Source organism: Gossypium raimondii, chromosome 6, assembly GCF_025698545.1.
Source record: "Gossypium raimondii isolate GPD5lz chromosome 6, ASM2569854v1, whole genome shotgun sequence".
In the NCBI taxonomy this organism is placed as follows: Eukaryota; Viridiplantae; Streptophyta; class Magnoliopsida; order Malvales; family Malvaceae; genus Gossypium; species Gossypium raimondii.
This window is the reverse complement of record NC_068570.1, coordinates 57,061,120-57,133,208: the sequence shown is the minus strand read 5'-3', so window position 1 is coordinate 57,133,208 and position 72,089 is coordinate 57,061,120. Positions and strand designations below refer to the sequence as shown.

Sequence of the window (72,089 nt, the reverse complement as noted above, 5' to 3'; positions counted from 1 at the left end):
GTAATTAAAGATTGTTATATTTTCTCTTGTCCTCTTCTCAATTTGCATGCAACTTTGAAACTTCTAAGGTATTTGGTTGTCACCACGGAAATCCTAATGGTGGCAAGGCAAGATGAGTTGAAGAGAGGTCGTGGTTGGATTTTTTGGTCAATCTGACGGATAGTGATAGAGATAGAAAATATTTTGGATTTAATGGGTCCCTTGGTGTCCTAGAATGATGTGTCTGGAAATCTGAGAAGAGACGAGAGGACGAAATTCACTAGTGCCATTGTTTGGACAAAAAAGTGTTGGTTGACGGGGAGAGCAGCGGTAGTTTCAGCTTGGAGAAGAAAGGAGCGGCCCTTTTTTCGGTAAGATGAATGAAATTGAAAGAAAATGAAGAAGATCAAAAAAGGTTAAATGCTCAAATTGAGGTCCAACTTTGTAGGAGTTGCTCACATAAGGACCATGCCTTTCAAAACGGAGATATAAGAGTCAAACATTTACGAAAGTGATCAAATAAAAATAAGAAAAAGCAAAGGGAAAAGTTAAAATGAAAAAGTAATTAGTTAAAAGTTTTTATTCTTAAAGGAAAAGCAAATATAAGTTTTACTTTATAAATATTTGAGTTTTTAGATTTTTTATAATTTTTCAAAAAATATTTCTAATTTTCATACTATTTTATATTTTTAAAATAATTTAGAATTGATGGGTATTAATTAAAAGTATTTTCAAATTTAAATATCATTTAAATTTTAAAGAAAAATACCAACTCAGATAAATTATCAAATTTAGAGAAAATACACATTAACTCCAAATAATATTATAAAAATGCCTTTTTTTAAATGATATCCAAAATTGTGTTTATGGGTAAAGTCGAGTTCAATCTTATATCCCTAGACTTAAAAATAAACCGTGGAAAAGCTAGGGCAACCTAAACCCACCAAATTACTCATTTATTATTTATATTTATTTATTCTTAAAACATAAAGTTAGTCGATCGAGTCTTAACTCGATTGGTATGACATTATTGCCAATGCAAGAGGATGTGGGTTTGAGTGAGCTGAAGCGTATTATCCTCCTATTTATGGATTGGGGAGGGGTTATGAGTAGATATGGCCGGAACCTATTGTTACAAAGTTGTTGAGTAGCAAGTCAAAATAGAAGAGAAGAAAGGTAAAGGGATAAGAAAAGCAAGTGAGGAAGCAATGACTGAATAAACGGAGGAAGAAGAAAGGAAACCCTCTCTCACTTTAAAGTGTCACAAATGCATGTATGCATGGTTGCCTAAAGTGAGAAAAATAAAAGGGCATCACCATAATTACCTTCACTTTCCGACAACCTTGAAAGATACCTTTAATTTCTATTTCAATTTAAAATTTGATTAGTTTGGTGAAATTTTATAAAGATGAGGAAAAATAATTCATAGTTGGAAAATATAATTTATTACATGAATTAGTGACAAGATGATTTAAATACATGTGATATGTCTCTTTATTACAATTAAATGGATCAGTTTAATTCTATATTATTGAAAAGAATAACAAAATGTCCAAATTTTAACAGAGTTGACATTTATGGTTAAACAAAGTCATTCGTTGTTTAATAAAATTTTATTTTGAAAGCTTTTTATGATTTCACAAATACAATATCTTTTTAGAGTTGAACGTAAATGAGAAACGTCATTTTCATGTCTTTTTTAATCAGTAAAGGTTAACCATGTTCCAGTTTGGCCTTATTTGATTTTTTTTTAATAGTAGAGGGTTAAAGGTGCTCATGGGTCAGGTCAGACCGAGCCCATGCAAAGTATCTAGACCAATTTTTCAAGTCAAAAAATGAACTTACTTTTTTGCCTAAGCCCGACCCAATTTAAGAAAGGTAAATCTTAGCCCGACCCAGCTCGCCTTATTTGATTTCTTTTAGATTAGTTTTTATTTTAAAATATATTTTTAAAAAATATAATACACTAAAGGCACTAAAAAAGGCTAAAATAAAAGTTTTCTAACACATTCAAAATGCATTAAAAAGTATTTATATTAAAAAATACTATCATAAATATAATAAATATTTTATTATATTAAAATATACAAATAAATATAATAAATATTTTATTGCATTAAATATACTTTTTAAATTTTTATATTTTGGGTTGGGTTATTTAGTTGGGTAAGTTTTTTTTAGGTTTTAGGTAATGGGTTTAATTGTTATTGGATTAGTGGTTTAATATAAATATAAATATATATAATTATTATTTAACGTACATAATTAATATAATTTTTTTAATAACATAATATATTCGAATTTGGCCGAGCTTGGGACAAAAAACTTGTCCAAGGCTCGGTCCATATAGAAAACAGACCTTAAATTTTACCCAAGCCTATTTTTCAGACCTCGTATTTTTGTTCAAACCCTCCATTTTCGGGCGGGCCTTTGGGCTAGGTGGATGGCTCGACCCATGAGCAAATGGCTCGTGTTAAGACTATCATGTCGTCTATAAATTCAATTGGAGAGAACTTATCTTAACTATTAGAGTTGGATTGACTCTCTAGAAAAGAGACGTAGATGTAATTGTCTAGATTGATAATACATTAGACAAAACCCAAATTAAATTAATTTAAATCCATTGATAATGGGAAAACAAAATCTAGATAAATATCAATACCTATTATTGGTACAAAGAGATCGAAACAAATAACTCCGGTGGTCCAGAATAAAAAAAAAAAACTTGGAGCATTAAATAGGTTGTATCCATACAACATTTGATGTGACATTAGATAATGAATAAATAGGAGTTGACCCATCAAAGCAATCAACAGTTGTTTTTATAGAAAAGGTTTACCCAAATCTGGTTGAGGTAGCGGAAGTTGACCAGGTGGAAGTGATGGGCAGTGATGAAACAGTTTTTAAAGGGCAATTTGTTAGAGGTAAAGCCGATGCTGCCAAAAAAGGAAGGAAGCTTAGAAAGACAATGCGGGATCAGGGGACTCGTCTGAAGCTGTCAGGCAATACTCGGGATCGATCAATAGTATAGTGGACCATATCTCTTCTCATCATTGAAAGAAGGGTGGTACAGGAGGTCTGAAGGTGGCTGATAGGCAACTAGAAGCTAAAAATGTTGCCCGACAGTAAAGGTCGGTTCTTCTTAACCTTTTAATTCTATATGGATTTGAATTTGTCTGTTTTTTCTTTGAACTATCAAGGGTGTGCGAGCGCAAAATTTCCTTGTATTTTCCGGAAATGTGATTTGGTGTATAGACCTGATATTGCTAATTTGTTGGAGTCGAGGGTTAATGGTTCTAAAGCGGATGCTATTATTGCCAAAATGGGTTTTCAGTATTCTCATTGGGTAGAAACGGTTGGTTTTTTTGGTCGCATTTGGGTTGGATGGAAAGAATCGGTTAGGGTGGAGGTAGTTCGCAATCATTCGCAGTTTATTTTGGTATGGTTCGCAACAGTGTTCAATCGCAAAATATATTCATAGCTTTTGCTTATGCCAGTCTGAATAGGATGAAAAGGAAAATTCTTTGGAACGGGTTAGAATGAGCAAATGGCTCGTGTTAAGACTATCATGTCGTTTATAAGTTTAATTGGAGAGATAACTTATCTTAGCTATCAAAGTTGGATTGACTCTTTAAAAAAGAGACGTAAATGTAATTGTCTAGACTGACAATATATTAAACAAAACCCAACTTAAATTAATTTTAAATCCATTGATAATGAGAGGATGAAATCTAGATAAACACCAATACCTATTACTGGTAAAAAGATAGAGATAAAAAACAAATAAATTTCATGGTCCAAAAAAAAAAAAACAAAACTTTGAGCATTAAATAGCCTCTATCTGTACAACATTTGAAGTGACATAGATAATGAATAAATAATAGTTAATATCATTCCAATTGTCATTACGACCTAAAAATTAAGACTATTAATTCTGTAACAAAATCACTTAAATCTTGAGTAAGTGAATGATCATGTGTGCATGATATGACTTCACTCACAATAGTGAGAATCATAGCTCAATATAAAGTCAATGGTATCCTTTCAAAGTCTAAGGGTGGATTTTGATGGGCAATGTATTTACCTGCGGTTAGTATAAAAATAGCGGTGACAGTGAGATTAGATATTATAGCATTAGACAAAAAGTAAGTTAAACGCACCGCACCGCACCCAATCGCCCATCCAAACCCACCCTAAGTATGATTTATGAAAATGGAGCATGACCATGGATAATTTGTTTAGGACAGATTATGTAGTCATTACTGGTATATATAATAATTATTTTCATCATAGAAGATACAATGTAAGCTTGAAATAAAATAATTAAACTAGATAAACAAATTTAACCTTAAGGGACCATGGTCATATGAGTGAAACACACATAAGACAAGGTTATCGGATCAAAGCTTAATAAATAAGTAGCTTTCGTAATGGTATATAATTAGAAGTTCAATCATGATACTTTTAATGGTTTGATTCCATGATTAAATAATCTTATAATTAATAGACGAAGATTCAAAATTAATTACAAGATATTTTAAATCTAATTATATATGTCCAATTGGTTCGTCTACTAACTTTGAACGGATTGCATGTAAAAACCTATAATTAATGGATAAATCGAAAGGAAAAATATAGATGGCATGGATTCCTATACCCAATAATTGCATTTTCTTCAATAAGGCAATGAATGACATGGAATTAATTTAATTTCTTTGAATTATTATTTAATTGGATGAATGAATTAAATAATCGAGTCCAAAGTGCAAACGTGAGCTCATGAATTATAAAGAAGATTAATTGATGAAAAGTTTGAAGACCTTAGACTTTAATTCAAGTTCATCCATGACATAGACATCTCCTTACAACCTCGATATTCAAGTACTTATTTCATCAAATTTATTGCTTTAAATATCATGATAAAAGTTTATTTTAGAATGCACCAATCAAATCATAACTCACTTTTTATACCAATTGCATCATTTACGATCTTATTCTAATCACAGTCTAATTCAACGAAGAGTTATCCATATTCATTTTATGATTTTTGTTACGAAAAGACAAGTTAATAAATTTTGATTTGAAGTTGTTTAGACATCCAAATCTGAATGTGGGATTTTATTGTAATAGAAATATTGATATGTTGTAGGGTTTGATGTGATTAATTATTGTTTAAATATTCTAAATAACGGTGGTGCTAACTCCATTAATATTGTTTTGATCCTAAAATTAACAATAGAAGGAAAATATTAAATAGACTGATGCTAATTTTCATTAGTACTGATGTTAATTTTATTAGGATTGATGCTTGCTTAATTTTCTAAACTTATGTTTAGTAAAAAGGAGGAGGAAAATAATTGATTTGAGACCAATTAATCTTTGTAACCTATTTTTAAGTAATTTCAAGGATGTTGATTATTATATTAATGAAGAATAATTTCTGATAATATGTTATTGACATATGATCTCCTCTGTTTATTTAAAAAAAAAAGTAAATGTATTAATTCATTCAATGAATAGAACCATACAATTCAGAGAAAAAAATAGCAAATACTCGTCATAGATAGTGAAGGACAAGCTCCATCAACACAACAAGGGCTTTAGCCTTAGCATTAATAGAATATTATGACACGTTGACAATTGGTTTTGTCATAAATCAAGCACAACATATTTGAAGTGATTGCAAGTACTGAATATGAAAAAAAAAACAACCCCAGATGGTCCAGAGCGGTAAGCAAAAACTGACAAAAGAATCGAGTATTCACCCCACTAGAGAGGACAACAACAAAATCATCCCTAAAATCACTTAAAACTAAGATTACATGCATAAGCAAGAATAAGAAATGTGCTACAAGAGTAGACAAAAACTTCTAAAACAGAAACATATTAAAAAGTTGACGAAGAGCCAGCCACTTTCCAAGAAAAACTACTGGTGGCCAGTGGAGTTTTATCGAATGACTGGCGCATCATTTGTCCATCACAAGTTATAAAGACAACAAAGATTTGCAAACTGAAAAGAGAGAAAACATGTGTAGTGAATGAGAAGAAAAAAGAAAGAAAGGGTTGATGAGAGAGGAAAAATGCGGGCGATACTCACCTCGGAAGCTGGCATCGCCGCTGAATAAAACAAAAAATAAGAAGCAAACAACTTATCTCTTTCGTTTATTAAAGCATAAATGTAAGGAACATAATTTGATATGAGCAAAGTATATTATAAGGTGAAGTGTTATTTTCTTGAGCGATTAATGTTTAAAGATGGGTTTGGATGGGTAGTGCGTTTACTTGCGGTTAGTGTAAAACTAGCAGTGGCGGTGAGATTAGGTACTATAACGATACTATAGCATAAGAAAAAAGCAACCTAAACGTACTGCAGCGCCGAAGGGTGGGTTTGGATGGGCGGTGCGTTTACCTGCGATTAGTGTAAAAATAGCGGTGGCGGTGAGATTAAATACTGTAGTGATACTGTAGCGTGAGACAAAAAGTAAGCTAAACGTACCACACCGCAACCAATAGCCTATCCAAACCTACCCAAAATTAGGTTTTTATCATAATTGGGTTTCTTTTGTTATGAAACGTGTGAAAACAATTTCGTACCATACACTTATTAATGGTGACAGACAGAAATTTATTCTTTCTACGGCGGGTTTATGGGAAGATGATCCGTTATCTCCTTATTTAGTACTAATGTGCTACAATTAAAGTTTTTTTTCCCACTTTTGTGGAAGGTAGAACTTAATGGATTTATTTAAAAAATAGATATGTTCATGGGTCGTGGCGGGTCAAGTTTAAGTCTAGTTTAGCTTAAAATTTTACCTAAACCCGCTCATATTTGCAACAGATGAACTCAAATCCATTTTAGACCCGCCCATATTATTTAAAAAAAATGATTTATATTATTTTAATTTAATATTTAATAATTCTATATTTTTTTTGTTGAAAATTTTATATAGTCATCTTAACATTATTTTAATGTTTACATTAGAGTAGTATATATTATCAAAATATATACACATTAATATAAAAATTAATTTTATTTGAAATAATAAAAAAGCTACTCAAGTTAGTTTGGTTCATGAATAACTCGTCATCGATCTCCGTAAATTTTATTTGAAAGTCATTAAATTCAAACATTCAAAGCTTAGTTTCGTCGTCGATCTCTTTCAAAAGACATATATAAAATGTGTAGCACACTTTATAAGATCAAAGAAATTCCCTTTTTATCAATGTGAGATTAATGTACTTTGCCTAACTTTTTAGGGCCCATTTGGGTGGGTGATACGTTTATTTGTGGTTAGTATAAAAACCGATGGCAGTAAGATAAAATAGTACTATAGCATGAAACAAGAAAAAAACTAAACGCACTACAATAAAGGTAAACGTTCATCCAAGGGGACCCTTAAAGTGTTTAGCACGATCTCATTTACTTTTTTTTAAGCACTAGGTACTAATTCTTTTCCACCCAGTCGCATGACGCCTTTAGTTTATCACTTCTTTGTTATTTTGCTTACTCGCTTTTACATGCATCTCCCAACCCCCTATTAGGTTTTACTTTACATCTATTCATGGACGAGTCATTCGTCTAGGCTCAAAGGCTCGCTTAAAATTTTAGAGGATTTCGATAAAAATATTAAGCTAAAAAAAAAGACTTGGACAAAAAAATTATTCTGACAATTCATTTACCTTTGATAACGTTCAACTTTAGGTACAAACACTATTGGCTTCCACTACTTGGCAAACATACAGAACCTACGATTTTGGAAGGCCCTTTGGTTGTGCCACTTGACTGTGAATGGATTTAGCATTGCCATAGGCTTAACCCAGTACACTTTTAAACCTTGGAACATAAATGCAACATTACATATATATATATATATATATATATATGTTGTCATAGTGAAGTTTTGCGAATTTGTGTATTTGTTGTCTTTGTTAGGTACGATACAAGGCTGATTGTGAGGAACTCTATGGGAGAATCCTTGACAATAAGAATGTCATGTCCGTAATTTGCACAACTTGTAGAAGGCAAACCGAAGAAATATGGAAGAGGATGTATCCGTATGAGCCATATGAACTTAATATGAGTAGTCAATTCCTCAAAAATTTTGTAAATTCTTCAAGGAGTATCGAGTATGATCTGCTTTCAGCTGTTAAGAGACAAAGTCCTCTTTTTTACCAGGTATGATATTGGGGGAAATTTAAACAAGGGTGGTAGTCATTTGACTATCACTAAGTTTATGTTTTAGTTATCCAATTATGAAAAGTTACAAAATCGTCACTCGACTATTAGATTTTGTCTTTTTTGGTTACCAGTCTTTAAATAGCTAATGAAAAGATGACGTGATAGCTTTTAAGATTGATATAATTGTAACTTTAGCCCTCAACATTTACACATTGTGTAATTTGGTCCCCTTTTTTTTGTAATTTTACTTTTTTTTGTGATCTTTTCACCTAAAAAGTTAAAAATAAATTTATCGGCTAAATTTGATCAAAAGTTTACCAAAAATGGAAACACCCAAAAATCCAAGATAATAATTTTATCTTTTCTCTTCTTTTTTTTAAATTAACCCTCAATGTCAGAAAAAAAAATTGGAAAAAAGACCAAAGTACATAATGTGTAAATGTTGAGGGTTAGGTTTTTTAGAATTAAGACTAAATTGACACAATTTATAAATGTTGAGGGTTAAAGGTGCTATTATTCCAATTTTAAAATCTTTCACGTTTAAAACTAGAAGTAGGTAAAAGTATCATGTAAGTCTCTGTACCGAGAGTCAGATTGCATTTTGCCTCTTTTATTCAAAAAATGGACAAATTAGTCCTTATACGTTAGATCAACGAGCAAACTGGTTCTTTTTGTTAAAAATATTATCTATTCCTACTGTTAAAAAATTAACGCGACTAACAAAATAACCATACAATTACATGTGACATGCCATGTGTACCTCATTTTGACATACAAGAACCATTTTTTAACTATAGAAATGGATGGAATTTTTAACAGAATAACTAGTTTGCTCTTTTATCTAACATACAAAGACTAATTTGCCCATTTTATAAGTAGAAAGGGGAAAATGCAATCTGACTCATTGTATGAGGGCCTCCATGGTACTTTTACCACTGGGAATATGAATAAACATATTAGAGTTAATTGCACTAGACACACCCAAACTATAACCTTCATTCTAAATTGGTACCCAAACTTCAAAACATTCTAATTTCATTGACAAACTATTGATATTATACCAATTAAGTCATTTTACTATTAAAGTTGTTAATTTAACTGTTAAATGAAACGTCAAATCTAATGTAGCTAAATTTAAAATGAAAATTTTAAAGAAACGGAACATTGTCACATAACTTTTAAAAGTAAAAACTAAATATAAAGTAAAACTAAAAAGTTGAATAATAAATCTTCTATAAAAATATCGAAAACCCCAAAATTAAAAATTTTAAAACATCTATTTTTACAATTTTCGTTTTTCTTAAACTTTTCATTTTAAATTACATTACATAAGATCGACTTGTCATGTAACAATTAATTTAACGATATAAAAAGACCTAATTGATATAACATAAAAATTTAAAGATGTAATTAGAATAGTTTGAAGTTTAGGGACCGATTAAGTAAATAGAATAGTTTGAAGTTTAGGGACCGATTAAAAGTGAGGGTCATAATTTGAGAATGTTTGGTGCAATTAACTCAATAAATTAATATCATTCAAGGCAAAAATTAAAGATAAAAAAACTTATTAGAGTTGAAAGATTGACCTATAAATGGCCAGGTCTAAGACAGGGCCATCATAGAAGGTCGTTTCCTATCAACTTCAGCAAGAAATTGTAGGTGCTATTTGGCTGAAGCGACGAGATTAACGCTAATGGCAAGCTGTTGTGCCTCTTCCCATTCTAATTCTTGTCCCCTTTCCATGCTAAACATAAACAGAGATTTGCTTCAAAATTAACTCCAATAACTATAACCTGAAATAATTATTACAAAGTTATATCTTAAGGCGGACAATCATTAAAGCCTAGGGAGTCTTCCTCGCTCTAAAGTTTTTTAAAATTTTAATTAAATTCAATTTTTTAAAAAAATTCTCATTAAACCTTTCAAAATTTTTAAAAATTTCACTTAGACACCTCAAAATTTTTTTGTATATTTTCATTAAGCCTTTAAAATTACTTAAACCCATAATTAGACCTATTAAAATTTTTAAAAATTTTAGTTAGACACGCTCAAAACTTAAAGCTAAGATCCGTCACTAGCTATATCAAAATAAACCTGGACAAAAGCCTACACATAGTGTGATTTAAACTAGGTAGATGTAACATCCTTACCCATATTCAACACCGGAATAGGGTATGAGGTATTACTAGAACTCTTACACATGTAAACGTATTAAATCGAGTTAAAAAATTTCATCTGAATTAAAACTTTCAAGTTATTACCTTTGAGTCACTAATTAGGGTTTACGAATCCCAATACATACTCATTCGACTGAAGCCTTATAGCTATCATTGTTTGTTCATTTCATGGCTTTATATGAACTTATAATCTTTCACTTTCTCGTCATATGAATTTATCAATTATCACTTACTTGTCAAATTGATCCATATCATTACACATTCTTGTACCGTCATATTTTTCTTATTAAACCATTGTAATATATTAAATACTCACTATCTCATAAACTAAGTGTCACACATGTGGTTAGACCACCTCTATTACATCACGTATACATTATCCATTTCATAATTTAATGTAACATAATTAGGGCAGTACCATTTCATAGTGTAAATCGTAAAATTCGCTAATCTATCCCATATTCTTTCACATAGTTTAATTCACAATTCACAAGTCTTATCATTTCAATACTTATAAGACACATGTACATATCTATACTAACTCGTATGAGTTTCATTCTCATACATATGCTCAATATATCGCTTAAATCATTTCAACATCGAAGAATCCACATTATATCAGAATTAATACTAATAATAATCATAATTTTTTTTCATATTAATTTCATATAACAATAATACATTACCTGCGCTTCATAAATTCAATGTTCAAACCTTATTACCATCAACTCCATGTCATTCGGATACATAAAATTTATTCAAGCATATATCATTACTTTTCATTTACCGACCATATGCCAAAATTATGAGTCCGCAACCAATTCATTTCTCACTTATTCGACTAGCAAATTAGTCTCAAAATTCATACCATTCCATCACATAAAATATGCCATAAAACACACTTTTAACATAAACTAGCATCATGGCCGAATTTGCATTATGCTACTTACTACCCTTTTTCCGAGTCACATAACAAAACATATAAAAATATATATATTTGAATACTATAACTATGTATCAAATTTACCCACATAAATTAATTCATAAACCATTTATGACATTACTTTATGCCAAATCAAATTCAAATATACCAAACATATATTATGAAACTTGATTTTTCCACATGAGCTTAAACCATGATCAATAATACACAAATGTAAGCATCATTTCTAGTTCAACGTTTATCGATTATAATCGAGCATATAACCAATTATGCACAAATCATTTATATACATTTAATTTTCCTCCTCCTCCTCTCCACACATCCTTAATTTATACAACACTCTTATAAATATCATTTTCTTTAATTTCACTATTCACTCATATGTATTTTCAAAGCTATCTATCTGAGTCAGAATCATTAAATTATTTTTATCTGAGGGTACAGAACTCCAAATTAAGAACCGTTAATTTTTCCATAAACTAGATTCATATATCTTCTTACCATAAAATTTTATGAATTTTGGCTTAGCCAAATAGTAAAGTTTATTCTTTAAGTTTTCCCTATTTTACTACTTGACAGTTTTGACCTCTCTTCACTAAAAATTAATTATCTCATTGTATAGAATTCAGATATTGTTTTTGTTTGTTTCTCTTGAAAATAGACTCATTAAGGATTCTAAATATATAAATTTTAGCCCATAATTATTTTTTTACAATTTTGACAATTTCCCAAAGTAAGAATAGGGATTCCAAAATCATTCTAACCATGTCTCACTAAAATTAAAATATCTCAAAATATATAACTCTTTTGCTTGCTATATTTCTTTTATATGAAAATAGACTCAATAAGCTTTAATATCATATCTTGTTCAACTTCTAATTTAATTTTCACCATTTTTGGTTATTTTTCAAATTCATATAACTGTTGCTGTTCAAAACTATTTTGTTGTTGAATTTACTCTTTCATAATTTCACTTACTCCATTTCATCTTACCAAAGGGTCGATTAAATATCGAGCCCATTGATCATCACATAGTCTTATTCGATTACACTCAATCGTTACGTGATCACATGTATTTTTACTTAGTCAGTTTCTCGATGAACACTTCGGAATAATAACAGATACACGGTGGATGAGCACATAGCACCACCCTTATAAACAATGATATCTGGTGGAATCAACACATAGCAAACACCTTTATAATCAAGGATACGGGGAATTAGCACATAGCAACCCCTTTCATAATCAAAGATACGGTGGAATCAACACTTAGCAACCACCTTTATATTCAAGGATATGGGGAATCAGCACATAGCAGCCCCTTTTATAATCAAAGATACGGTCGAATCAACACTTAGCAACCACCTTTATATTCATGGATATCCAGTGGAATCAACATTTAGCAACCACCTTTATATTCATGGATACCCGGTGGAATCAGCACTTAGCAACCACCTTTATATTAATGGATATTCGTTCTAATCCGAGGGTTTAATTGGGAACTTTTCTCACTTTTCTTTTTCACTAATCAAAGTCAATTTCTCATCTTTCACAGCCTATAACAACACATTTAACTTATTTAGCACTCACATTAATCAATCTAGTCCAAAAATCACACTTTGGAAAAATTACATTTTTACCCCTAAAGTTTCACAAAATTATGATTTTGCCCCTAGGCTCGTAAAATAATTTTTATTCAATTTCCTTACACTTTAGGCCGCCGAATCATTTTCATAACTACAGCAATCCACAATTCTCACTTATTCACACACTTGTGATATATTTTATAACTTTTCCAAAGTAATCCGTTTAGGTATTTTTATCGAAAATCACTTAGTTCAAGTCGTTTATCACACTCCAAACATTCATATTCTTCCATAAAACATCAAAATACATGCATATCATCCATGGGTAAATTTTTAAACATCAACTCTAGCTCAAATAAATGGTAGAAATAGATAAATCATGTTATGGTGATCTCAAAAACGTAAAAGTCATTAAAAACGGGACAAAGATGGACTTACTATGAAGCTGGGAAGCTTGAACAAACCCTAACTATGGCTTCATGACATATTCGACAGCCCCCATGGAGAAGATGATGATTTTTAGCCTATTTTGTCTTTTTTAATACATTTTAATTACCAAAATGCCCCTAACTTAAAAATTTCCTAATTTACTTATCTCGTGTCCATTTTTGTCCACAATTTAACCAATGGTCTAATTACCATTTAAGGACAATTGGACACTTCTAACATGTAGAACTCAACTTTTGCACTTTTTACAATTAGTCATGTTGGCTAAATTGAGTGCCCAAACGTCGAAATTTTTGAACGAAATTTTCACGAAATCATTCCGTGAAATTGTAGACCATAAAAATATAATAAAAAATAAATTTTTCCTCGTAGAATTTGTGGTCCCAAAACTACTGTTCCGGCTAGGCCCAAAATCGGGCTATTACAGTAGAACTCGAAATCCCCTAGATTTCAAATTTACCATTAAGCAAGGACTTCTTTTGACTTCTGCTTTTTTTTTTTACCACTTACGTAAATGTACAAGAAACACAAAATTTCAAAAGTATATGAAAGAAATCTTTTTCGAATTTAAAAATTATGTTGAGAAATTGTGTGAGGCAAGAAATAGCTTACATTAAATTCATGCATTGGGCATTTCCTTGAAATTATAAGACAATTGTTGTGAAACCGAAATATCATAGAATATAATAAAAATATAATGTGATAAATGATAAATTTAGCTTTTAAAGTTTACATCGTTTGCTAATTTGGTCCTTATTTTGTTTTTTAATTAAATTTGACCAACAACCTTTTAAAAAGAGCTTAATTGCATTTTTTAACGAAAATACTGACAAAGATGTTAAATTTTTAAACATGGCAGCCCACATGTACTTCATGTAATTTTCTTTTATTTGTTTTTAAATTTTGAGGTTTTTTTAAATATTTTCATAAATTTTAAACTATTTGACAAATAGTTCCATGTCTGAATAAAATATACGTGAACAATCATGTAGACAAAGGCAATTCTAAGGGGGCTGGCATTGGCCCCGGCCCCCCTAAAATAAAAAGTTGTCATTTAGGCCCTCTAATTTTTTTTTAAATTTTAAAATAGTGAAGGTAAAATTACACTTTGACCCCCCCCTAAAATTATAAAAAATTTGATTTAATTCTTTAAAAATTATAAAGATATGGACTATAAAAATTAAAATTTCATTCGGGCCCCCTAAAAAATTGTTCTGACTTCGCCCCTGCACATAGATTGCCACACCATATCATTAAAAAATTGATATTTTAGTCAATATTTTCGTAAGATAATAATTTAACTATTTTTAAAATATTAATAACCAAATTTGACTCAAAGAAAAAGAGTAAGGACCAAATTAATAAAAACATAAACAATATACCTAAAATAAAATCCAAAATGAAATTTCAGAATGTACTTGTCGAAACCTTTTTTTTTGTGAAAAGGTTGACTTTTATTTTGAAAACAAAAATGAAAATGGGAGTCGCCACTGATCCTTTTTATTGAGGTGTGATCGGATCACCTCGTAATTGATCGTTTTAATACAATGTTTTGATTTACTAAAACAACGATTTTGGTATACGAAATTTAGAAAAATCGGGTTCAGGAGTCGGTTACATACGAGGAAGGATTAGCACCCTCGTAACGCCCAAAATTGGTACCTAGCTGATTAATTAGTGTCTTAGTGTCGAAAATTGAAAACTTTAAAAAGATTTAAAATATGATCCTTTGTTAAAATATCGCTTAATTGAAATTTTTTTAGAAAAGGGAGTATTTCACGTCAATCGAGAAAAAAAAATTATATCCCGTGAGTTAGGACACAATGTCTTAAATTCCCGAAACGAGAATAAACACCAAAAGTTTTATTTATTTTAAGAGATATTTGATTATCTCGGTTTTAGAAAAGAAATCATATTCCGTAAGTTAGAACACGATCTTTTTTAATTCTTTAGATTATTTAAAAACTTATGTTTAAAAAGGTTCATGTATTCGGATTCATTGACAAAATCAAAACCCCGTAAGTTAGGGAACGACTTTTCGAATCTCAAAATACGACATATCGCTTATTTAAAAATTTTATGTATTGGGTAATGATTAATGTAACACGAATTTGTAGAAATAAAGTACGGTGTTGATCTGCATGTAGAATAACAATAAATGCGTTAATGTGAACGATAATATAAAGAACGAAAATAAAATAAAATAAACGAGCCAAAAATAAAAATACAAATAATAAGGATAACAAACTAAAATTTGAAGCTAAAACCTAATATTAAATAAATAAATAAATATTGTATAAAGAAATTTAAGAATAATAATATTAATAAAGATGATGATGATATTAAAAATAATATAACAATAAAAATCTAAAGCTTTAAATTATATAAAAGGATATAAATAAATAAATGCCATGATATAATAAAATAAATGTATTTAAAATATTTAGGTAAATAAATATATAATATAATATAATATAATATAATAAAATAATAATGCAAAACTAATTTATTTAATAATATGGTAATAATGACAAATAAATAAATAAAAAGGAAAATAGTAATAGTAATAGTAATAATAATATTAAATTAATTAATTTTAATAATAAAATAGCAAAAATAACAAAAAAATGGACTAAATTGAATTTTAAAACAGAAATTTAGGGCAAATCAAAAAATAATAAAAGGAAAAGGACCAAAATAAACGCACGAATAACAAGGAGGGACCAAATGGAAATAATCGCCACCCTGCAAAACGCACAGTTTCAAAGTGGACCAATTTGTAAATTGAAATAAATTATAGGGCAAACTTAAAAAATGTAAGAAACTCAATTGTAAAAAATAAAAAAATCGGAAGGGCTAAAAGAGAAATTACCCCTTCAGTTCAAAAACAAACCGATCCTGGGAGCGGGTCGGGTCGGTGTGTGGGTCAGACCAAAACATAATCATTTTGTTGCCTGAGAGGCCTGCCCAAAACGGCGTCGTTTTGGAGGCCTATAGATATCAATTTTTTGAGAAAAAAAACATTTTACCCCTGTTGTAGAAGCCCAAATTTGCCCAGGCCCGCAACAAATGAACCAAACCATACAAAAATAAAAACAGTCCATTTAGCCCAATTACAAAACCCAAACACTACAACCCAAATCAATTAACAATCAAACCCAATTCAGCCCAAAATAAACCTAGCCCATAACCTAAACTAGTGACAGAAACCCTAACCTACCCTAGCCACCAACTGTTCTGCCACCACCGTTCGTCTTGTCCCATCTGCCGCCACCAACTCCACCATCAATCCCTGCAACAAAGAAGCAAACACATAGCAAAGAATAGTAGAAAAGATAGAAGCAAAATCGGCTATAAAGAGGCGAATATCATCTTTGTAGGGTTCCTCTTCCAATTTTGTAATAAAAAACAACTTAATAAAAAGAAGAAAAAATTGAAAAGGTTGATTCCAGTTCTTTTTCTGTTCTTGCGCACCCTTTTTTCTTCACTTTTAATTTTTTTTATTTTTTTGTTGTTGTCTGTTATACCCTTTTTTAAAAAAGAAAAAACTAAACAAAGGAAAAAGGTACCTGTTCGTTTCAAAGGCCGGCGTCGGTGCCTATCTTCACCATCGTCGGAGTCGAACATGGAGAGAGGCCTCTTCTTTTTTTCTCTTCTCGATCTCGCGGTGGAGAAGGCCAAGCCTTCGAGGAAACTGAAAGGGGAGGGCTGAAAAGCCCATTTCACGCAACTCCGGCCATTGGCCGTGGAGGTGGCGCGTCGGAGGCCTGAATCCAAGGCCGAAAGCCTTGAGGGAGTGAGGGAGGAAGAGAGGTTTCAATTTTTTTTTTGAGAAAAAAGCAGAAAATGAAGCTAGAAAAAAAATTTTGGGTTTAAATAATCATTTCAAAACGGCGCCGTTTCGGCAAGGGAGACCTGCGCGCGACCCGACTCACTCCAGGGAGGATTCACGCGTTTTCAACTTTTGGGTTATTTACCCTTTTAGTCCTTCTCCATTTTTATTTGTTTGCAATTGTTTTTTTTTATCTTTCAATTTTGTCGCATAACTTTAATCCTGTTTCATTTTAGTCCTACGCAAAGTGATGCGTTTTGGAGTACGGGATATTTACTATTTCAGTCCCTCCGTTTCATTAGCGTAGTGTAATTCGGTCCTTTGCCTTATTTGATTCTGATTTATCCCCTGAGATTTTGTTTTATTTGCAATTTAGTCTTGTCATTGTTATTTCTATTATTATTAAATTAGTTTTATTATTATTATTATTATTATTATTATTATTATTATTTATTATCATTATTAGTTTTATTTGCCTATTTATTTATTCGTTACTATTGGGTTAACATATTGATTAGCTTTGTTTTTGTATTTTTGTATTTTTTATTATATATATATATATATGTATATATCTATATATATGCTTTCTACTTGTACATACATTTTATAATCTATTTATATATACATACAAAAGCATTTTTATATTTTATATTTTATATATATATGTCTATATATCTATATGCCTTTTATTATTTTCCTATATATATATACACATACGTACTTTTATTTATATATATGTACTTATGTTTTCATACTTTATAATTTATATACACATATATATACCTTTTATATTTTTATAGCCTTATTCATTTCTTTATTTATTTCTTTATTTATATTTTCATTATTATTTTGAATGAATATTTTAATTTTATTTTGTATGTTATTGGTTTATCCTTTTATCTAATTTATTTTCATTGCTATTACTCATATTATTTATGTTACATCATCGTATTCATTTTTGTTTTGTTTGATATTGACATTGTGTTTTATTTCATGTTAGATTAATTTTATTCGATGCATAAATTATGATTTTTGAATAAGCAAAATCTTGTATTTAGATTCGAGAAGGTCGTACCCTAACTTACTGGGTTTCGATTTTCATAATAAATCTAAATACACGAATCTTTTCAAACTCAAGTTTTAAACAATCTCGGGAATTAAGAAAAGATCGTGTCCTAATTTACTGAGCATGTTCCCTTTTCTAAACCCGAGATAATCAAACATCTTTTAAATAAGTAAAGTTTGACATTCATTCGCATATCGGGAATTCGAGACATTGTGTCCTAACTTACTGGATATGATGCTTTCTTTCTCGATTAACGTGGAACGTGCCCCTTTTCTCAAATTTTTCAACATTTTAATATAAGGATCGTATTTTTAAATTTCTTTAAAGTTTTCAATTTTTCAACACTAAGATATTAAGTAATCAACTAGGTACCAATTTTGGGTGTATCGAGGGTGCTAATCCTTCCTCGTGCGTAACCGACTCCCGAACCCGTTTTTCTGAATTTCGTGGACCAAAACCGTTGTTTTAATAAAATCAAATCGTTTATTAAAAACAACCACTTTTTAAGGTGACCCGATCACACCTTATCAAAAAGGATTGGTGGCGACTCCCGTTTTCGTTTTCATTTTTCAAAACCTAAGTCGACCCCGTTTTCATCCAAAAAATGGTGTCAACACCTGTTTCAGAAAAAAAACTTAAAACTCTCTCCCCCTCTCTGTTTTTCTCTAGGTACTGCCCATTATCCGGGGAGGTTCCAACCGCCGGTTGTCGTGGACAGTGGTCGGACGCCCCCAGGTATGATTCCCTTTTTCTTTTCTTTTTTTATTATATATGTCTGATATATATATATATATATATACCTATATATATAGTTTTTGTTCACATTCAACAAATACAGTGTCTCACTGCAACTATACAGTAATCAGTGAACTTAAAAAGAAAAGAGAGATATGGAAAGGTTTCAGGAACAGTAAGGAGGCGATGTTGCAGTAATTCCTCGATCAATTGGTGGAGGAAGCAACCTCATAGCTGCTCTTAATGTAGAGCCCGACACCACCCCCTAGAATCCTCCTCTAATAACAACAGTGACCCCAATCATGATTAGATTCCATTTCTTTATATATATTTATATATATATATATGAGAGAGAGAGAGAGAGAGAGAGAGAGAGAGAGAGAGAGAGAGAGAGAGAGAGAGAGAGAGAGTGTTTATTTGGTTTGTGATTGATGTTTCTATGGGAGTTTTTTTAGAAACCTGGATGGAGAATTTTTTTGTCATTTATAGGCCCTGGTTTCCTTGTTTCATTAGCTTATCTTGATCTTGGAAACTATTAGCCATTGCCACTCTTTCTCCTTTGATTTTAATGTTTTCTTATTTGATCATAATTTGATTGATGTCATGTCACAGTGGAAACTGATTTACAAGTAGGAGCCAGCCATGGATATGAGGTAATACTTAAATTCAAGATAAAGCATTTATATTTATAATATTCTTAAATGTAACGACATGAAACCTTTGCAATCTTCAGCTGCCGTGGGTGGTTTTGATCGGATTAGTCTTTGCTCTCATAATCCAATCTCTTGATGCAAATCTTGGAGTCAGCACTGGTAATTGATTATATACATATTTTATACTAATAATTAATAAAATCTCCATTTCTTATGTTATAATTTAGCTTTATTTAACTTTTCAGGCAAACACTTCTCAAAATTGTGTAAGGCTGGGTACCCAAGAATGGTGAAATATTGCTTATGGATACTAGCAGAGATTGTTGTCATAGCTGCTGATATACTTGAAGGTTTCTTGTCAGAATCATTAAATTATTTTTATCTGGGGGTACATAACTCCAAATTAAGAACCGTTAATTTTCCCATAAACTAGATTCACATATCTTCTTACCATAAAATTTTCTGAATTTTTGGCTTATCCAAATAGTAAATTTTATTCTTTAAATTTTCTCCTATTTCACTGCTCGACAGTTTTGACCTCTCTTCACTAAAAATTAATTATCTCATTGTATAAAATTCAGATATTGTTTTTGTTTGTTTCTCTTGAAAATAGACTCATTAAGGATTCTAAACATATAAATTTTAGCCCATAATTATTTTTTTTACAATTTTTGACAATTTTCCAAAGTAAGAATAGGGGATTCCAAAATCATTCCAACATCCCAGACGTGGTCTTACACGATAACACATAACGAAATCCTATGTCATGACATATGTATCCTAGCTATTCCTAAAGTTCGTACGGGACTTTCGAATGTTGTAACTTGATTGAATCAATCTCGTAAACATATTTCCCTAGCTTATAAACATTCGACCAATACATATTTATATGCATAAAATTTAATTCAACATATAAAATTTACATATATTAAAAATTAACAACATTTATATGCTTACCTCGGATATCGACGGACGAAATAAAACGACTATTCAATTATTTTTGTTTTCCCCCGATCCAAATCCGTTTTCTTTGGTTCTTGATCTAAACATATTCAAATTTGGCTATTTATATTTCATTCAATTTAAATCACAAACACATAATTAGGGCATTTTGCACTTAAGCCCCTAAAATTTACATTTTCACAACTTAGTCATTTTTTCACAAAGCAAAAAAAAAATATACACATAATTTCACTATTTCATGCTTAGGCCGAATCTTCCTCATTCTCATACAAGTCCATGGATTTCATTTATTTCACATTTTAGTCCCTCAAAAATACTATTTTCACAATTTAGCCCAAATTACTCAAATTCATCAAAAATCCAAAGACAAAACCTTATAATCTATCACATATCTTTTATTTTCTATCATCAAATAACAGAAATCACAAGCTATCATCAATAGCAAAACACAAAATCATCATCAAATTCAAAAATTAAAACATGGGCTTTGTAGATTTCATATCAACGATCTCAAAAACGTAAAAAACTATCAAAAACCGAGCTAAAATTCACTTACAAATTATTCATGCAAGTGTTGAACTCTTTAAACAGTCATGGCTTCTTTTCTTTTCTTGTTTCGGTTGAGAATAGCAAAATATGAACATAAATTTTACCTTTGTTTTTTTATTTGTAAAAAAAAAATATAACTTGTTTATCAATTTACACATTTATCCTTTAATGAAACATATAAAAAATGGTTTTAACAACTCCACTACCGTCCACTCAAAAATAGCTATGGTACATTTATCCTTTTTCTCATGTTGTACTAGCTGAACTGTAATGTTCTTTTATATATGTGCTGCTATAATTTTACCGGGTCGTTATACATTATCTTAACTCACACGACTTGTACCTGATGCAAATGTCTATATATACATGACAAACACAATCCAAACATGAAAATATGAGTTGCATTTTACTAATATCTCTTGCGACTTGTGCCTGATGTGATGTCTATATATCCAAACATGAAAATGTTGGTTCCAATTTACATATCATGAAGATGGTAGTTATATAATTTTACGTTCATGTGTTTTGGTGTGATTGCAGAACAAGGATGGTTTTGCTGAGGGGAAAGACCTGGTTGTGTCTGTTATGTCTGCAATGGGGGAAGACATTGGTCCTAAGTAGTTTCAAATTCATTTATTGCAAATCTTAGATGGAACCATAAAAGACTTTGGTAGTACTAAATGCGGTTTAGATGTTTTGTTTTGGGTTTGGATAGACGAAAGAGAATAACAATATAACTAGTTTCTTGTTGTGCTATGGATTACTGTTTTGCTTTTCTTTTCCAATAATTTTTATTTTTTGTGTTGGTAAGTTTGAATTGTAACATTTAAATTCTAGCTTTTAATTGCATATTACACTTGCATTAGTTACCCAATATATATTAATGTAGCAATTTAGGTTTGATATATCATTTAGTACGAGTTAATACAATATACTAGTTTTTTTAATGACAAATTCTTATAATTACACTATTGTTTATTTTAATTTAAATCTCATGTTAAATATATGTATCACAAGAATAGATTGGATAAAAGTAGGATCAAATTAATATACAAATAAATGTTTTAATAATGAAGAAGTAAAATCAAATCAATATAATATACAAATATTCATATATTTGGAATTTAATAAGATAAAACTTTTATAAAAATTCAAACATTTATCAAAAAACTTTTAAATTGAACATGTAAAAACTCATGAAATTTTGTGCTTTCAATTTGCGCTTGAAAGTTAAATCAAGTAGGTCTTAAAGTTAGACCAAACGATTATATGCACTTGGACAATGTTATTGTTATTATGTGGTGTACTACTAATTATGCATTTGGATAATATTATTAATTTCTAGTATTAATTCTAATTTGGAAGCTGAGTGCCGCAGCATCAACACCTCTACCCCAGAATATATGATAGGACACAATTCACACGAGGGGTTTTGAGAAGACATAAATGTGGGAAAGCCGATGGCCTGGTACAAAGATAACTAAATAAAGCCTCCCTCAGCTTTAACAACAACATCAAAAGCCAAAAATTAGATCCCCCAAAAGATAAAATATCTAAGATCAAGAAATCCAAACCCCGTCAATGACCAAGCTCAGCAATCAATGGAGTATATAGCAATAGCAAGGAACCTTCCTTGTTCCCTTTCCCTTCTCTTCTCTCCATAAAAACCCTCCCCCACCATTCCATCCTTTCTTCTCCACCTCTCATACCTTCATTTTCTTTTCTTCCATGGATAACTACACTGATTTTCAAACCAAACACATTAGTTATGCTCTCAATGGCAAAGTAATGCTCTGCACTAGTGTCCTTCTCTTAGTCTTGTTCATCCTCCTCTGCTTCCATAACGACGCTCCTTTCTTCTTCGGGAACCGCCGTCGCCGCTACCTCCGCCGGCGTCGTGCTCAGCACTTGCTCTCCATTTCCGCCGCCATTACCCCTCCACCCTCCGCTGCTGCTGCTTCCGAAGGTTTGGACCTTTCTGTCAATAAAACAATCCCCACCCTTATTTACTCTGACATATCCACTTACTTGCGCCGTTTGCTTGTCGGAGTTCGAAAACGACGAGAAAGCCCGCGTTTTGCCCAATTGCAGCCATGCCTTCCACGTTGACTGCATCGACATGTGGTTTTATACTCACTCTAACTGTCCACTGTGTAGAGCGCCAGTCCAGAGCTTAGTGAAGGAAGATATTGCAGCAAGAGATTGGATTATGAGAGCAAAGACTAATCCGATCAAAACCGCCCACAGCAGCTGACTACCAGATAGCTTACATTATTGGGCATTTCCTTGAAACTGAAACACAGCATTTATAGTGACTACCAAATAGCTTACATTAAATTCATGCATTGCGCATTTCCTTAAAATTATAAGACAATTTTGGAGGGATTTAAGGGCACGCACGTATGCATGCATCCATGCAAAACAACCAAAGCTTTTTCCCTCACGGTTTGGCTACAAAAGTTTTCCTTGATTTGCTCTTGTTCATCTATTTGTTGTGATCATAGAATATAATAAAAATATAATGTGATAAATGATAAATTTAGCATTTTCATGCCACACAATATACACAAGCATAAATTTGCAGCTCGAAATCCATGTTAAACCCCTGTTTTCGCAGTCCAAGGGAGATGGACAATGCAAATATCCCAGCCACTTGACTCTTAATTTCGGCAATAACACTCCAAGGAAACAATATGTAGAATTCAACAACAAAATTTAGCAAAAAAATGGCGATAACCCAGTGATTAAGGTATTAGTCTTCCAGGGAACCTATATTTGAATCATGTCACACCCTTTTAGCTTTCCTTTTAATTTGTCCAACTTTGAAAAATTGCAGTCATGCTCCAAACTTGGAAAAAATTATAGTAATCCCCCAAATGTTTGTAAACCTTAGGAATTCACACCAATCCAATCCCAACTATCCGATCTCACACTACCAAATCTCGCTTTATCCAAATTATTAATTGCATCCCACTTTTCTTTCTCAAAAAGAGATGACAAAAATCTTGTTTCACTTGATAATTTAAATGAATATAAATACCAAACTTTATTATATACAACGTAGAATTGTAATGTTTTGGGATAAATTTATCATTCAATAAAAACATGAATGTGGTAGGGAGTTGACTACATTCCGTGATCAATCGTCTATCATTTTAGAGAATACTCGTGACAAGATGATTAATCACTATTGTGACGCTCATGATGGATATCTTAACTTCTTTAAATAATTTTAACAAAATATGAAAATTTCAAATGATAAAATGATAAAATAGCATGACTTACAAATTAATTATCAAAATGACATGTTTTGTATAATATTTTGCATTCTTGTATATGGAGTATACGAAACCGATAAAAATATCTTAATTATTAAATATATAATAAATTAAATACACGAGTCTGTCTTTCATGTATTTTTCGAAACAAAATCTATGAGCAAACACGAACCGGGTCAAGTATATTTTATTTATTTTATTATAAATTTTAATAACTATGTAACGGTTGAGGTAATTTTTATTGGTATCGGACACTAATAATTTATATCTCATGCTATTTTCATAATTTTTTTATTGTTTTTGAGTTATTTATATTTAAAAAAAGTCGGATTTGAAAAAACCCATAAATAAATTGAAGTTTGACTATAAATTTGGCAATGATTGACAGAAACATGTGAGGGAACAGGATGCATTTTCATCTTTTCACCATTGATAAGCTGTATGTTATGAGAAAGGGAGACTAAGATAATGAAGACTAGATGTTATGTGGCTTAATATATATACTTTGATATTTTTGGTTGCATTGGACCAGCCAAACCATCACATGTTTGGTTTGTGATTGATGTTTCTATGGGATTGGAGAAAAGTTTTGATCGGATTAGTCTTTGCTCTCATAATCCAATCTCTTGCTGTAAATCTTGGAGTCAGCACTGGTAATTGATTATATACATATTTTATACTAATAATTAATAAAATCTCCATTTCTGATGTTATAATTTAGCTTTATTTAACTTTTCAGGCAAACACTTATCAGAATTGTGTAAGGCTGGGTACCCAAGAATGGTGAAATATTGCTTATGGATGCTAGCAGAGATTGCTGTCATAGCTGCTGATATACCTGAAGGTTTCTTGTTATTTAAGTCATCATTTACATCATGAGTAAATAGTTCAAAAACCAAGTACTGAAAACAAGATATATGATGCATTTATATATATGTGGCAGTGATTGGTACAGCCTTTGGATTGAATATACTATTTAACATCCCAGTATGGGTTGGAGTTTTATTGACGGGTTTAAGCACTCTTCTCCTCCTTGGCCTGCAGAGATATGGGATAATTAATTTGTGTCTGTATATCTAAATGTTAAATTAGAGGAGGTTAATATTTTCTAATAGTCTTGTTTTGTTGAATATGACGTATATAATGAAAAGGTGAGGAAGCTGGAAATGCTGATAGCGGTGTTGGTGTTTGTAATGGCGGGATGTTTCTTTAAGGAAATGAGTTATGTAAAGCCACCAGAATCAGGTGTGGTTAATGGCATGATTGTTCCTAAACTTAATGGGCAAGGAGCCACCGGCGACGCCATTGCCCTCTTGGGTGCCCTTGTTATGCCGTAAGATGAACATTATAACATCAATCACTTTCTACTTTACTTTTAAAATTTTTATAAATATTTTGAATTTTTTTATAATTTTTTTGAGAGAGATATCAATTTGTTCATTTTCAAAATTGATATGGACCAAAAGAGTATTTATACCAATTTGTTATTCGAATTATTCGAATTGTAAAATTCAACCCAACTTGAACTTGAAACTCGAATTAGTTATTTGAGTTGACTCGAATAACTCGATTCGATAATTCAAAATTCAATTTTTTTTCCAAATTGAATCGAGTTTTGTTCACCCCTACATATATTGTTATATAATTTCTTTTGAAAATCTTGCCCATAGAAAGGTTCCTTAGAAGATTTTCATGTGCACTTCACATGAGCCACTAATAAACTCTCATAAAATCTTCGAAACTTGACTTTATAAGAGCAGGATCAAATCTCATCGAATCACATTTCAATAAAGCTCTTAATTAATTCTAACTACAAAAAAATGGTGTGAATTACAGGCACAATATCTTCCTTCACTCAGCTCTGGTGCTCAGCAGAAAAGTACCAAACTCTGTTTGAGGTGTTAATGTAAGCCAAAGTAAACAATATCATCATTGAAAGTGTAATGCTATAGTTCAAGTTTGTTAATGCATGCTTAGTTATGGTTGCTTTCATTGATTTGGTCAGGATGCCTGTAGATATTTTCTAATAGAGAGTGGAATCGCCTTGTTTGTGGTGTTTTTAATCAACGTGGCGATTGTCTTGGTGTTCACTACGGTCTACACAGCTGATAATATTTTCAGTGCTAATCAGAAATGTTGCAGTGTTCTTAATCTCAACTCAGATTCTTTCTTTCTCCAGGTCTGAAATTACTAGTTAAACAAACTAAAACTTTTCATTAGCAAACCAAAATTGAAGGTAAGAAACTGCATTTTGGCCAATATTGCAGAATGTGTTGGGGAAATCTAGCAAAGCCCTTTATGTCGTTGCCCTTTTAGCATCAGGGCAAAGCTCTACCATTATAGGGACTTATGCAGGACAATTTATCATGCAGGTTTTGCAAATTAAACCATTTTTTAAATGTTGTGTTAATTAATCATTAATCTAATGACAAATAATGTACTGTATCATATGATATTTGTTTCTTTTTAGGGTTTCTTAAATCTTCATATGAAGAAATGGGTGAGGAATATAATGACTAGGTGCATTGCCATTACACCTAGTCTCATTGTGTCCATCATTGGTGGATCTTAAGGGGCCGATCGACTAATCATCATTGCATCAGTTAGAATATATCTAAGATCGATTTTTTTTACAAAGCATATCGCTAACCCCAGAATAACAAAGGGATTATAAATAACAGATTCGAATCCAAACTTGTTAAATTCATGGTAAACCTGCTCATGGGCTGGGTCACCTACTTAGGTCCGAAGGTCTGCCTTAAAAATATGAGGGTTTGGACAAAATACGAGGCCCGAAAAATGGACTTGGTTAAAATTTAAGGCCCATTTTCTATATAGGTCAGGCCTTGAACAAGATTTTTTGGCCCGAGCTTGGCCCGGTCCGAATATTATGTTATAAAATAATATTATATTAATTATATATGATAAATAATAATTATCTATATTTATATTAAATAATTAATCTGATAACAATTAAACCTATTGCCCATGGCCTAAAAGAAACTTACCTAAATAATTCAACCCAAAATATAAAATTTATTATATTTATTTGTGTTTTTAATATAATAAAACATTCATTATATTTATGATAATGTTTTTTAATATAAATACTTTTTAATGTGTTAGAAAATTTTTATTTTAGCATTTTTTAGTGCATTTGGTGTATTATATTTTTCAAATATCTTAATTTTAAATAACAATTAATCTAAGAAATCAAATATGGACTAGCTGATCGGGTCCGAGTTTACTTTTCTTAAATCAGGTTGGATTTAGGCAAAAAAAAAATCCATTTTTCGGACCAAACTCAAAAAATAGTCTAAATGCCTTGCATAGGCCCGACGCATGAGCACTTTTAATTTTTGAGTTCATCAACGAATTATTTTATCAATATATATATATTAAGCTAAAACTACTTGTAAATTTAGTAATGGATTTTGTGGGCCTTAAATTTTAACCAAGTCTATTTTTCAGGCCTCGTATTTTGTCCAAACCCTCCTATTTTTCAGGCAGGCCTTCGGACCTAAGCAGGTGACCTAGCTCAAAAACAGGTTTACCATGAATTTAACAAGTTTGGATTCGAATCCGTTATTTATAATACCTTTGTTATTCTGGGGTTAGCGATATGTTTTGCAAAAAAAAATCGATCTTACATATATTCTAACTGATGCAATGATGATTAGTCGACCGACCCCTTGAGATCCACCAATGATAGACACAATGAGACTAGGTGTAATGGCAATGCACCTAGTCATTATATTCCTCACCCATTTCTTCATATGAAGATTCAAGAAACCCTGAAAAGAAACAAACATCATATGATAAAGTAAATTATTTGTCATTAGATTAATGATTAATTAGCACAATGTTTAAAAAGGGTTTAATTTGCAAAACCTGCATGATGAATTGTCTTGCAGAAGTCCCTGTAATGGTAGAGCTTTGCCCTGATGCTAAAAGGGCAACGACATAAAGGGCTTTGCTAGATTTCCCCAACATATTCTACAATATTGGCCAAAACACAGTTTCTTACCTTCAATTTTGCTTTGCTAGTGAAAAGTTTTAGTATGTTTAATAAGTAGTTTCAGACCCAGAGAAGGAAAGAAGCTGAGTTGAGATTAAGATCGTTGCAACGTTTCTGGTTAGCACTGGAAATATTATCAACTGTGCAAACTGCGGCGGACACCGAGACAACCACTACGTTGATTAAAAACGCAACAAACAAGGCGATGCCACTCTCTATTAGAAAATATCTACAGGCATCCTAACCAAATCAATGAAATCAACCATAACTTAGCATACATTAACAAACTAGAACTATAGCATTACACTTTCAATGATGATATTGTTTACTGTGGCTTACATTAACACCTCGAACAGAGTTTGGTACTTTTCTGCTGAGTACAAGAGTTGAGTGAAGGAAGATATTGTGCCTGTAATTCACATTTTTTGTAGTTAGAATTAATTAAGAGCTTTATTGAAATGTGATTCAATGAGATTTGATCTTGCTATTATAAAATCAGGTTTCGAAGATTTTATGAGAGTTTATTAGTGGCTCATGTGAAGTGCACATGAAAATCTTCTAAGGAACCTTTCTATGGGCAAGATTTTAAAAAGAAATTATATAACAATATATATAGGGGTGAGTAAAACTCGATTCAATTTGGAAACAAAATTGAATTTTAAATTAATCGAATCGAGTTATTCTAGTCAACTCAAATAACTAATTCGGGTTTCAAGTTCAAGTCGGGTTGAATTTGATAATTCGAATAATTCGAATAACAAATTGGTATAAATACTGTTTTGGCCCGTATCAATTTTGAAAATGAACAAATTGATATCTCTCAACAAAAATTATAAAAAAAAATTCAAAATATTTATAAAAATTTTGAAAGTAAAGTAGAAAGTGATTGATGTTATAATGTCCATCTTACGGCATAACAAGCGCACCCAAGAGGGCAATGGCATCGCCGATGGCTCCTTGGCCATTAAGTTTAGGAACAAACATGCCTTTAACCACACCTGATGCTTGTAGCTTTACGTAACTCATTTCCCTGAAGAAACATTCTGCCATTACAAACACCAGCATCGCTATCAGTATTTCCAGCTTCCTCACCTTTTCATTATATACGTCATATTCAACAAAACAAGACCATTAGCAAATATTAACCTTCTTTAATTTAACATTTACATATAAAAACACAAATTAATTACCCCATATCTCTGCAGGCCAAGGAGGAGAAGAGTGCTTAAACCCGTCAATGAAACTCTAACCCATACTGGGATGTTAAACAGTATATTCAATCCAAAGGCTGTACCAATCACTGCCACATATATATAAATGCATCATATATCTTGTTTTCAGCACTTGGTTTTTGAACTATTTACTCATGATGTAAATGATGACTTAAATAACAAGAAACCTTCAGGTATATCAGCAGCTATGACAACAATCTCTGCTAGTATCCATAAGCAATATTTCACCATTCTTGGGTACTCAGCCTTACACTTTTCTGATAAGTGTTTGCCTGAAAAGTTAAATAAAGCTAAATTATAACATCAGAAATGGAGATTTTGTTAATTATTAGTATAAAATATGTATCTAATCGATTACCAGTGCTGATTCCAAGATTTGCAGCAAGAGATTTGATTATAAGAGCAAAGACTAATCCGATCAAAACCACCCACAACAGCTAAAGGTTGCGAAGGTTTCATGCTGTTGCATTTAAGAATATTATAAATATAAAGGCTTTATCTTGAACTTAAATATTACCTCATATCATTCGTTAGATCCTGCTTGTAAATCAGTTTCCACTACGACATGACGTCAATCAAATTATGATCAAATAAGAAAACATTAAAATCAAAGGAGAAAGAGTGACAATGGCTTACAGTTTCCAGGATTAAGATAAGCTAATGAAACAAGGAAAGCAGGGCCTATAAATGACAAAAAATTTCTCTATCCAGGTTTCTAAAAAATTCCCATAGAAATATCAATTACAAACCAAATAAACAACCTCTTTCTCTCTCTCTCTCTCTCTCTCTCTATATATATATATATATATAAAGAAATGGAACCTGAACATGATTGGGGTCACTGTTGTTATTAGAGGAGGATTCTGGGAGGGTGGTGCCGGGCTCCACATTGAGAGCAGCTATGGGGTTGCTTCCTCCGCCAATTGATTGAGGTATTACTGCAACATCGCCTCCTTGATGTTCCTGCAAACTTTCCATATCATTCTTTTCTTTTTAAGTTCACTGATTACTGTATAGTTACAGTGAGACACATGTTGAAGAAACTGAAACACTGCATTTATAGTGCAATATGTACTTAACTTATCCAACATTTGACTACCAAAGAGTAAAAGTTGGTTGCTGATTGTTTCAATAAATTTGCTACTCATGTGGGCTGTCATGTTTAAAAATTTAACATCTTTGTCAATATTTTCATTAAAAAAGCAATTAAGCCCTTTTTAAAAGGTTGTTGGTCAAATTTAATTAAAAAATAAAATAAGGACCAAATTAGCAAACGATGTAAACTTTAAAAGCTAAATTTATTTGTCGAAACTATTTTTTTGAAAAGGGGTCGACTGTTTATTTAAAACGAAAATGGATTCGCCACCAATCCTTTTTATTTAGGTGTGATCAGATCACCTCATAATTTAATCATTTTAATAAAAGTTTAAATTTGCTAAAACGGTAATTTTTGGTCTACAAAATCCAGAAAACGAGTTCGAGAGTCGGTTACGCACGAGGAAGGATTAGCACCCTCGATACACCCAAAATTGGTACCTAATTGATTACTTAATGTCTTAACGTCGAAAGTTAAAATTTTTGAAAAGATTTTAAAATACAATCCCTTTTTTATTAATGTTAATTTTAAAAACGCTTGAATTAAGCAACAAAGGCCCACTTGTCCCGCGATAACAATATGCCACATCCCGTAATGTTAGGATGTGGCATTTGAGCCCTCGAGAATAAGCTTGCCTTTGATTTTTATTTAAAACTTAGGTATTTTAAATTTAGAAGGATGTTCGGTTGTTTAGATTTAACGAGAAAATCGAAACCCCATAAGTTGGGGTACGACTTCTCGAATTTCCAAAAAACATGAAACATTGCCTTATTTTTAAAAGTTACTTTTTTTTTAATAAAAGCGATTACAAAACCTAAATGATAAGTGCTATTTAGTTGAAATATAATAAAATGACCTATTACGGATAAAGGAAAAAAATTAAACGCGACCCTTGAAGTGATTTTAATGAAATGTGATGGACTGATAATATACAACATGGGATAATAATTTACTTAATAAAATGTTATACTAATGAATCACAATAACATGAAAATACGAATAAACAATTATAATACACATAATGGCAATAATCATACAGACATGTCACTTCAATATCAATATTAACAATCAAAGAAAACAAAACAAAATAATATGTAAAAAAATTTAAAGTAAATAATATAAAAGGTTTAAAATAAATGATAAATGAAACAATTTAAAGTAAATAATATAAAAATTTTAAAAATAATATATGAAAAATTTAAAATAAATAATATACAAATTGGTTCAAAATAAACCATATGAAAAAATTTAAGATAAATAAAATATAAAACAGTTTAAAATAAATAATATATAAAGCAATTTAAAATAAATAATATATATAATAGTTTAAAATAGTATACAATAAAACAGTTTGAAATGAATACTATATAAAACAATTTAAAATGAATAATGTATAAGTTTAAAATAATAATACATGAAAATAAAACTTAAAATAAGTAATAATAAAACAGTTTAAAATAAGTAATATATGAAAAGATTTAAAATAAATAAATAAATAAGAATTTTGCAAAGAGGTTGAAATTAAACAAATTAGGGACTAAATCATAATAAAAATGAAATTTAAAAGTGAAATTTATGACAAAATAAACAAATGAGGACTAAAATAAAAAAATGAGAAAAGGCAGAGGACCAAATGGGCAAAAAAATCCTGGACACATGTCCATTTTCAAAGCGTCAGTGGATTAGGGACTCGATTGAAACGCGCCGTAATTTCTGGGGTCAAATTTATAAAATAAATAAATAAGAAAAAGGACTAAATTAAAAAGAACAAGAATGCGAAAGGGCCAGGGGCGTAAATATCCCATTGTACAAAAACACGTAGGTCCCCCTAGAGAGGGTCGGGTCGCACGCGGGTCAAGGCTAAACAACGTCGTTTTGGCGCTGGTGACCCTGGTTCAAAACGACACCGTTTTGTGCCTTTATTTAAATAAAAAATATTATTGAACTCATTCAGCCATTCTATAAAAAAAAATTCAAAGCTTTCCCCTTCTCTCTCAATCCTCTCCTTGATCAACCATGGGCACCGCCGCCCATCCACCGCACCGCTGCCGTGGCCAGTGGCCAACGACGGACAAAATGGGCTTTTTAGCCCCATTTTCAGCGATTTGAAGGCCAAGCCTTCCCATCCCAAAAGATAGAAAGAAAAGGTCCCTCCCCCTCGCTTTTAGGTCCGATTTCAATAACGGAGAAGAAACCTCCGACGACGAGACCATAGGATGATTCCAATGAGGTTTTCCTTCTTCTTTTTTTATATTTTCGTAGGTAAAAATAAAAGAATAAATATAATAAAACTTAAAAGTAAAAATAAATAGAAATATCAAATGAATATCACCTTCTTAAAAAATTATAAGTTCAAATCTTTGATTTTTTTTTTGTATTCAATCTTCCGGGAAAAAAATAACCAAACTACAATGTGTTTGTTTCTATTTTTTGTCTTTTTCTCTGTTGTTTTTACTGCTTGTTGGCTTCTGTTGTGTGTTGCCTTGGTTTTGCAGGTGTTAGACATGCGTAGAGGAGGCGTATGGTGGCCAGGGGCAGGCCTAGGTGGCGAGTAGGAGCGGCAGCTAAGGAAGGTTAGGGGATAGGGTTTATTTTTTGCTAAAATGTTAAGATAGTGGGCTAGTAGGCTGTTAGGGTTTTTTGGTTATTGGGTTTGGGTATTGGTTTTATAGTTTTTATATTTGTTTAGGCCTTTATTTATTTTGATTTGGTTTTTTTTGTTTTATTTTGGTTTGGGCCCAGGCCAAAATTGGCCTCTTACAGCTGCCCCTCTTTGCTCGTTGTCGTGTAACTGGAATGGAACAAAGACTTCAAAAAGGGCCAATTTTGCCCTGTCTTGCCAAATCTCGAATTTTTTTTGTGCTTCTCTTCTTCAAGTAACCTCATTCCAACCCACTGTAACTTCAGGGGTATTAGAATTTGAAATTTAAATCTACTCCACTGCAACTTCAGAGAAATAATATTCGTCATTTTCAATCTGCTCCGCTGCAACTTCAGGGAGATAAGATTTGTAGCTTGTAACTTTAGTCTATTCCACTGCAACTTCAAGGAGATAAGACTTGCTATGGTAGAATTAATCTAACCCACTGCAACGTCAGAGGTATAGGACTTGTTGCTTTAATTTGGTCCACTGTAACTTCAGGGAGATAAGATTAGTATTTTCAACATGCTCCACTACAACATCAAGGAGATGAGATTTGTGGTTTTAGTCTGCTCCACTACAACGTCAGGGAGATAAAATTCACCATGATAACTTTCATCCGACCTACTGCAACTTCAGAGGTATAGGATTTATGATTTGTAGCTTTAATCTGCTCTACTGCAACTTCAGAGAGATAAGATTTGCTATTTTTAATATGTTCCACTATTCCAGTACAACTTAAGGGAGATAAGGTTTGCTATGATCTGCTCTACTACAACTTTAGAAAGATAAGATATTTAATTTATAGCTTTAATCTGTTCCACTGCAACTTTTGGGAAATAAGATTCGCTATCTTCAGTCTGCTCTACTACAACTTCAGGGAGTTAAGACTTATAACTTCAACCTGCTTCGCTACAACTTCAGGGAGATAAAGTTTGATATGACTGCCCTACTGTAACTTTAGAGAGATAAAATCTGTAATTTATAACTTTAATCTGTTCCACTGCAACTTCAGGGAAATAAGATTCATTATCTTCAGTTTGCTCCACTGCAGCTTTAGGGAGATAAGACTTGTAACTTCAACCTGCTCCACTGCAACTTCAGGGAGATAAAGTTTGCTATGATCTTCAATCCATCCCACTGCAACTTCAGGAGTATAGGATTAGTGGCTTCATTGACCTGTTACACCATTCTCTAGGTAACATGACTTGTAGAATCCATTTCATGGACCTATTTATACTTAGTGATTAGGATGTCTTGATCAGAATGAATCAAATACTCCTAACTAGATGTGTATGAATGATATTTGCATGAATGCAGATTATCATTTTTTGAGAATGATCCCTTTTTAATACTTAAGTTGTCATTATTCATTGTTCATCAAGGTTCTATCATTGACATATTACGTTGCCTTTTTGCTCAGCTGGTATCTTTGACAGAAAACCTGAAGAAATAGTCACAATTTAGACATTCTTTCCCAAATGTTTCCAATTCTTAAATTTGGTTAGTTCTAAATAATAGTCCTGTTTCAGGTCCTCGTACTATTTAGAAGCTTTCAGAGTAATATGCAGAACTCCTTTTGCTTGAATATTATTAGTCCATTAATCGTTATTTCAATGAAAAAAGCTTAAAAAAGATTATCGTAATGGACAAGATGAAATTTTATTGAGAGCAAAGCTCGAAATGAAAAAATTAATCAAGATAGCAATTTTTGTTAAGATACGAAATGAATATGATGAAAGTAGGTGCCCCAGATATCGTAGCATGAGCTTCTCTGCATAAAACTTCTCGATGACCTTTTGAACTTAATACGTGTTTAGAAGTCCTAGAAGACTTTGTTGATGCCCCAAGATGTAACATCCCTCCTTCTTGTTAATTCAGAGAGGACAGGACTACCACATGCCCCACCTTTGATCAAAAATTTGAATTGCCCATTCCTGGGTTTTTAGTTTAAAACCCTTTTGGTTTCAAGGCACCCTTTGCGGGTTTTTACCTTGGCCTCTCCTTTTTCTTTTTCTTCTTTTTTTTGAAATATTTTTTGATTGAATTTGAACTCATAGGATTCGACAAGACCTTGTTATCACTCCTAGTCAGTATTAATACTTTTTTAGATAAGGGCCTTCCACATAAGGTCTTTCCCGATTTAGCATCCACTTTCTTTTGAAGTCTTTTTGTATGGGAAGGATCTTCTTCGATACCAGGTCCCCCTAATGGAATTCTCTAGGGCAAACCTTTTTGGTGAGCTTGCATCACTTTTTTTTGGTACATTTGACCATGACAGATAACTTTAAACTTTTTTCTTCAATTGAGATTGGATCCAAAAAAACGTGAAGAGAAAGAATATCGACTTCAATGGGCAAAACTGCGATAAGCCAAAGAGAAAGTCGTTGCCCCGGTAGAGGTTTTCTTTGCGTCCACTGTACCGTTCATTTTGGGGTGATATGGTGTTAATCTTGAAAAGACTGCAAACTTCTTATATCGCGCTGTTGTTAGTGCATTGTCAAATATGATCCTTTTTGGCATTCTATACCGACATATGATTTCTTTTTTCAAGAATTCGCTAACTATCAACTTTGTGACATTGGCATATGAAGCAGCTTGCACCCACTTAGTGAAGTAATCGACGACTATAAAGATGAATCGATGCCCGCTAGAAGCTTTTAGCGAGATCGGCCCAATGACATCCATGCCCCACATAAAGAAAAGCCATGGATTCCATTGATTCTTTGTAAGGTAGGATCTGTTTCTCATCTTTCTCTACCATCCTTAACAAATCAGGAGATAAGCTACAGTCTCGGTCATCTTCAAAGTCCTGAGGTTCCTCTGGGCACATATCTTGCTCAAAAGGAGGTTCTGAGCCAATAGCAGTGTTGCTCATATCATTGATATCTGGAGACTTATTATAGGGACGAAGGAAGATCAAAAGAAACTAAGAATATTTATCTGTATAGTATGATTATAAATGAAATGGAAACAATAAAGGAATATTTCCTCGAAGTGAGAAACAAATATGCATTTTGTTGAAATAAAGATGTTGGGCATAAGCCTATCTCACCAAAGGATTCTTATTACTCCTAGGCTTGGAGCAATAAGCGTGTTTTGGACATTACTCCTAATCAGGTCTAAAAAATCCAAAGATCTTTTCCACAGTCCCATTGTTCAAAACACTCCCAGGTGTATAAAGGCAAATGTCTGATAAATTCTTTTCCTCGGCTCCCTCTTCGGATACGGCATTAACATTCAAATTCCCTAACACTCCTTCCGGGCCTTTGACTTCTTCAAGGAATTCCAACTCTTTAATATCCATTAGGCTCTGCACCAAAGCTTTGAATTCAGCGCACTCCTGGATTTCATGACCTTTTTCAACGTAGAACTCACAGTAGCTCATCACCCCTTTTGGTATCTCCTTCGAATTCTAAATGATTAACCCCATGTTTATAATTTGTTTCAAAACCCATTTCAGTGGGGTTTTTACTTCTGCAATATTGGTTTTGGTTCTCTTTCCTCCATTCTCAATTATCGCGTTGACCCTCAACTTTTACATATTATATCAATTTAATCATAATTTTAAACATTCACGTTCTATAGTTTGATTATTTTGATCACTCTTGTTAAAATCACAAATAGCAAGTTGATGTGACAGTTAAAAAATCAATATAATAACAAGTTTGACCCTCAACTTTTACATATTATATCAATTTAATCATAATTTTAAAAATTGATATAATAACAAGTTATAACTTTTTTTTCTTATATTAAATTCATGCATTGAGCATTTTCTTGAAATTATAAGACAATTTTGGAGGGATTTAAGGGCACGCATGTATGCATGCATCCATGCAAAACAACCAAAGCTTTTTCCCTGCACGGTTTGGCTACAAAAAGTTTCCTTGATTTACTCTTTTTCATCTATTTGTTGTGAAACCGAAATATCATAGAATATAATAAAAATATAATGTGACAAATGATAAATTTAGCTTTTAAAGGTTACATCGTTTGCTAATTTGGTCCTTATTTTGTTTTTTAATTAAATTTGACCAACAACCTTTTAAAAAGAGCTTAATTGCTTTTTTTAATGAAAATATTGACAAAGATGTTAAATTTTTAAACATGACAACCCACATAAGTCGCAGATTTATTGAAACAATCAGCAACCAACTTTTACTCTTTGGTAGTCAAATATTGGATTAGTTTGTACATATTGCACTATAAATGTAGTGTTTCAGTTTCTTGAACATGTGTCTCACTACAACTATACAGTAATTAGTGAACTTAAAAAGAAAAGAGAGATATGGAAAGTTTGCAGGAACATCAAGGAGGCGATGTTGCAGTAATTCCTCAATCAATTGGAGGAGGAAGCAACCCCATAGCTTAAAAAATCATAACGATTTTTAATAAAATTATTAAAAAATCGTTATGGTTTCTACCAATTGATTCCTTCACCAATTGATCGAGGAATTACTGCAACATCGCCTCCTTGCTGTTCCGGCAAACTTTCCATATCTCTCTTTTCTTTTTAAGTTCACTGATTACTGTATAGTTGCAGTGAGACACATGTTGAAGAAACTAAAACACTGCATTTATAGTGCAATATGTAACAACTTATCCAATATTATTTGACTACCAAAGAGTAAAAGTTGGTTGCTAATTGTTTCAAAAAATCTGCAAGGTAAACCTATTGAATAAACCAATAAACCATTGTTATCCCGTGTAACAGATTGACCTCTGAAAAACAAAATCTTATACCTAAAAGACTACAACCTCGGAGGAAGTTGTTCGGAAGATCATTTTAGGACAACTTCATAGAAACCAAAATTTTATGTAAAGTATTATGAATTAAGAAAAAAAATTGTAGCTAAGTATTTGTTGAATGTGACCAAAAATTTTTATTGTTAAGATGAATCAAGTCTTTTATGGGAATTTAAAAATTTGTTGCTGTCTTTCCTGTTAGATGATGATACTATCATAGTTGAAACTGAGTAGAAATCTTAATTTGTAGAGAAAACTAAGGGGGAGAGGGAGAGGGAGAGGGAGAGGGAGAGGGAGAGGAATGAGGCGGGGGATTTTCATTTTATTTAATATTAATATAAAAAATTTAAATTTATTATTATATTTTGTGAAAATATTTATTTATTTTATATATTAATATTTTTGTCAACAATATTATTTTTATTCATGTATATTTTAAATTTATTATTATATTTTTGAAAAATATTTATGTATTTTATATATTTAATTCGTTGAAATTTTTAGAATTAGTATCATCAAATTGAGAATATTTGTAAAGTTTGAGGGTTAGTTTTTTAAAATTATGATTAAATTGATATAATATGTAAAAGTTGAGGTCAAACTTGTTATTATATCGATTTTTTAACTCTCACATCAACTTGCTATTTGTGATTTTAGCAAGAGTGATCAAAATAATCGAACTATATAACGTGAGTATTTAAATTATAAACTTTTTTTTTATTTTAGGTGCCTAAAATGATTTTTTTACAACTGAGTGACTATAGTAATTTACCCTTTAAATTATATAAATTAATCAAAGTAAAAGTTTTTATGCATTGCACAGGTCAATTAGTTGTTTAACAAAGTTGTATAAGGCTCCGTTTGTTTGCCAGAAAAATGATTTCTGGAAAACGATTTACTTTTCTGGTGTTTGGATGAATCTGAATAAAATATTTTCTGTTGATTGGCAGATTTCCTGAAAATATTTTTCGGAAAAGCTGTTTTTACATATATTTAATAAAACTATTAATGTAATCCCATTGATCCCCAAGTCAAGCAGGGCACTAGCCAGACTTTGAATGAAACATTCAAGTGACTAAAGATAAAAGCAAGCAGAAGAACAAGCTGCTCATTTATTTTTATTGAATTTGATGTATTGTTGTATTTACTAAAACTATTAGAAAAAGGACAACCTTTCTATAAGTCAATTAGGATAAGACACATTTCCCATGCATACTTATTTATCCTCGTGCAATAGCAGGCAAGCATGCTCACACATGCATGTGTATGTAAACATGCACATGCATGTTTGTATCTCTCTAACGCTTAGTGCTTGTTTTCCTTTTACCTGTGGTCTGTATAATTAAAGGCAATATTAGAATGCATGACATGTCAGATGTAGCATACACATAGGGTATAGTTTCAATTACTTATCTTCGGAAAAATTTAGAATATAAAAATAAAAGGAACATGGAAGAATCAAAGCCAAACACATAAACATGCAAGAGAAAAAAAAAAACAGAGAAGACAAACAAGAGTATCAACTTGCATAATTATATTTGCATAGTGCAAAGCAAGGCCAGCAGGCCCCAATCTTTGGTGACCGCTCTCAGATCCTTCAGGTGATTTTTGATACTCTATAAAATTCCAATGAAGGGGAAAAAATCATTGAAGTAAGAAATCATGTCTGATAAGCTTAAAAGTAAAAGTTTCTTTCAATTCCTTCTTCTGCATCAGGTATATTACTCAACCTTTTATTCTGGTAAATGGCCAGAATTTTTTTTCTTTTGTTTGTAACTATTGAAAGAGAAGCTAATGAAAGAAATTAAAAGATAAAGAAACCAAAGGACACAGAAGTTGGGCATGCTTTTTGGTCACCTATTGCCTTGAATGAAAGATGTGCCTAGGCACAAAAGATAAGCAACTAAGGTGCTCTGCTTGATTTGCACTGCACCTTATCACTTTGAGATCACCGAACTAAGTGGTATCAATCATGCTCTTGCATGACTTGAATATTCAAAACTTAAAAAATAGGAATATTACTTGAATGAGTACATACCATTACTACCAATGGCACAATGGATCTCCAAGATTAAGTAATGGACAATATCAACAAGTTTCTCCATGACCTGCAACCAAAAATTATAGTCTGAACAAGTAGCAACATCACATTTTGGTCGACAGTACATTTCAGTAAACTAACTAATTAGGCAATAGTGTTTTTGTTGACAGCTCATCAATTCCTGATTTCTTGCTACCTGATTTCTAGTAATTTGTCATATTCTAAGCATTAAAATAGGATAGTGGCTCAGAATTCTTCAATAAGTGAATTTCTTTCTGTTCTCTTTTACAGAAATTCTTTCTATTCTCTGTTTTCAGTGTTCTGCTTTTCTAATAGGAAGAAGTATTTGTTATAAGAGGATATATGGAAGAAGTAAACTGCATCTACCTCTTCCAAACTTCTGGACCAAAGTGACTTTTTCTTTAAATTTCTTACTTGCTTTCTTTGGCTTTTCAGATCAGCCTTCAAGATAGCAAGGCTGTCACCTGCATATCACCTGCATATTTAGTAGTTAGCAGAGAAACACTTCCAATCCTATACACAACTTCTCCCAAGCTGAATGTTATTGTTACTACAAAAAATTCCAAATCCAAATATTAATATATTCCTACAAACAAGTTAGAGGTTAACTACTTCATCTCTCTTTCTCAACTTCTCTTCATCTTTATTATGTCAGTTCTCACTTTTGAGAAGTCCCAACAACAAAGGAAGCTAGTTTTCAGGGAAAAAAAATAAAGAGCAAAGAAAACCATGATTTTGCAACATCAGTAAGGGAACTCCTTTATTTTTTGAAAGTCCTATCTAAAAGACTAAAACATCAGTCTCTTATCTTGTTCTCGGTTAACGAGTGACTATCTTTTTAATTGCCTCTCCTCGTCATTTTAAGCTAGTTCTAAGATATGAGAAAGCCCAACAACAAAGGAAGCTAGCTTTGAGTGGAATAAAAGAAAAGAGCAGAGGAAACCATGGTTGACCCACCTTCTGCTTGTATTGACATGTAGCTTTTTCAATCATGTCCAAGATTGTGCCGCATCAATAAGGGAACTCCTTTTGTTTTTCAAAAGTCCTATCTAGAAGACTAAAATATCATCCTCCTAGCTTGCTCTTAATTTATGAATGACTATCTTTTAATTGCCTTTTCTTCTATGACCACAAACTCATTTCAGCATATTTATTCCAGCAGCATTCATCTTATGGCATATCATCTTTAATGATCATTTTACAAAAATTAAAAATGTTTATCCAATCAGTATCTTTATTTGCAAGAGATCCACCAATGATGGACACAATGAGACCATGCGTATGATAATACACCTAGTCAGTATATTCCTCACCCATTTCTTCATTTTAAGATTCAAGAAACCCTGAAAAGAAACAAACATCATATGATAAAGCTAATTAATTGTCATTAGATTAATGATTAATTAACACAACATTTCAAAAAGGGTTTAATTTGCAAAACCTGCATGATAAATTGTCCCGCATAAGTCCCTGTAATGGTAGAGCTTTGCCCTGATGCTAAAAGTGCAACAGCATAAAGGGCTTTGTTAGATTTCCCCAACACATTCTGCAATATTGGCCAAAACACAGGTTCTTACCCTCAATTTTGGTTTGCTAATAAAAAGTTTTAGCATGTTTAATTAGTAATTTTGGACTTGGAGAAGGAAAGAAGATGAGTTGAGATAACCTAATGAAACTAGGAAACCACGGCCTATAAAATCAAAGGAGAAAGAGTGGCAATGACTTACAGTTTCCAGGATCAAGATAAGCTAATGAAACAAGGAAACCAGGGCCTATAAATGACAAAAATTTTCTCCATCCAGGTTTCTGTAAAAAAAAAAAAAAAAAGATCCCAATCACAAACCAAACATGTGATGGGTTTGGCTGGTCGAATGCAACCAAAAATATCAAAGTACATATATAAAGCCCCATAACATATAGTCTTCATTATCTTGGTCTCCCTTTCTCATAACATACAACTTATCAATGGTGAAAAGATGAAAGTGCATCCTGTTCCCTCACATGTTTCTGTCAATCATTGCTCCAGTATCCAAATTTATAGTCAAACTTCAATTTATTTATGGGTTTTTTCATATCCAACTTTTTTTTAATATAAATAACTCAAAAACAATAAAAAATTTTACGAAAATAGCATGAGATATAAATTATTATCATCCAATACAAATAAAAATTACCTCAACCATTACATAATTATTAAAATTTATAATAAAATAAATAAAATATACTTGACCCGGTTCGTCGTGTTGCTCATAGATTTTGTTTCGAAAAATACAAGAAAGACAGACTCGTGTATTTAAATTTATTATATATTTAATAATTATATAATAATTAAGATATTTTTATTGGTTTCGTATACTCCATATACAACAATACAAAATATTATACAAAACATGTCATTTTGATAATTAATTTGTAAGTCATGCTATTTTCATAATTTTATTATTTTGTGTTATTTATATAAAACCTCAAATCCTTAAACTTTTATGAAATTTTAATTAAAAATGTTTTGAAGTATTTTTGTTTCATAAAAATAACATTTGGATAAAGTTAGATTTTTTTTAAAGTTAAAAAGATTGATAATTTTTCTTTGTAAGTGAAAGGTGATATTTAAAAGTAAAAGATGCGATAGGTTTTTTTAGATAATTTTTCGGGTTAGAGGATCTCTCATCTCATCACATCCTCAAGAGCTTCAAAAGTAGGTACCATATTTTGAATTAAAATGACATGTACATAGGCAGTTCAAATGGTTCCCATGTATTAGGGACTAAAATGTAAACTCTTAAAATTCTATCTATTTTGAGTTACTTGAAGTATTTTGGTATATATGAAATGAATTAGTCAAACTATAAGTATGTTTGCAAATATGGTTGGTAAGTTAAAATACTATGTACATGTGTTTTAATTAAACAGTATCTAGCCATAATAGTTTTGGCACCAAATGTAATAGTCTTATACCGGGTCTGTACGATTGGACCAGGTATATGGTTGTTACATAAAATTTACATCGTTTGCTAATTTGGTCATTATTTTGTTTTTAGTTAAATTTGACTAACAACCTTTTAAAAAGAGCTTAATTACTTTTTAAAATGAAATATTGACTAAGATGTTAAATTTTTAAACATGGCAGCTCACATGTACTTCATGTAATTTTTTATATTTATTTTTAAATTTTGAGTCTTTTTTTAATATTTTCATACATTTTAATTTTTTTGACAAATAGTTCCATGTCTAAATAAAATATATGTGGACAATCACACAGACAGAGGCGATTTTAGGGGGGTTGGCATGGGCCTCGGCCCCCTAAAATGAAAAATTACCATTTAGGCCCTCTAAATTTTTTCAAAATTTTAATTAAGTAAAGGTAAAATTACACTTTGGCCCCCCTAAAATTATAAAAATTTAATTTAATCCTTTAAAAATTAGAAAGATATAGACTATAAAAATTAAAATTTCATTTGGACCCCCCTAAAATATAGTTCTGGCTTCGCCCCTACATGCAGATTGCCACACCATATCATTAAAAAATTAATATTTTAGTCAATATTTTAGTAAAAGAATAATTGAACTACTTTTTAAATATTAATAACCAAATTTAACTCAAAGAATAAGGACTAAATTAATAAAAACATAAACAATATACCTAAAATAAAATCCAAAATGAAATTTCAAATGTATGTGGAGCTAAGCTCAACTGTACTGGTGTCCCCCAAAAAAAAAGAAACATTATTTTCAAAATCTTAATTAGATAAATATTCAAATACATTAATATTTCATGGTGTTTATCCAATAGTATCTTTCTTTGCAAGAGGTCCAAAATAAAATAAAATTAAAAATGATACAACTTTGTTAAACAACTAATTGACCTGTGCAATGCATAAAAACTTTTACTTTGATTAATTTATATAATTTAAACACTCACGTTGTATAATTTGATTATTTTGATCACTCTTGTTAAAATCACAAATAGCAAGTTGATGTGACCGTTAAAAAATCGATATAATAACAAGTTTGACCTCAACTTTTACATATTATATCAATTTAATCATAATTTTACACATTACAAGGGACCAACTATTTGATGAGGCAAAATACAATCTAACTCTTAATATAGAAGTCTCTATGGTACTTTTACGGTTATTTCTCTCAATTACTTTCTTTTATTTTTTGCCTATTTATGTTCTTAGCTGATAATTATATCTTTATCGCATCGCAGGTAATTGTGATTTCATGGATTTTAGGCATTGGAATCATTGGCATCAACGTGTATTATTCAATAGCATCGTTTGTAGACTGGTTGGTTCATAATGATGTACCAAAATTAGGGAATGTATTCATGGGAATCATTGTGCTTCCTTTAATGGCGATTTACATTATTGCAGTCATCTATCTAACATGCAGAAAAGACATTGTTGTTACATATGTGGAGCCCCAAACAGATGAAGTAGCAGATACCTAGGCAAATCCTTTAGGTTGACCAAACTTGTCTGTCAAAATTGTTACTCTGATCACAAGATTGGAATTGGTTAATTGACAAAATTCACTCATTAATTATTGGTTAAATTCTATTGTTACTCCCTCTATCATGTGTAAATTATAGATTCAGTCTTAGTATTTTAATTTGGTCATTTGTAGTCTTTGTACTTTTTGAATTTTGAAGTTTTTGTTTTGACCAAAAGGTAGCTGTTAAATTCATTAAGTTATGTTATTTCCAAAATCGTATGCGACAAATATATTATCATATGTACAATGTCATGTCAGCTTGCTATTTCTATATATTATTCTCACAAAAAAAGCCAATTAATGGGTTTACTGACTCTAGTTTGTGTCAAGACTAGAATTTCAAATTTTAAAAAGTATAGAGACCGAGAATGAATATACTTGGAGAACATGGACTAAATCTATAACTTTATGTATAGTATAAGACTAATGGCATAATTTAATCATACTTGATTTAATTACTATCATTTGGGTCGAACTAAAATTTTAAGATTCAAAATGTACAATGACTAAAATTGGCTGATTCGAAACATACAAAGACTTAATTTGATCAAATTAAAGTATATAGAGTAAATTCAGAACTCTCACAAGGTATAAGGACTAATAGAAAATTTTAACCTTCATTATTTCTTAATCTATAATATATATAAGCATGAGTTTGGAAAAGCTTTTGAACTAACGAGAATACCCTTTATTTTTCATCATATTATTAATTTTACATATAAAATAATTATAATATTTAATTTAAAATTATTTGTTTAAAAATAATTAGAATTTAATAGAAGTTGTGATAATTACACATTTAAAAATAATTAAAATTACAATTACAATTATTAGTTAAAAGAGTTATTAGAATTCTAAGCATATTAACTATCCATTAATTAATATTAAATTTAATTATGTTAATTAGTTATTATTTTGAATAATGTTACTTGTTTTAATTACATAAAGTAAAACTATATTGTATGTTTGTCCAAAAAAATTATATTGTATGTTGAATATGTTAAAATTTTAATTATTATTTGAAAATTTCTATTAAAATATTTGAATTGTTAAGTTAATATATTTTAATTATATTTAAGGATTAAAATAAAATATTATTTTACACTAATTATTGCAACTAAAAATATAATATTTTAAAAACTATTTAAATATTAAATACGTAAAATTGCATACAACAAACGTAACATTAGACGCTAGTCTAATTAAGGATGTAATCAGATAAAATTAGATTGTGAAATTTGACATGTATTTTCTCGCTATCATAGACAATAGCAATGAAGATTATTGGCAATACAGTGTATTGTTGGCAAATGTTAATGTTTTAATAATTGGACTCGTGATTAAGTTAATTAAAAATTCATAAAAATTTAATATATATTATAAAAATTTATAAAACCTGTTCAACCGTCAATTTTTTTGTTTGGCTTTTCTTCTTTTTTACCGAATTGGAGTGGTTTGATCAGAAATTGGTTCAACAATTATATCCCGAATTGGTATATTGGTCAATTCTCAATTCAATTGATCGATCTGATTCAGTTTAAATAACACTAAAAGGTTAATGTTATAGAATTTTGAATATCTCGATTCAAGTTCCACTATGTATAAATACTATGTGAAGTTTCTTTTTCTTTTCTTTTTTAATATTCTAAGTTTAACTTCTATCATATGTTGACTTTATCCGAATATATTTCGATTTTTAAATTAGTTGTGCTTTGTATTTAGTTGTATTTATAAAATCTTTTAAGAAAAAAATATTAAAGACTACTTTCCATGGTAATAAAAATTTTATTTTATTTTATCCTTTTTTTTATCAAGGGAAGAGAAAAGTTATCCAAAGATGAAACTTTAAGATTTACAAATTGAAAAGATGAGAGGAGAGAAAATGAGAACGATGTGCATGTTAGTTCAAAATTATGCATTTTTAAATGTTTTTTTCTATTTTTAACTCTCGAAGCAATAAATAAATAAAAAATATTACATCTCCACTGCCAATCACACTTGTGGAAGGAAAAATTATATTTTCATCCTTCTAATTTTCTACCCTTTCGGTTTTTCATCTTTCTAATTTTTTTCCACTCTACTAACTAAAGTCTTAGTTTTACTGCACTACTAGTTGAATTAGGAAAAAATCATAAACTTCAAAGAAAAATTCTTTTCACATACTATAAAAAATATCAGTATTCATCCTAACAAATCTTGATTAAAAAGTTATATATATATATATATATATCAATATCAATATAGACATCTATGTCTAACATTACTGTTTTTATTTTCATTTCTTTGGCAGAAATCATTATGACCATACATAAAAGAGGGAGGAAAAAACACCCTAAGCCAAGGGTGACCTAAAAAAATAATGTTAGCAAGACAAGACAGGTTGGAGGGACAAATGAAAAGCCACAATCCATGTTGTTTGTACACTCTTTTTTGACACTCATCAATGCCTTTTGCAACTGTGCAAGTTGAATGGAACATCTCCCCCCTCTAATATGAAATGTCCTTAGCTTCAATCCATAGACCAACCCCTGTGTATCATTATATCACTTTCATTAATGGCTCTTGAAAACTAGATTGACACTATTGTAATTCATCTTCAACACACCAAAGTGCCCCCACAACATTTTTAAAAAATTCATGTAATGAAGCGTGGGGAAAATTTGCACCAATAATTATTGGTTTTATATATACATTTTTAAAGTTTCCATGTCTTTTTTATATTATTAATATTTTAATAAATTAATCATTGAATTTAAAGGAATTTAATTGTTTATTAAATCTTAATTGAGTTGGCATCATTATTATAATAACAATTTACAACAATTAGGATGGCGTATATTCGAGCACATTTAAATACATTTTTCTTTTGATTTAAGTGTCATGGGATTATGAGTAGTTTTATTCAATTTTCTCAATTATAATTATAAAATATTGCCAATTTGATTACTACAAATTAAAGTAAAATTTAAATATTTGAGCCATTGGTTAAAAATGTTCGCCCTCGTACCCACATTGTAAGATCGAATCGAAAAAAATTACTTACTAATAATGTGTATAATAATTTGCTCCTGCTACTAAAAAAAATCTTTTTCAACTTATACAAGATTTACATAAAATAAAACTTAAACCTAAACAACCCAAATCTAAAACCTCATTCTCTTAATTATTATGAGAGTTAGCGGTCCAAATCGTATAAGATAATGAGCTGTAATGAGATTACATCTTATATTACAGGATGGTCGTAATGCAAGATTATGAGATGATTAGAATGTTAAAATTTAAACATCATAAACTTATTTCGAAATATAACTTTACAATCTGTAATGTTACATTAAACGAAGGAAGCACCCCTTAAAAATCATTATTTTTAAAAATAGAAAGCAAATAATTGGTAACAATATTTCAAAAAACTATATAATTATAAATCACCGTAAGAAAAAGAATATATAATATAAGAAACAAAAAGCAGGCTTGACTGTGACAGCACAGTGAAAATAGCAGGCAAATTTCCAGTTGTAGCAAAAGTCCAAAAGCCTACAATCCCCCGCCCTTTACTAAAATCTCTCGCTAACTTAGCAACCTACCAAACCCCCCTGCCTTTCTCACTTCCATGCAACATCTTTGTTGTACGAAAACGAGTTAATCTTGTTCAGATCTTGGTGATGAGAATCCATCAAATCACCAATTTTAACATTTGTATTAAAAATATGTACAGTTCTTTAATTGAAAAATCTAAGAAAATACAAAATCCCTAAATATAATGGCTATAAATTACATATATATCATGATAATTTGTTATAATTTTAATAAAATATAATTTTTAAAATGTTACTTTACAATGTTTGATATACATGAGAAGATATTGACTAAAATCTTAGAAAAGTTATATTATCACATTTTGTTCACCTAAATTTATCCTTATTAAATAAAAGGTAATATTTATAGTAAACTTTATTCTTAACAAATATTTGGATTACATATTTAATAATAAAATTACTGGATAATTTTTAAAATTTTAATTTTAATTAAAAGCAAAATTATTTTAGAAAATTGCTTATATCTTCTAAATATAATAATGCATATATAAAACTTGTTTTGGAAATTAAAAAATAAACTTGAAATCACATTTTGTTTTAGCTGAAGGCTTACTGATACGAGTCACAAACAAGAAGACAAACCATACTTACTTGAAAATCAGGCCAAATTGTCAAAGTGACCCAATTTGTAAAGTTTTATTTTTTTTAAATACTTAGTTTAAATTTTTATGTAAATATTCAATCCAAAAGGCCCAATTAAAAGCCCTTGGCCGAATTTCCATTTAAAATTAAAATAATTAGGAGTTTTTTTAGTTTTAATTTTCTAATTAGATTAGGAAAACATTTGAAAAGCCTATATAAAGGCTTGGCCAGCCACCTTGTTAGAAACTTCTCAATTATATCAAAAATATCAGATTTGTTTAAGTGCAGAATTCTCTTTGAGTTTTTCTCCAAGAATTCTCTCTTGAGTTTTCTTTAGAAGTTGTTTTAACAATCTTTTGATTGTGGGAGCCATCTTCACCTTCTTCTTGCCATTGATATTCTTTGGAGGGAGATTAGAGCCGTTTGAAGGAGTTGTGAGATCTTTCGGATTTCAAGGCTTCTTAGGACTTATCTTTTAATTTCTTGATGTCAATTCTTTCTTTATTTCGCTTGTCTTTGAATCTTTATCTAATTTATTTTCTGTTCTTATTGTGTTTTCACCTTTTTCTATCTTAAGGAATCATTAAAAATCCCCAATTTCTAGGGTTCTTCCATACTCTTTTGGGTGAAATTAGATTGTCGAAATTTGGGAAAACTATCTTGGTGTTCAATTGGGCGAATCGCAATCTCCTTTAGGGTTTCAAGAACCCTTATTAACACTTATTTCTATTCTCAATTTGATTCTTTCTTGATTTGGGATTTTATTTCGGATCCGGAAATTCAAAGTTCTAATTTTTAATTTTCTATTTCGTTTCGATCGATTGTTTAGGGTTTTCGTAGGAGTTTCTCGTGACTTGGCAACTCGATCTTGGTCCGCGCGCAACCCCCGTATCACTTACCTTAGGAATATAAAAAATAGTTGATTTCGGATATTGCTCTAACCAAAAATACAAATAATTAAATCATAGGAATGTAAAATCATAGATGGTCCAACTCACAATTCCTATACAATTTAAATGGAACAATTCTATCCATATTCTATAAAAAGATAATAAGCATTTCATTCAAATACAAGTGCTAAATCAAATTTGTAGCTTGAAAAAAAGCTTACTTGCAAAGAATTCGTTAAGTAATGGAGAAAATTAAGTAGGAGGAAGGAGGTAATAACTTTTTATTTTATTTTATGTTTTTAGTAGACTAATATCCTAAACTAATATAAAATAGTCTTAAATTTTTTCAACTTTCTAATCTACATGGGAAATGGAGAGTAACTTTCCCACCGTTTGTCGTGGGAATCACCATTGTCGTGTTCATGAGAAAATAGTTCTTAAAAGAAAGTTAGATTTTAAGGAAAGTAAATAAAATTTGATATACCAAATATTGACATCATTTTCCAACTGATTAAAATTTCAAGAAAGTGACTATCTTTCATCATACTAAATAGTGTATGCCGAATTTATCAATTTGTTTTTGTTAGTTTAAGTATTTCCATATTTTTTTATTACATTTTTTAGAGAGAAAGTTGAAAATAATGTTTAGGGGACACCAACCAACATTTGGTTATGCTTTGGGGCACATGTATTAATGTTTTCTTTTAATTTGCTTATTAAACTTTAGTCCTTTTGCATTTCAAGTTTTCTTAATAACTTTACTTTTTCTTTATAATCAAGTATCTTTTAAAGAGTTGAAAGAAAGATAAGTATTAGCTTTGGTCCTTAAAAACTGATAAATCTCTTAAAAATCTTTTAGAGATTATACTTAAATAATAATAATAATAATAATAAACTTACATTTTAGGCCTTCAAACATTTATAATTTACTTTTGGTCCTTCTAAGAAAACTTTTTAACTTTGCCCCTAGTCTTTCATGTTGGTTTTACTACTTAAAAATTAATTCTTTTTGAATTTTACTGAGTTTGTGTCACCTTCAATTGGGTCACCAACTCAGTTAGGAAATTATGAGAATATTTTTCTGTAATTAAAATAAGTTGTACCATTTGAGGGTATTTTAAATTTTTATTTTAACAAAACCAACTAAAATACATATGATAAGATTTGAATACATGCCAATTAAATTAATAAAACTTTAAATTTACCATTCAACCAAAGCTTCGTTTTAATATATTTGATAATCACGTTTTTAATATGCACAAGTTATTATCTCAATTAGTTGTATAAATATACTATTTATTAAGTATTTTACTAAGTTGGTGTCATCCTCAACTAGGTCACCAACTCGATTAGGAAATTATAAAATGTTATTTCGTAATTAAAATAAGTTATACTGTTTGAGGGTATTTTAGTCTTTTATTTTAACAAAAATAAATTAAAATATGCATATGATGATATTTGAACCCACACCAATTGGATCTAAAAACTTTAAATTTATTACTCAACCAAAATTTTATTTTAATATATTTTATACATTTTTTATTTTAATATGCACACATTTTTATCTCTACTAATTGTATATACTTACTATTTATTAAGTGTTTGACTATGTTGGTGTCACCCTCGATCGAGTCACCAAATCAGTTAGGAAATTACAAAAATGCCCTTCATAATTAAAATAATTTATACTATTTGAGGTCATTTTAGTCTTTTCATTTTAACAAAAACAAATTAAAATAAGAATATAGTGGGATTTGAACCCACCCCAATTAAATTAGTAAAATATTAAATTTATCACTTAACCAAGTCTTTATTTTAATATATTTTATTCATTTTTATTTTAATATACATAAGTTATTATCTCCAGTAGTTGTATATCTATCCTTACAATTATTAATTGTTTCACTAAGTTGATGTCACCCCCATTTGGGCCACCAACTCGGTTAGAAAATTACAAAAATACCCTTTTGTAATTAAAATAAGTTATACTATTTAACAATAGTTATTTTAATCTTTTTATTTTAACAAAACAAATTAAAATATGCATACAGTAGGGTTTGAACCCACACTAATTAAGTTAGCAAAATCTTAATTTTACCATTCAACCAAAGCTTCATTTTATTCTAATTTATAAATTTTCATTTTAATATGCACAAGTTATTATCTCCATTACTTCTATATATTAATTGAGTTGGTGTTACAATTCAGCCCGACGCTAACTCACAATTGTTGACAAAACCATGATAAATAATCGTAGTGCATTTAGGATTGTTTATCTAATGTATTTATGTGTTTAAATATCGTATTATTATGATTAATTAGTTCTAAACCATACATTTCATTATTTATTGTATCTCATTTTATACACACATTTATCTTCTAAACAAGTAATTTCCACAAACATGACAGGATTTTTAATATATATAAATATATTGTAAACTTTTTTTATAATTTTCTTAAATAATTAGAAGTTGGTTAATTAATTGCATTAAAATTGTACGGATGGCAGGCACTGTTGAAAATGCATTTGTGTCGTGTATATAGGGAATTTTGTAGGGTGGAGTATTTATGAACAAAAGAGCTTAATAAAGTTGAAATTATTTTACCATCTTTAAATAAAAAACGAACGTACAATTTTCCATTCTATCGAAACCTTTGCATCAATTATTTTACAGACATATATACACTATATATCTAAATTTATTTACTCAAAAAAAAAGTCGAATCGGGTCGGACCGAAGCTCCATTCTAACAAAAATTTCATGTTTAAGTTCGTCCCGCTTTAAAAACTCATTTTGTTATTTAAAAAATAATAATTTTAAAATATATAAATATTTATTCTAAATAATTTATTATTAAATGGATATCCATCAAAATTAATATAAATTTGATGTACATTGAAATTTGTATGTTCTCTTTTTCTCTACTAGTTCTTGTTCTTTTATTCTCTTTATTTTTTTGGTACATCATTGTGAACCAACCAGTCTACAAACGATGAAATCACAATTACCTGCAAAAGAAAAATCAATTTAGCTCTTAATATTTTTTGCCTATTTATGTTCTCTTTTTCTCTACTAGTTCTTGTTCACTTTGGTCCTTCAAAATTTAAAATGTAAACAAATGAAATCAATTCGACTAAATTTTAAAAGTTGAGAGTCATAAATCAAAATGATCCAAAAAAAAATAGAATTAGAGACTAAGTGACAAAAGGGGTAAACATTAAAGCTAAATTTATTATTATTAAAAGTGGCATTGTCCATCTCCCACCCCACGGACTGCCAATCAATTGGCTGGCAAAACAAGGGTTTAACATGGGTTTCGAGCTGCAAATTTTTGTTTCCCCTCCTGCTGGTGCTTGGAATTTTCTTTGTCAGGATATTTTGAGATCTTGTTCTCTATAATTTTTTGATATCCTTCTTTATTCAAATAAAATTATGACCATGCTTTTTAGTTTGGCCAAAGGATGTAGGAGTAGTTCTACCAGTTTGGTGCCTTCAACCCAATTTGGTTTTATGCTCGTGTATATTGTGTGGCCTGAAAATGCTCTGTTTTGTCCATTTGCATGTGCATGAACAATTAAATCTTAGTTATTACAGATGGCGAGTTCAATGTGATTCAAACTAATTTCACCCATAAGTAGCTAACAACTTATTCAGGGGAAACATTAATTTAGTTTGTCATATCCTTTGTTTGGCTTGTTTAGGTGTACAATTAATAAACGATCTCAACGTTTTGTACATCTTTCTTGCTCTCTATTTCTTTATATGTCTTTGTAACATCAGGTAGACTATGCATGTACACCTGAGGAAGTTCACCAGCAATTCCAATCTTGTGATCAGAGTAACAATTTTGACAGACAAGTTTGGTCATCCTAAAGGATTTGCCTAGGTATCTGCTGCTTCGAATCTGTTTGGGCTCCACATATGTAACAATGATGTCTTATCTGCATGTTAGATGGATGACTGCAATAATGTAAATCGCCATTGAAGGAAGCACAACGATTCCAATGAATACATTCCCTAATTTTGGTACATCATTGTGAACCAACCAGTCTACAAACGATGTTATTAAATAATACACGTTGATGCGAATGATTCCAATGCCTAAAATCCATGAAATCACAATTACCTGCAATGCGATAAAGATATAATTATCAGCTAAGAACATAAATAGGCAAAAAATAAAATAAAGTAATTGAGAGAAATAACCATAAAGTACCATAAAGACTTCTATATTAGGAGTCAGATTGTATTTTGCCTCATCAAAGAGCTGGTTCCTTTTTGTTAAAAATTTAATCCATTTTTACTATTAAAAATTAGCATGGTTAACGAAATAACCTGACAATGATACATGGCTGGGTATGTGTAACTCATACTGACGTATAGGGACCAGTTTTTAACAGTAGAAGTGGATGGAAATTTTAAAAAAATGAAATTTTGCTCTATGATCTAATATATAGAGACTAATTCACTGATTTTTAATAGATAAGGAAAAATACAATCTGGCTCTTAATATAGAGACCTCTATTGTACTTTTACCGAAAAATAACTCATAATCTTGGTTGAGCTGCTACTAAATTTAATGAGTGAGATTAGAGCAAATGGTAGCTCAAATGAAAGAATCATCTGCAAAAATCCATTATTAAATTTACAAGTAGTTTTAGCTTAAAATATATATATTGATAAAATAATTCGTTGATGAACTCAAAAATTAAAAGTGCTCATGCGTTGGGCCTATACAAGGCATTTAGACTATTTTTTTGAGTTTGGTCCGAAAAATGGATTTTTTTGCCTAATTCCAACCTAATTTAAGAAAAGTAAACTCAGGCCCGATCAGCCAGTCCATATTTGATTTTTTAGATTAATTTTTATTTAAAATTAAAATATTTGAAAAATATAATACACCAAATGCGCTAAAAAAATGCTATAATAAAAATTTTCTAACACATTAAAAAGTATTTAAATTTAAAAATATTATCATAAATATAATGAATGTTTTATTATATTAAAAAACACAAATAAATCTAATAAATTTTATATTTTGGGTTGAATTATTTAGTTGAGTAAGTTTCTTTTAGGTCATGGGTAATAGGTTTAATTGTTATCGGATTAATTATTTAATATAAATATATAATTATTATTTATCATATATAATTAATATAATATTATTTTATAACATAATATTCGGACCGGGCCAAGCTCGGGCCAAAAAATCTTCTCCAAGGCCCTACCTATATAGAAAATGGGCCTTAAATTTTAACCAAGTCCATTTTTCGGGCCTCATATTTTGTCCAAACCCTCTTATTTTTCAGCAGGCCTTCGGACCTAAGCAGGTAACCCAGCCCATGAGCAGGTTTACCATGAATTTAACAAGTTTGGATTCGAATCTATTATTTATAATCCCTTTGTTATTCTGGGGTTAACGATATGCTTTGTAAAAGAAAAATCAATCTTAGATATATTCTAACCGATGCAATGATGATTAGTTGATCGGCCCCTTAAGATCCACCAATGATGGACACAATGAGACTAGGTGTAATGGCAATGCACCTAGTCATTATATTCCTCACCCATTTCTTCATATGAAGATTCAAGAAACCCTGAAAAGAAACAAACATCATATGATAAAGTAAATTATTTGTCATTAGATTAATAATTAATTAACACAAAATTTAAAAAATGGTTTAATTTGCAAAACCTGCATGATAAATTGTCCTGTATAAGTCCCTGTAATGCTAGAGCTTTTCCCTGATGCTAAAAGAGCAACGGCATAAAGGGCTTTGCTAGATTTCCCCAACACATTCTGCAATATTGGCTAAAACACAGTTTCTTACCTTCAATTTTGGTTTGCTAATGAAAAGTTTTAGTATGTTTAATTAGTAATTTTGGACCTGGAGAAGGAAAGAAGCTGAGTTGAGATTAAGATCAACGTTTCTGGTTAGCACTAGAAATATTATCAGCTGTGCAGACCGTGGCGAACACCGAGACAACCGCCACGTCGATTAAAAATGCTACAAACAAGGCGATGCCACTCTCTATTAGAAAATATCTACAGGCATCCTAACCAAATCAATGAAAGCAACTATAACTTAGCATGCATTAACAAACTAGAACTATAGCATTACACTTTCAATGATGATATTGTTTACTTTAGCTTACATTAACACCTCGAACAGAGTTTGGTACTTTTCTACTCAGCACTAGAGCTGAGTGAAGGAAGATATTGTGCCTGTAATTCACACTATGTTTTTGTAGTTAGAATTAATTAAGAAAATGTGATTCGATGATATTTGATCCTGCTCTTATAAAGTTAGGTTTCAAAGATTTTATGAGAGTTTATTAGTGGCTCATGTGAAGTGCACATGAAAATCTTCTAAGGAACCTTTCTATGGACAAGATTTTCAAAAGAAATTATATAACAATATATGTAGGGGTGAGAGAAACACGATTCAATTTGGAAACAAAATTGAATTTCAAATTAATCGAATGGAGTTATTCGAGTCAACTCAAATAACTAATTCGAGTTTCAAGTTCAAGTCGGGTTGAATTTTACAATTCGAATAATTCGAATAACAAATTGGTATAAATACTCTTTTGGTCCCTATCAATTTTGAAAATGAACAAATTGATATCTCTCTCAACAAAAATTATAAAAAAAATTCAAAATATTTATAAAAAATTTAAAAGTAAATTAGAGAGTGATTGATGTTATAATGTTCATCTTACGACATAGCAATGGCACCCAAGAGGGCAATGGCGTCGCCGGTGGCTCCTTGGCCATTAAGTTTAGGAACAAACATGCCATTAACCACACCTGATGCTGGTGGCTTTACGTAACTCATTTCCCTAAAGAAACATCTCGCTATTACAAACACCAACACCGCTATCAGCATTTCTAGCTTCCTCACCTTTTCATTATATACGTCATATTCAACAAAACAAGACCATTAACAAACATTAACCTTCTTTAATTTAACATTTACATATACAGACACAAATTAATTACCCCATATCTCTGCAGGCCAAGGAGGAGAAGAGTACTTAAACCCGTCAATAAAACTCTAACCCATACTGGGATGTTAAACAGTATATTCAATCCAAAGGCTGTACCAATCACTGCCACATAGATATAAATGCATCATATACCTTGTTTTCAATACTTGGTTTTTGAACTATTTACTCATGATGTAAATGATGACTTAAATAACAAGAAACCTTTAGGTATATCGCCACTATGACAAAGAATCTCGCTAGTATCCATAAGTAATTTTTCACCATTCTTGGGTACTCACCTTACACGAATTCTAATAAGTGTTTGCACGAAAAGTTAAATAAAGCTAAATTATAACATCGAAATGGAGATTTTGTTAATTATTAGTATAAAATATGTATATAATCAATTACCAGTCTTGACTACAAGATTTGCGACAAGAGATTGGATTATGAGAGCAAAGACTAATCCGATCAAAACCACCTACAGCGGCTAAAGATTGCAAAGGTTTCATGTTGTTGCATTTAAGAATATTATAAATATAAAGGCTTTATCTTGAACTTAAGTATTACCTCATATCCATGGCTGTCTCATGCTTGTAAATCAATTTCCACTGTGACATGACGTTAATTAGATTATGATCAAATAAGAAAGCATTAAAATCAAAGGAGAAAGAGTGGCAATGGCTTACAGTTTCCAGGATCAAGATAAGTGTTGGTGTTTTGAACAACATGCTAGCTAGTTTTTCTGTGACTTGAGCAACAAGGCTTGAGACTTGCAGAAGAAACAAACAAAATTCAAGAACAAAATTAAAAGCAAAAGTAAAGAAAAGATGAAGAGTATGTGATGAATAATTCTTCAAGGATTTTTCATTGAAATGAGCAATGGCATAAAGCCAATACAAATACCAGACATGAGCTGGTCACCACAAACAAATGAATACCTAAAACACTACCTAACTCCACTAATTACATTGTAACTTACAAAACCTTACTTGCACTCATGAACAACCTGATTTTGCACCTAATCAGCACCTAAAACATCAAGTACAACTTGTTTTGTTTTCAACTAAGCTACAAAACATTAATTCAAAATCAACAAAATGAAATAGTAGCTTGATCTGCTGGAACTTCACTTACTCGGGCTGTTCCTGGTGCAACAGGGGTAGCGTGCTGGCCAACTTCAACAATAAGCTAATGAAACAAGGAAACCAGGGCCTATAAATGACAAAAAATTTCTCCATCTAGGTTTCTAAAAAAAATCCGATAGAAACATCAATCACAAACTAAATAAACAGCCTTTTTCTCTCTCTCACTCTCTCTCTCTCTATATATATATAAAGAAATGGAACCTGATCATGATTGAGGTCACTGAGGAAGATTCTGGGGGGGCGGTGTCGTGCTCCACATTGAGAGCAGCTATGGGGTTGTTTCCTCCACCAATTGATCGAGGAATTACTACAACATCGCCTCCTTGCAGTTCCTGCAAACTTTCCATATCTCTCTTTTCTTTTTAAGTTCACTGATTACTGTATAGTTGCAGTGAGACACATGCTGAAGAAACTGAAACACTGCATTCACAATATGTACCAACCTATCCAATATTATAAGACAATTTCGGAGGGATTTAAGGGCACGCAAGTATGCATGCATGCATGCATGCAAAACAACCAAAGCTTTTTCCCTGCACGGTTTGGCTACAAAAATTTTCCTTGATTTGCTCTTGTTCATCTATTTGTTGTGAAACCGAAATATCATAGAATATAAAAAAATATAATGTGATAACTGATAAATTTAGCTTTTAAAGTTTACGTCGTTTGCTAATTTGGTTCTTATTTTGTTTTTTAATTAAATTTGACCAACAACATTTTAAAAAGAGCTTAATTGCTTTTTTTAACGAAAATATTGACTAAGATGTTAAATTTTTAAACCTGGCAGCCCACATGTACTTCATGTAATTTTTTATATTTGTTTTTAAATTTTAAGTCTTTTTTAATATTTTCATAAATTTTAAATTATTTGACAAATAGTTCCATGTCTGAATAAAATATATGTGGACAATCACATAGACAGAGGTGATTTTAGGGGGGATGGCATGGGCCTCGGCCCCCTAAAATAAAAAATTACCATTTAGGCCCTCTAATTTTTTTTAAAATTTTAAATTAGTAAAGGTAAAATTACACTTTGCCCCCTAAAATTATAATAATTCAATTTAATCCTTTAAAAATTATAAAGATATAGAGTATAAAGATTAAAATTTCATTCGGGCCCCTCTAAAATATTGTTCTGGCTTCGCCCCTACATGCAGATTGCCACACCATATCATTAAAAAATTAATATTTTAGTCAATATTTTAGTAAAAGAATAATTTAACTACTTTTTAAATATTAATAACCAAATTTAACTCAAAGAATAAGGACTAAATTAATAAAAACATAAACAATATACCTAAAATAAAATCCAAAATGAAATTTCAAAATGTATGTGGAGCTAAGCTCAACTGTACTGGTGTCCCAAAAAAAAAAAAAACATTATTTTCAAAATCTTAATTAGATAAATATTCAAATACAATTAAAAATGTAAATACGTAATCTTAATTTGATGATACTAATTCTAGAAAAATTCAAAGAAAGATATAAAAATACATAAATATTTTTCAAAAATATATTAAAAATTTAAAATATATATGAATAAAAATAATATTGTTGACAAGAAATATTAATATATAAATTTTAAAATATATAAAAATAAATGAATATTTTCAAATTTTATATTAATATTAATATTAAATAAAATAAAATCCCCGCCTCATTCCTCTCCTCTCCCCTCAGTTTTCTCAACAAATTAAGATTTCTACTCAGTTTCAACTATGATAGTATCATCATCTAACAAGAAAGACAGCAAACAAATTTTTAAATTCACATAAAAGACTTTATTCATCTTAACAACAATAAAAAATTTTGGTCACATTCAACAAATACTTACCTATAATTTTATTTCTTAATTCATGGTACTTTACATAAAATTTTGATTTCTATGAAGTTGTCCTAAAATGATCTTCCAAACAACTTGCTCCGAGGTTGTAGTCTTTTAGGTATAAGATTTTGTTTTTCAGATCTCAATCTGTTACAGGGGATAACAATGGTTTATTGAATAGGTCTACCACACATGAGTCGCAGATTTATTGAAACAATCAACAACCAACTTTTACTCTTTGGTAGTCAAATATTAGATAAGTTGGTACATATTGCACTATAAATGCAGTGTTTCAGTTTCTTCAACATGTGTCCCACTGCAACTATACAGTAATCAGTGAACTTAAAAAGAACAGAGAGATACGTAAAGTTTGCAGGAACAGCAAGGAAGAGATGTTGCAGTAATTCATCGATTAATTGGGGGAGGAAGCAACCCCATAGCTGCGCTCAATGTGAAGCCTGGCACCACCCCCCTAGAATCTTCCTTTAATAACAACAATGACCCTAATCATGATCAAGTTCCATTTCTTTATATATATATATATATATAGAGAGAGAGAGAGAGAGAAAGGCTATTTATTTTGTTTGTGATTGATGTTTCTATGGGATTTTTTTTTCAGAAACCTAGATGGAGAAATTTTTTGTCATTTATAGGCCCTAGTTTCCTTGTTTCATTAGCTTATTGTTGTAGTTGGCCAGCATGCTGCCCCTGTTGCACTAGGAACAACCCGAGCAAGTGAAGTTCGAGCAGATCGAGCTACTGTGTCATTTTGTTGATTTTGAATTAATGTTTTGTAGCTTAGTTGAAAACAAAACAAGTTGTACTTGATGTTTTAGGTGCTGATTAGATGAAAAATCATCTTGTTCATGAGTGAAAGTTGGGTTTTGTAAGTTACAATGTAGTTAGTGGAGTTAGGTAGTGTTTAAGGTATTCATTTGTTTGTGGTGACTAGCTCATCTCTGGTATTTATATTGGCTTTATTCCATTGTTCATTTCAATGAAAATTCCTTGAAGAATTATTCATCACATACTCTCCATCTTTTCTTTACTTTTGCTTTTAATTTTGTTCTTGTATTTTGTTTGTTTCTTCTGCAAGTCTCGAGCCTTGTTGCTCAACTCACTGCAAAACTTTCTTGCATATTGTTCAAAACACCAACACTTATCTTGATCCTGGAAACTGTAAGCCATTGCCACTCTTTCTCCTTTGATTTTAATGCTTTCTTATTTGATCATAATCTGATTGACATCATGTCACAGTGGAAATTGATTTACAAGCAGGAGCCAGGCATGGATATGAGGTAATAATTAAGTTCAAGATAAAGTCTTTATATTTATAATATTCTTAAATGTAACAGCATGAAAACTTTGCAATCTTTAGCTGCTATAGTTGGTTTTGATCGGATTAGTCTTTGCTCTCATAATCCAATCTCTTGCTGCAAATCTTAGAGTTAGCACTGGTAATTGATTATATACATATTTTATACTAATAATTAACAAAATCTCCATTTCTGATGTTATAATTTGGCTTTATTTAACTTTTCAAGCAAACACTTATCAGAGTTATGTAAGGTTGAGTACCCAAGAATGGTGAAATATTGCTTATGGATACTAGCAGAGATTGTTGTCATAGCTGTTGATATACCTAAAGGTTTCTTGTTATTTAAGTCTTCATTTACATCATGAGTAAATAGTTCAAAAACCAAGTTCTGAAAACAAGATATATGATGCATTTATATATATGTGGCAGTGATTGGTATAACCTTTGATTGAATATACTGTTTAACATCCCAGTATGGGTTGGAGTTTTATTGACGGGTTTAAGCACTCTTCTCCTCCTTGGCCTGCAGAGATATGGGGTAATTAATTTGTGTCTGTATATGTAAATTTTAAATCAGAGAAGGTTAATATTTGCTAATGGTATTGTTTTGTTGAATATGACGTATATAATAAAAAGATGAGGAAGCTGGAAATGCTGATAGCGGTACTAGTGTTTATAATGGCAGGATGTTTCTTTAGAGAAATGAGTTACGTAAAGCCACCAGCATCAGGTGTGGTTAAAGGCATTTTTGTTCCTAAACTTAATGGCCAAGGACCCACCGACAACGCCATTGCCCTCTTGGGTGCCCTTGTTATGCCGTAAGATAAACATTATAACATCAATCATTTTCTACTTTACTTTTAAAATTTTTGTAAATATTTTAAATTGTTTTATATTTTTTGTTGAGAGAGAGATCAATTTGTTCATTTTCAAAATTGATAGGGACCAAAAGAGTATTTATACCAATGTTCTATTCAAATTATTCGAATTGCAAAATTCAACCCGACTTGAACTTGAAACTTGAATTAGTTATTTGAGTTGACTCGAATAACTCTATTCGATTAATTTAAAATTCAATTTTGTTTCCAAATTAAATCAAGTTTTGTTCACCCCTACATATATTGTTATATAATTTCTTTTGAAAATATTGCCCATAGAAAGGTTCCTTAGAAGATTTTCATGTGCATTTCACATGAGCCACTAATTTTCATGTGTACTTCACGTGAGCCACTAATAAACTCTTATAAAATCTTCGAAACCTAACTTCATAAGGGCAGGATCAAATTTCATCGAATCACATTTCAGTAAAGCTCTTAATTAATTCTAAGTACAAAAAATAGTGTGAATTATAAGCACAATATCTTCCTTCACCCAGCTCTAGACTGGAGCTCTACACAGTGGACAGTTAGAGTGAGTATAAAACCACATGTCGATGCAGTCAACGTGGACGGCATGGTTGCAATTGGGCAAAACACGGGCTTTCTAGTCGTTTTTGAACTCAGACAAGCAAATGACGCAAGTAAGTGGAGTGAAATTGCTGGCCTTGGCTATGTCAGAGTAAATAAGGGTGGGGATTATTTTAATGATAGAAAGATCCAAAATTTCGAGCTATATTTTTACCCGAACCGTCCCATTTTTCAGGCAAGCTGTCGGGCCAGGCCAAGTAGCCCAACCCATGATCACCTCTAATAGCAAGGAACCTTCTTTTTCCCCTTTTCCTTCTCTTCTCTCCATAAAAACCCTCTCCCACAATTCCATCCTTTCGTCTCCACCTCTCATACCTTCATTTTCTTTTCTTCCATGGATAACTACACTGATTTTCAAACCAAACACATTAATTATGCTCTCAATGGCAAAGTAATGCTCTGCACTGGTGTCCTTCTCTTAGTCTTGTTCATCTTTTTTTTCTTCCATAACGACGCTCATTTCTTCTTCGAGAATTGCCATCGCTGCTACCTCCGCTGATGTCGTGCTCAGCACTTGCTCTCTATTTTCACCGCCATTACCCCGCCACCCTTCGCTGCTGCTTCCGAAGGTTTGGACCTTTCTATCATTAAAATAATCCTTCAAAAATAGCAGTAGCGGAGGGTGGAGGGGTAATGGCGGTAGAAATAGAGAGCAAGTGCTGAGCACGATACCGGCAGAGGTAGTGGCGATGGCGATTCCCGAAGAAGAAAAGAGCGTTGTTATGGAATCAGAGGAGGATGAACAAGACTAAGAAAATGACACCAGTGCAGAGTATTACTTTGCCATTGAGAGCACAATTAATATGTTTGGTCTGAAAATCAGTGTAGTTATCCATGGAAGAAAAGAAAATAAAGGTATGAGAGGTGGAGACGAAAGGATAGAATGGTGGGGGAGAGTTTTTATGGAGACAAGATAAGGGAAATGGAAAAATGAAGGTTCCTTGCTATTAGAGGTGATCATATGTTGGGCTACCTCGCCCGGCCCGATGTCCCGCCCAAAAAATGGGAGGGTTCGGGTAAAAATATAGGCCTGAAATATTGGACCTTTCTGTCATTAAAACAATCCCCACCCTTATTTACTCTAACATAGCCAGGGCCAGCGATTTCATTCCACTTACTTGTGCCATTTTCTTGTCCGAGTTCGAAAACGATGAGAAAGCCCGCGTTTTGCCTAATTGTAACCAAGCCTTCCACGTTGACTGCATCAACATGTGGTTTTATACTCACTCTAACTGTCCACTATGTAGAGCTCCAGTCCAGAGCTGAGTGAAGGAAGATATTGTACCTGTAATTCACACCATTTTTTTGTCGTTAGAATTAATTAAGAGCTTTACTGAAATGTGATTCGATGAGATTTGATCTTGCCCTTATAAAGTCAGGTTTCGAAGATTTTATGAGAGTTTATTAGTGGCTCATATGAAGTGCACATGAAAATTAATGGCTCATGTGAAATGCACATGAAAATCATCTAAGGAACCTTTCTCTAGGCAATATTTTCAAAAGAAATTATATAACAATATATGTTGGAGTAAGCAAAACTCGATTTAATTTGTAAATAAAATTGAATTTTGAATTAATTCAAGTTTCAATTTCAAGTCTAGTTAAATTTTACAATTCAAATAATTCGAATAATAAATTGGTATAAATACTCTTTTGGTCTCTATCAATTTTGAAAACGAACAAATTGATATCTCTCTCAACAAAAATTATAAAAAAATTTAAAATATCTATAAAAATTTTAAAAGTAAAGTAGAAAGTGATTGATGTTGTAATGTTCATCTTACAGCATAACAAGGGCACCCAAGAGGGCAATGGCATCGCTGGTGGCTCCTTGGCCATTAAGTTTAGGAACAAACATGCCTTTAACCACACCTGATGCTGGTGGCTTTACGTTACTCATTTCCCTAAAGAAACATCCCGCCATTACATACACCAGCACCGCTATCAGCATTTCCAACTTCCTCACCTTTTCATTATATACATCATATTAAACAAAACAAAACCATTAGAAAATAGTAACCTTCTCTAATTTAACAATTACATATACCACAAATTAATTACCCCATATCTCTGCAGGCCATGGAGGAGAAGAGTGCTTAAACCTGTCAATAAAACTCCAACCCATACTGGGATGTTAAACAGTATATTCAATCCAAAGGCTGTACCAATCACTGCCACATATATATAAATGCATCATATATCTTGTTTTATATATCTTGTTTTCAGTACTTGGTTTTTGAACTATTTACTCATAATGTAAATGATGACTTAAATAACAAGAAACCTTCAGGTATATCAGCAGCTATGACAGCAATCTCTGCTAGTATCCATAAGTAATTTTTCACCATTCTTGGGTACTCAGCCTTACAGAATTCTGATAAGTGTTTGCCTGAAAATTTAAATAAAGCTAAATTATAACATCAGAAATGGAGATTTTGTTAATTATTAGTATAAAATATGTATATAATCAATTACCAGTGCTGACTCCAAGATTTGCAGTAAGAGATTGGATTATGAGAGCAAAGAAAAATCCGATCAAAACCACTCACAGCAGCTGAAGATTGCAAAGGTTTCATGGTGTTGCATTTAAGAATATTATAAATATAAAGGCTTTATCTTGAACTTAAGTATTACCTCATATCCATGGCTGGCTCCTGCTTGTAAATCAATTTCCACTGTGATATGACGTCAATCAGATTATGAACAAAGAGTGGCAATGGCTTATAGTTTCCAGGATCAAGATAAATGTTGGTGTTTTGAACAATATGCTAGCAAGTTTTGCTGTGACTTGAGCAACAAGGCTCGAGACTTGCAAAAGAAACAAACAGAAGTCAAGAACAAAATTAAAAGAAAAACTAAATAAAAGATGGAGAGTATGTGATGAATAATTCTTCAAAGAATTTTCATTGAAATCAGTAATGGCATAAAGCCAATACAAATACAAGACATGAGCTGGTCACAACAAACAAATGAATACCTAAAACACTACCTAACTCCACTAATTACTTTGTAACTTACAAAACCTTACTTGCACTCATGAACAAGCTGATTTTTCAACTAATCAGCACCTAAAACATCAAGTACAACTTGTTCTATTTTCATCTAAGCTACAAAACATTAATTCAAAATCAACAAAATGAAACAGTAGCTCGATCTGCTGGAACTTCACTTGTTCGGGTTGTTCCTGGTGAAACAAGGGCAGCATGCTGGCCAACTTCAACAATAAGCTAATGAAACAAGGAAACCAGGGCCTATAAATGACAAAAAATTTCTCCATCCAGGTTTTTGAAAAAAAATCCCATAGAAACATCAATCACAAACCAAATAAACAACCTCTTTCTCTCTCCTCTCTCTCTCTCTATATATATAAAGAAATGGAACTTGATCATGATTAGGGTCACTGTTGTTATTAAAGGAGGATTCTGAGGGGTGTCGGGCTCCACATTGAGTGCAGCTATGGGGTTGCTTCCTCCACCAATTGATCGAGGAATTACTGCAATATCGCCTCCTTGCTGTTCTTGCAAACTTTACATATCTCTCTTTTCTTTTTAAGTTCACTGATTACTGCATAGTTTTAGTGAGACACATGTTGAAGAAACTGAAACATTGCATTTATAGTGCAATATGTACCAACTTATCCATTTGACTACCAAAGAGTAAAAGTTGGTTGCTGATTGTTTCAATAAATCTGCGAATCATGTGTGGTGACCTATTCAATAAACCATTGTTTTCCCCTGTAACAGATTTACCTCTAAAAAATAAAATCTTATACCTAAAAGACTACAACATCGGAGCAAGTTGTTTGGAAGATCATTTTAGGATAACTTCATAGAAATCAAAATTTTATGTAAAGTATATGAATTAAGAAATAAAATTATAGGTAAGTATTTGTTGAATGTGACCAAAAATTTTTATTGTTGTTAAGATGAATCAAGTCTTTTATGGGAGTTTAAAAATTTGCTTGTTGTCTTTCCTGTTAGATGATGATACTATCATAGTTGAAACTGAGTAGAAATATTAATTTGTTGAGAAAACTGAGGGGGAGAGGGAGAGGAATGAGGCGGGAGATTTTTATTTTATTTACTATTAATATTAATATAAAAATTTGAAAATATTCATTTATTTTTATATATTTTAAAATTTATATATTAATATTTCTTGTCAACAATATTATTTTTATTCATATATATTTTAAATTTTTAATATATTTTTTGAAAAATATTTATGTATTTTATATATTTCTTTGAATTTTTCTAGAATTAGTATCATCAAATTAAGATTATGTATAAAATATTGAGGGTTAGTTTTTTAAAATTATGATTAAATTGATATACTATGTAAAAGTTGAGGTCAAACTTGTTATTATATCGATTTTTTAACTGTCACATCAACTTGCTATTTGTGATTTTAACAAGAGTGGTCAAAATAATCAAATTATATAACGTGAGTGTTTAAATTATATAAATTAATCAAAGTCAAAGTTTTTATGTATTGCACAGGTCAATTAGTTGTTTAACAAAGTTGTATAATTTTAAATTTTATTTTATTTTGGGCCTCTTGCAAAGAAAGATACTATTGGATAAACACCATGAAATATTAATGTATTTGAATATTTATCTAATTAAGATTTTGAAAAAATGTTTCTTTTTTAGGGGAGGGGGACACCAGTACAGTTGAGCTTAGCTCCACATACATTTTGAAATTTCATTTTGGATTTTATTTTAGGTATATTGTTTATGTTTTTATTAATTTAGTCCTTATTCTTTGAGTTAAATTTGGTTATTAATATTTAAAAGTAGTTAAATTATTCTTTTACGAAAATATTGACTAAAATATTAATTTTAATTTTTAATTTTTAATTTTTAAAATATTTGGTATAACCTTTGGATTGAATATACTGTTTAACATCTCATTATGGGTTGGAATTTTATTGACGAGTTTAAGCGCTCTTCTCCTCCTTGGCATACAGAGATATGGGGTAACTAATTTGTGTTTGTATGTGTAAATGTTAAATTATAGAAGGTTAATATTTGCTAATGATTTTGTTTTGTTAAATATGATGTATATAATGAAAAGGTGAGAAAGCTGGAAATGCTGATAGCAGTGCTGGTGTTTGTAATGGCGGGATGTTTCTTTGGGGAAATGAGTTACGTAAAGCCACCAGCATCAGGTGTGGTTAAAGGCATTTTTGTTCCTAAGCTTAATGGCCAAGAAGCCACCAGCGACGCCATTGCCATCTTGGGTGCACTTGTTATGACGTAAGATGAACTATAACATCAATCACTTTCTACTTTTTAATGCCCTATATTTTTTTTTTGAAAATCTTGCCCATAGAAAGGTTCTTTAGAAGATTTTCATGTGCACTTCACATGAACCACTAATAAACTCTCATAAAATCTTCGAAACTTGACTTTATAAGAGCATGACCAAATCTCATCGAATCACATTTCAATAAAGCTCTTAATTAATTCTAACTACAAAAAAATGGTGTGAATTACAGGCATAATATCTTCCTTCACTCAGCTCTGGTGCTCAGTAGAAAAGTACCAAACTCTGTTTAAGGTGTTAATGTAAGCCAAAGTAAACAATATCATCATTGAAAGTGTAATGCTATAGTTCTAGTTTGTTAATGCATGACAAGTTATGATTGCTTTCATTGATTTGGTTAGGATGCCTGTAGACATTTTCTAATAGAATGTGGCATTGCCTTGTTTGTGGCATTTTTAATCAACGTGGTGGTTGTCGCGGTGTCTGCCTCGGTCTACACAGTTGATAACGTTTCCAATGCTAACCAGCAACATTGCAACGATCTTAATCTCAACTCAGCTTCTTTCCTTCTCTAGGTCTGATATTACTAATTAAATATACTAAAACTGTAACGCCCAAAAAATCTCTTATGTATTTATTTTCTTATGTTTGTGACATATATGTGTATTTGCTTCAATGGTTAAATGTTTTGGTGTGTGTGAGAGGTCCCAAGTTCAACCCAGGACTTGGGCAAATTTTTGTATTTTTCAGAATAAGGCCCTATCTCTAGTCAATAGGCTTTTAATTAAATGTTGGTAAAATATGTTAGAATGGGCTTGTTGGTTTGATGGTCAAGTGGAGAGTAAATGAGTAGAAGGTTTGGAGTTCAAACCCCTGTTTGTGCAAATGGGATTTATTTTGCTGCTTGTGTCGTATGGGTGTTAAAGGATTTTGAGTTCATTGGGATTCTTAGCAAATTATTCTGTTCATTTTTTTCCTTCTTTCTTTTATCCAAAAATAGAATTTTCGATTTTCTCTTCTTCCTTTTTGCCGTCGTTTTCTTTTTACATTATTTTTCTTGCTGCCGAAATTCTTGTGCTTACCCATTCTATTTTTTCTTCTCAACTTCTTTCCATTCGGTCTCGTCTTGTCCCTCGATTAACTGCGATCGTTCAGTAAGTACTCATCTTTTTGATGTTGTTTCTCTCCAAAAACTCTGTCGGTTCTCCTCTGGGATTTCTTTTCTCTTTTGCCGAAACCTACCCTTCTCTTCCTATTTTTCTTTTAATTCTGCTTTCATTTCGACTGCAATTGCACTTTTGCTCCTTATTTTGGCGTTTCATGGACAACCTTGGTAAGTGATTTTATGTGGTTAGTAGTTGAGAATGCTAAGTTTCTGACTAGGGGTTATTATGTTGTTTGGGCAGCATCTTTTTGCTTGGATAGAGACTCTTCTGGTACTACCTTGTAAGCAAATCGATTTGCAGCGTTGGGGGTAAGTTTTAATCGCTTAATAGTTGAGTAAACTATTTAGGTTGGTTTTAATTCATCGTTCAATCGCTCAATTATAGGTTCGGGATTGCTTGGGGTTACTTTTGCGCCAGAAATGTTACAGGTTTGTAACTGTAACACTGTAAATAGAAATCGATGAAATGTCAAAAAGCGAGGCTGTCGACGCCACACGGGCGTATGATCGATGAGGCTGGCCATGTGTGATACACGGGCCAAACCGAATTGGGTCGTGTGGGCCACATGGACGTGTGGGCCCATACGGGTAAACCACACGGGCGTATGGGATTTTGGGCCAAGCTATGTGAGCTACACGGCCAAGGCCAATTTGGGCCATGTGTGCCCACACGAGCGAACATCATGGACTTGTAAGCCCATTTTCACTATTTTATTACTAAGATTGCACAGGTCGCTCGAGACGACTGTGGACCTACTGTAGGGTCGGTAAGCTTACCTAAACCCCTAATTAACTGAAATGACTGTATGACTGATATGATTAAGCATGATGATGTCCCAATGATTTGATACTGTATGCCCAGTTTACATGTATGATATTATGTATATAATGTCAAATTTGTATATTGCATTGCATTGGGTTGGGGATTATAATTTTTGGAGGAAGTGTACTGAAAGGCCTCGAGCCTAAATTACCGGCAGCTTAGCAGCAAACTATTGTCTAGTGCCGCATTCGGTACTTTTTAGAGTGTAGGGATGGGTAGGTTGATTATATCCCCACATGGAGTGTAGGGTTGGACGGAGTTGGTGTGTAGAGGCTGGTTGGGTAGGATTTTGTGACTGTATGTTTGTTATTGTATTGATTACAGATACTGTAAGGGGCCAAACCCCTAATGCATGACTGCTTATGTACTGAAATAGGCTAAAGCCCAAACTAAAACTGAATCTGGTGCTGAAAGGGCTTAAGCCCAGACCGTGACTTCATTTTGTCTGCTTGTTCTATATGGGGAATTACACACTGAGTTTTCGTAAACACACCATTCTGATTTATTTATACAGGTAATCCATAGGCTTGGGCGGATCGGTGCGGCGGAAGACTGAGCGGTGGCCACACAACCTTATTTGACTATGTTTCCTACTTAGTTATGATTTTAAATTTTATTTGGGAATTTTATTGTAAATATGTCCTCTATGAATTTTTCTTAAATTTGGGATTTTCAATTTATAACTACTAGTTTTAGGAAAACTCAAGTTTTCAAAAGAACCAAACGTTTTAACAAAATACTCATGATTACGCAATATGTTTTAAAAGCTTCTGCATAGATTAAACATTTGAAAGCTTTCGAATGATTAATTAACACGATATTAGAATTAATAAACAATAATGAAAAACCTCTAAACAGAGAATATATTTAGCAAAGTTACGGTTTCCCAACACAAGCTACGGTTTTCAAACACACTACCATGTGACATCGCCAGATTCGGCCATAATGTTCAGGCCGGGTTTAGGGTGTTACAAAAACTTTTCATTAGGAAACCAAAATTGAAGGTAAGAAACTGTGTTTTGGCCAATATTGCAGAATGTGTTGGGGAAATCTAGCAAAGCCCTTTATGCCGTTGCCCTTTTAGCATTATGACATGTTTTTGGACAAGTCTAAAATCTTAGCTCATAAAGGTTACAAATGAAGGTAGTTTCAAAACCGGAAAAAAAAAGAAAGAAAGAAGGGAATCCAACCCAAGATTCATATTTTAACTTCAAAGAACATAATAGTATTTTTTTTAAAGCTTGAATTGAGAGATCGAAACTACCTAATATGACAATATCATTGCATTCAAAACAAACAACTTGGGTATCTGCTGCTTCATCTGTTTGGGGCTCTATATATGTAACACCAATGTTTTTTCTACATGTTAGATAGATGACTGCAATAATGTAAATCGCCATTAAAGGAAGCACGATGATTCCAATAAATACATTCCCTAATTTTGGTACATCATTGTGAACCAACCAGTCTACAAACGATGTTATTAAATATTACACGTTGATGCCAATGATTCCAATGCCTAAAATCCATGAAATCACAATTACCTCCAATGCGATAAAGATATAATTATCAGCTAAGAACATAAATAAGCAAAAAATAAAAAATAAAAAATAAAAGAAAGTAATTGAGAGAAATAACATGGTAATCGAGCATCTATACTAAGAATCGTGTGTACAAATGTTCTTTTTGCCTTTTTTTAAATAATTCATAAATTAATCGAAAATTAGTAAATCTATTAAATTATACTAATAATTAAGTTTTAAACAAACAATTGGGTTTGTGAATCATGTCATTATCCAAAAGTGTAAATGTTTTTGTTTGTTGATAGAGAATAATAAGACAGGCTTCTACTCTCTTGGTTTTTTCCTACAACCATCAATTTTATCACCAGGGAAGCACAGCATGCGATTACATCAATTAAAATAATAATAATAATAAGTATAAACATTTATTCTATAAATTATAATAATAAAATTAATTATTCAATTTAGTTTAAACAGTTTTTTATTATTTTTCAGTTTGACCATTTTTTTATCGATCCAATCCTTCTCCAATTTTAACTTTTATGATATCAGCTAAATTGATCACACCATCAATTCTTAATTCAATCGGATAATCGAATCTAATTATAACAACTACAAAAAAAGTATTTGAAAATAATACGTAAATATGTAAACAAATAAAATCACTATATTTATCAACAACCTGTTAACCCGATAATAAAAAATATTATGTCGTAAGTATGAGAACTTGAGTTTGATCTCGTTATCCCCTCGCACTCCTCAAAAATAAAACCACTATATTTTAACGCTTTCTGCTATGCTATTAATT

General features: G+C 31.2%; 1 protein-coding gene, 2 long non-coding RNA genes and 3 pseudogenes across 9 annotated transcripts; 2 read left to right on the top strand and 4 right to left on the bottom strand.

Annotated features, from left to right (window-relative positions):
* Positions 1 to 16,936: 16,936 nt before the first annotated feature.
* Positions 16,937 to 44,641, top strand: LOC105772144 (metal transporter Nramp5-like; annotated as a pseudogene).
* LOC105772578 (hypothetical protein) lies at positions 27,378 to 42,168 on the bottom strand. 7 transcript variants are annotated; one of them, XR_008197008.1, is made up of 8 exons: positions 41,913 to 42,168; positions 41,627 to 41,731; positions 40,552 to 41,528; positions 40,162 to 40,231; positions 29,805 to 30,600; positions 29,596 to 29,705; positions 29,316 to 29,448; positions 27,378 to 28,814 (listed from the first exon to the last, which is right to left on the bottom strand). It is a non-coding gene; the product is annotated as a hypothetical protein (long non-coding RNA). The 7 variants fall into 7 exon arrangements; XR_008197009.1 differs by lacking the exon at positions 27,378 to 28,814 and having other exon boundaries at positions 28,822 to 29,448; positions 29,805 to 29,909; positions 30,155 to 30,600; positions 41,913 to 42,166; XR_008197010.1 differs by lacking the exon at positions 27,378 to 28,814 and having other exon boundaries at positions 28,822 to 29,448; positions 29,805 to 29,909; positions 30,460 to 30,600; positions 41,913 to 42,162.
* An 8,823-nt stretch (positions 44,642 to 53,464) lies between the features above and the next one.
* On the bottom strand, positions 53,465 to 57,013 carry LOC105772579 (metal transporter Nramp5-like; annotated as a pseudogene).
* Positions 57,014 to 57,152: 139 nt separating this feature from the next.
* On the bottom strand, positions 57,153 to 57,594 carry LOC105772142 (uncharacterized). Its single transcript, XR_008197011.1, has 3 exons — positions 57,435 to 57,594; positions 57,316 to 57,356; positions 57,153 to 57,235 (listed from the first exon to the last, which is right to left on the bottom strand). It is a non-coding gene; the product is annotated as an uncharacterized LOC105772142 (long non-coding RNA).
* Positions 57,595 to 59,887: 2,293 nt separating this feature from the next.
* LOC105772577 (metal transporter Nramp5-like) lies at positions 59,888 to 66,167 on the bottom strand. Its single transcript, XM_052632791.1, has 6 exons — positions 65,137 to 66,167; positions 64,978 to 65,056; positions 64,787 to 64,891; positions 64,564 to 64,673; positions 64,287 to 64,468; positions 59,888 to 62,359 (listed from the first exon to the last, which is right to left on the bottom strand). Exons 3-6 carry the CDS (start codon positions 64,848 to 64,850, stop codon positions 62,350 to 62,352), a joined length of 366 nt encoding a protein of 121 aa, XP_052488751.1. The 5' UTR covers positions 64,851 to 64,891; positions 64,978 to 65,056; positions 65,137 to 66,167; the 3' UTR covers positions 59,888 to 62,349.
* On the top strand, positions 60,001 to 70,850 carry LOC105772141 (metal transporter Nramp5-like; annotated as a pseudogene).
* The last annotated feature ends 1,239 nt before the right edge of the window (positions 70,851 to 72,089 follow it).

Excerpts from the sequence above, each read along its gene's own strand:
- LOC105772577 (XM_052632791.1), bottom strand. The coding sequence starts at position 64,850 with ATGGTGAAAAATTACTTATGGATACTAGCAGAGATTGCTGTCATAGCT. Across the intron at positions 64,674-64,786 it reads AGCTGCTGATATACCTGAAG|TGATTGGTACAGCCTTTGGA; the intron begins GTTTCTTGTTAT and ends TATATGTGGCAG. Across the intron at positions 64,469-64,563 it reads ATGGCCTGCAGAGATATGGG|GTGAGGAAGTTGGAAATGCT; the intron begins GTAATTAATTTG and ends TATAATGAAAAG.